Here is a 72089-nt window from a genome sequence, read left to right on the forward strand (position 1 = left end):
AGAGAGAGAGAAGGCGTGGGTGAAAGGGTGAGTCCTTATCTCCTTATAAAGGCAGTGAATATCAAGCGCCTCCCCACTCGCCTTAAAACTCGCTTATCCCCCAAGGGTCGTGTAGACGGCACAGTTGGATTATCCACGCCCGTATTGATGAGAATCCCACGATAACGGGACACGGTCTCCTCTTTGACAAGACGTGCCAATAAAACCACATCTCGAAACATGGAGCGGGAGGCTAAAAAATGGTTCGAAATAATTGCCGGGCAGGGACATGATGTCACGCTAGAAAAGTTGTCAGTAGATTGGACTCGTGAAATATTATACTCTCTGCGGTTGTGTGTGGTACTTGTTTTGCAGAGCCGGACACGCTTTCTATGTTCGAAGGCTATTTTGGAGTATTCGGAGGAGGAACCCTCCTTGCAATGCCGAAGACAATCCGCACGCCGGACACATCATCATTGAAGCCTGGTTTAGGGGCTACTGAGGGAGTCCTGGATTAAGGGGTCCTCGGGTGTCCAGGCTATGTAACATGCGCTGGACTGATGGGCTATGAAGATACAAGACAAAAGACTTCTTCCCGTGTCCGGATGGGATTCTCCTTTGCGTGGATGGCAAGCTTGGCGTTCGGATATGTAGATTCCTTTCTCTGTAACCGACTTTGTACAACCCTAGTCCCCTCCGGTGTCTATATAAACCAGAGGGCTTAGTCTATAGAGGCAATCACAATCATACATGCTAGACATCTACGGTTTAGCCATTACGATCTCGCGGTAGATCAACTCTTGTAATCCTCATATTCACCAAGATCAATCAAGAAGGAAGTAGGGTATTACCTCCATCGAGAGGGCCCGAACCTGGGTAAACATCGTGCCCCCCGTCTCCTGTTACCATCGACCCTAGACGTACAGTTCGGAACCCCCTACCCGAGATCCGCCGATTTTGACACCGACACCGGCGCCTCCCCCGGCAGAGGACCTATCTCCATGGAGCGCCTTGCTCCGTGCGGCGCGGGGGAGGGCCTAGCTCTGGGCCTCTCCCACGCAGCCCCCAGTGCACCACTCCCGTCGGGGGTGGAGCCACCGCCTGGGGACTCCAACTGCTACCGCGGCCTGGTTCACCTGCAGCCCATGGTTAGCGTAAACTTGCAACCGAGATATTGGCTATACCCCGCCGTCATCATCGCTGAAGGGGTCGGTGAAGCCTGCGGGCGACTCATGGAAGGCCCGCACCTCAGGCGTTCCGCCTACCCATCCTGGCTCGGGGAACAAGCTGGGGCCTTCCCCTGGCGTGTACTCCAGGTTCACCATGCGAGGCACGTAGGTGTCCGCGGTCGCCTCGCTGGAGCCATCACCTGGGTGCCCTGCGCCTTGAGTCACTAGTTGTGGTGCCTGGCCTTGGTGGCCGTTGGGTGGCATTCCAGCGCGCCCTCGCGGTGGACCGCCAGCACTTGTCCCTCCTGGTGATGGCGCTGTCGGGGTAGGACGGGCTGCGTCGAGGTCTATGTTGGCGTTGTCGGATCCCCCTAGCGCCCCAGGGGCTCGCAGGCTCGCCGGGGCCTCGTGCGCGCTTCTTCCACAACCTGAGGCATGGGCAAGGAGCAGAAAGGCGGCGTACCTCTGCAGGCAGCGTCCAGCAGTTTGGCGACGCGCTCTAGCAGCGCATCACGGCCGCTCTCCGCCAGCCTACATCACAGCAGTTCCCGCGCCACGATGAGTGTCGTTGTCGCAGCGTAGCCTGAAGATCGCGTGGTGGCACGCGTGCACCACGGCGCAAGGGCGGAGGGCGCCGGTCCGTGCTACCGCGCGGGGGGGTGTTGGGCGGTGTGCGGGCCGCCTGGAGTTCGGATTTGAGGTCTTCTTGAGCGGGCAGCGCCGCCCGGGTGGTCCAGGCATCCTAGTGGTCGGCACGTGTCCTCGGATCATCAGACATCAGGACTGCGGGGTGATGGTTGGTCGATCAATGGAAGAGAAGGCTTCGGCGCACCCCTACCTGGTGCGCCAAATGTCGGATTCTGGGTTCCGCAGACCCTTGAGAGGTTCGAACTCTGGGGTGCGCACGAAGAACTCTCTCTCTCCTCGGCCTGCCTACCCAACGATTCCACGTCCTAGCTCGAGGAACCCAAAGAATGAGAGACACAAAGGTTTATACTGGTTCGGGCCACCTTGCGATGTATTACCCTACTCCAGTGTGGTGGTGGATTGCCTCAAGGGGATGAGGATGAACTAGTACAGTGGATGAATAGCCTCAGAAGGTGAGGTGTTCTTGAGCTCAATGAGCTGGTGGGTGTGAGGATGATCTGAATGATTTGTCCCCCTCTATGGTGGTGGGTAAGTCCTATTTATAGGGGCCTTGGTCCTCTTCCCAAATGTAGGCAGGAAGGGATCCCACAACGGCCAATTTTGAAGGGAGACAACTAGTACAAGCTATCCTGACAAATGTAGACTTCGCCTGCCAAAGGCTCTGGTGGTGACGCTGTTGTGGGCTCCCTGATGACCTCGGACCTGCCGTCCTGGCAGTCTTGGTCTTGTTTCACCGATAAGGAAACCTTTGCTTGATTCCTCGGGACTCCTCGCCTGCGCTTGCCTCCTTGGCACCAAAGAGGAAACGGGTACACTGCGCCCGCTGGCGCCCGCTTGGCCTTGGTCGTCATGGCTCACGTCATGTGAACCTCGCGAGGTGCTCCTTGCATAGATATCTCCGCTCCTCAGGAGCCAGCCTGGCGAAGCCGCCCCCAGGGAGGTCTTGGTGTCGTCTGCCTCACGAGGCTTGGTCCCTCGCAAGGGTCTTGAGTAGTTGCTGCTGAAGCTGGGCCGTACTGGGCCATTGGTGGAGCCACATCATGGGCCGCAGGCAGGAAAGTCTGGGCACCCCCGTTCCTAGGACACCGACAATAACAACAATTCTTTCTCATAAAATTTCTCATGTTAAAGTAGCAACCAATTCACATGTTAAGGTTCAAACAATGAACTCTCTTGAAACTCAACAACCTATGTTCTTAGTTACCAAGCAATTGCAATTCAACTTATTCAATGGAGTTTAAGTAAGAGCTCCACATACTCAACCATCTTATAGTCTTCTATGATTGCTAACACTCACCGCATACACATGAGCAAAAGGTTTCAACTGTACACATAGAAAGATAGGGGATTATAATTTTGCCTCCCAACGTATTCACCTCAAGGGTGATGTCAACAATAATAACTCATGCTACCCATATCCAACTGGATATATGTGCCTAGATCTTTCCTCACCACATGATGCTTGCCAAAAGAGAAAAATAAAAAGGAATAGAGAGAATAACTTTGACTCTATGCATAAAAGTAAATAGTGAAAATTAAAAGATAGGCCCTTCGCAGAGGGAAGCAGAGGTTGCCATGTGCTTATTTGTTTGTATGCTTGACCCCTTAGTGCAAAATAACTTCACGTTGTATTGCCCCTTATGATAGCAACCTTTATTATGCAGTCTTTCACTTTTATTCTCTGCAATCACAAGTTCGTACATCGCTCAACTTTCTCTTACACTAAGTGATCTAACACTTTTAGAAGCAATTTTTATTGCCTTATTGCACTGATGACAACTTACTTGAAGGATCTTGCTCAATCCTTAGGTAGGTATGGTGGACTCTTGAAAATAAGATTTGGGTTTAAGGGTATTTGGATGCACAAGTAGTATCTCTAATTGGTGCGGAATTTTTGGCTAGCAAAGATGGGGGAAAGCACCACATGTTGAAGGATCTATGACAATATAACTTCTATGTGAATATGAGCAAACATAAATCATTACGTTGTCTTCCTTGTCCAATATCAACAATTTCGGCATATAATATTTTGATGGGGGCTCACAATCACAAAAGATTTCCATGATAGTGTATTTGCATGTGAAAGTTCTCTTCCTTATACTAATTATTTGTGAATTGCTTGTATGACCAATATTGTGATTGTCAAGCCTCAAAATATTACACTTTCTAAACCCAATGTGAAGCTACTACTAGGCATGATATGCTTTCAACTTCATGACATTCAATTTATTCAACAATTTACTCATAGGATATAAGTGACTCACAAGAGTTAATTCCATAGAAAAGAGCTTCGTTGAAGGGATGTGAATGCCGCTTACCTAGCCTCCCTGACAACTATTTGAGGACTCTATTTTATTTAAAACTTTTGGATCTAAGTATTTTATTAAAACAGCAAGCAAAACAAAACAAAATGACATTTTAAGAATAGCACACATTATGTGAAGAAGCAAAAACTTAGGCTCAACCGATACTAACCAATATAAATTTGGGACGCCTTGGGCATCCCCTAGCTTGAGCTTTTGTGTCTCCTTAATTCCTCTCATATCACGGTTTCCCTAAATCTCAAAAACTTCATCCATACAAAACTCAACAACAACTCGTGAGATAAGTTAGTATAAACCAATGAAAAAACCTTATCATTCTCTACTGTAGCAAATCGCTAAAATTATTATTCAACATTGCATACTAAATGCCTCTGCATATTTAATACTCCTATCCTCAAATAGAATCATTAAACAAGCAAACATATGCAAACAATGCAACCATAACAGCAATCTTCCAAAACAGTACAGTCTATAAAGAATGCAAGAGTATCAATACTTCCCTAACTCAAAAAATTATGAAAATTTAGAACACTGTAGAAAATTTATCAGAGATTATTTTGCAAAAAAATTAAACATTTTATCACATTCTGACTTTTCTAGGGAATTTTTGCAACAGCGGTAAACTTTCTGTTTTCAAATAGCAACATGTATACTTGCAAAATAAGGATGGTGAAGGCTATCCTTGACATTTTATTGAAATGAAAGATGCAAAACATTATTCTAAATAACATAAAGCAAATCCTAACAAAATAAAATGATGCTCCAAGTAAAACTCATATCATGTGATGAATAAAAATATAGCTCCAAGTGAGGTTACCGATAATGTTGAAGACAAAAGAGGGGATGCCTTCTGGGGCATCCCCAAGCTTAGTTGCTTGGATCTTCCTTGGATATTACCTTCGGGTGCCTCGGGAATCCCCAAGCTTAGGGTATTGTCACACCTTATTCTCCTCATATTGACATCTCACCCAAAACTTCAAAACTTCAATCACACAAAACTTAACGAAACTTCGTGAGATAGGTTAGTATGATAAAGAACAAACCATTTCACTTTGGTACTGTCAAAGACAAGATTCATAATTGTTTCCAAACAATTCCTACTGTAGCATATCATTTCCAAAATTTATATTGAGCAATATAAGCCATAGAAACTAGAAAACAAGCAAACTATGCATTGAAAATAGAATCTGTCAAAAACAGAACAGTCTGTAGTAATCTGTACTCAAACCATACTTCTGCTACTCCAAAAATTATGAAACAATTAGTAACATGTGAGAAATTTGTATATTGAAATTCTGCAGAAATAATCAACTCAAAATAACTCTTCTGTTAAAAATAAGAATTATTTTCGTGAGCGCAAAAGTTTATGTTTTTCAGCAAGATCAAATCAACTATCACCCAACATGATCCCAAGGGCTTTGCTTGGCACTTTATTGAAACAAGTGCAATAAAACATGATTAATACAGTAGCCTAATCATGTGAACACACAAAAACAGTAGGTAAAAGTTTTGGGTTGTGTCCCAACAAGCACTTTTCTTTAATGCCTTTTACGCTAGGCATGATGATTTTAATGATGCTCACATAAAAGTAAAGAATTGAAACACAATGGGAGCATCATGAAACATATGGCAAGCACATTTAAGCCTAACCCACTTCCTATGCATAGGGATTTTGTGAGCAAACAATCTATGGGAGCAAGAATCAACTAGCATAGGAAGGCAAAACAAACATAACTTCAATATTTTGAACCCGTAGAGAGGAAACTCAATATTATTGCAATACCTACAAGCAAATGTTCCTCTCTCATAATATATTTCAGTAGCATCATGAAGAAATTCAACAATATAACTATCGCATAAAGCATTCTTTTCATGATGCATAAGCATAAAAAATTTGTTACTCTCCACATAAGCAAATTTATTCTCATCAATAGTAGTGGGAGCAAACTCAACAAAATAACTATCATGTGATTGAAAATTAAAATCATGATGAAAAGTTTCATGGTTATCATTATTCTTTATAGCATACATGTCATCACCATAATCATCATAGATAGGAACTTTGTTATCATAGTCATTTGAAGTCTCATCTAAACTGGTGAATTCATCATTAAATAAGGTCATGACCTCACCGAATACACTTTCATCATTATAATCATCATAAATAGGAGGCATGCAATCATTATAACAAATTTTAACATCAAATCTCGGGGGACTAAAAATATCATCTTCATTAATCATAGCTCTACAATCTTATGGCTTTGCATATCATTAGCATCATGGATATTCAAAGAATTCATACTAACAACATTGCAATTATGCTCATCATTTATACCAAACATTCTATTGAATTCTTCTTCTATCAATTGAGCACAATTTTCCTTTCGATCATTTTCAAGAAAGATGTTATAAAGATGATCAATAATATGATGCAACCTCAATTCCATTTTTATGTAGTTTCCTTTTGTAAACCAAACTAGTGATAAAACAAGAAACTAAAAGATTCGATTGCAAGATCTAAAGATATACCTTCAAGCACTCACCTCCCTGGCAACAACGCCAGAAAAGGGCTTGATGTCTACTACGCAACTTTATTCTTGTAGACACGTGTTGGGCCTCCAAGCGCAGAGTTTTGTAGGACAGTGGCAATTTTACCTCAAGTGGATGACCTAAGGTTTATCAATCCGTGGGAGGTGTAGGATGAAGATTGTCTCTCTCAAACAACCATGCAACCAAATAATAAAAAGTCTCTTGTGTCCCCAACACACCAAATACAATGATAATTTGTATAGGTGCACTAGTTCGGCGAAGAGATGGTGATAAAAGTGTAATATTGATGGTAGAAATATATTTTTATAATCTGAATAAATAAAAACAGCAACGTAGCAAATAGTAAACGGGCACAAAAACAGTATTGCAATGCTTGAAAATGAGGCCTAGGGTTCGTACTTTCGCTAGTGCAATCTCTCAACAGTGCTAATATAATTGGATCATATAACCACCCCTCAAAGTGCGATGAAGAATCACTCCAAAGTTCCTATCTAGCGGAGAACATAAGAAGAAATCATTTGTAGGGTACGAAACCACCTCGAAGCTATTCTTTCCGATCGATCTATCCAAGAGTTCGTACTAAAATAACACCAAATAATTTCAGATCCATAATACTCAATCCAACATAAAGAACATCAAAGAATGCCCCAAGATTTCTACCGGAGAAACAAAGACAAGAATGTGCATAAACCCCTATGCGTAGATTACCCCAATGTCACCTCGGGAATCCGTGAGTTGAGTGCCAAAACATATATCAAGTGAATAATAATAATAGCCCATTGTCACCACGAGTATTCATTTGCAAGACATATATCAAGTGCTCTCAAATCCATAAAAGTATTCAATCCAATAAAACAAAATCTCAAAGGGAAAACTCAATTCATCACAAGATATAGAGGGGAAAACACCATATGATCCGACTATATTAACAAAGCCCGCAATACATCAAGATCGTGACATCTCAAGAACACGAGAGAGAGAGAGAGATAGAGAGATTAAACACAAAGCTACTGGTAAAAACCCTCAGCCCCAAGGGTGGACTACTCCCTCCTCATTGTGGTGGCCGCCGGGATGATGAAGATGGCCACCGGAGATGATTCCCCCCTCCGGTAGGGTGCCAAAATGGGGTCAAGATTGGTTTTTGGTGGCTATAGAGCCCTGCGGCGGTGGAACTTCTGATCTAGGTTAACCCTGAAGGATTTTGGAATATTTGTGAATTTATAGAGCAAAGAGGGGGTGCGGGAGGCCACCGAGGTGGGCACAACCCACCTGGGCGCGCCTAGGCCCCCAGGCGCACCCTGGTGGGTTGTGCCCCCCTCGGGGCACCCCCCCCCCCCAGGTGCTACTCTGGCCCATCTTGAGTGTTATGGTCCATAAAAAATCTCCAAAATGTTTCGCGGTGTTTGGACTCCGTTTGATATTGATATCCTGCGATGTAAAAAAACAAGCAAAAAAAAGCAACTGGCACTGGGCACTGGGTCGGTTAGTCCAAAAAATGATATAAAGTTGTTATAAAATGATTGTAAAACATCCAAGAATGATAAAATAATAGCATGAATACTTCATAAATTATAGATACGTTGGAGATGTATCAATACCCATAGTTCACATCGCCATGTGACTAACACCCAAAGGGTTTACTAGAGTCAATAATCTAGTTCACATCGCTATGTGATTAACACCCAAAGAGTACTAAGGTGTGATCATGTTTTGCTTGTGGGAGAAGTTTAGTCAACGGGTCTACCACATTCAGAGCCGTATGTATTTTGCAAATTTTCTATGTCTACAATGCTCTGCATGGAGCTACTCTAGCTAATTGCTCTCACTTTCAATATGTATCCAGATTGAGACTGAGAGTCATCTGGATCAGTGGCAAAGCTTGCATCGACGTAACCCTTTACAACAAACTCTTTGTCACCTCCATAACCAAGAAACATTTCCTTAGTCCTTTTCAGGTACCTAAGGATAATTTTGACCGTTATCCAGTGATCTACTCTTGGATCACTATTATACCCCCTTGCCAAACTCACGGCAAGGTACACAATTGGTCTGGTATATAACACGGCATACTTTAGAACCTATGGCTGAGGCATAGGGTATGACTTTCATTCTCTCTCTATCTTCTGCCATGGTTGGGTTTTGAGTCTTACTCTACTTCATACCTTACAACTCAAGCAAGAATTCTTTCTTTGACTGATCCATTTTGAACTCCTTCAAAATCTTATCAAGGTATGTACTCATCGAAAGTCTTATCAAGCGTCTTGATCTATCTCTATAGATCTTGATGCCCAATATGTAAGCAGCTTCATCGAGGTCTTTATTTGAAAAACTCCTTTCAAACACTCCTTTATGCTTTCTAGAAAATTCTACATCATTTCCGATCAACAATATGTCATTGACATATACTTATCAGAAAGGATGTAGTGCTCCCACTCAGTTTCTTGTAAATACATGCTTCACCGCAAGTCTGTATAAAACTATATGCTTTGATCAACTCATCAAAGTGTATATTCCAACTCCGAGATGCTTACACCACTCCATAGATGGATCGCTGGAGCTTGCACACTTTGTTAGCACCTTTAGGATTGACAAAACCTTCTGGTTGCATCATATACAACTCTTCTTTAATAAATCCGTTAAGGAATGCAGTTTTGATATCCATTTGCCAGATTTTATAAAACGCGGCAACTGCTAACATGATTCGGAAAGACTTAAGCATCGATATGAGTGAGAAAATCTCATCGTAGTCAACACCTTGAACTTGTCGAAAACCTTTTGCGATAATTCAAGCTTTGTAGATAGTAACACTACCATCAGCATCCATCTTCATATTGAAGATCCATTTATTCTTAATGGCTTGCCGATCATCGGGCAAGTCCACCAAAGTCCACACTTTGTTCTTATATATGGATCCTATCTCAGATTTCATGGCCTCAAGCCATTTATCGAAATCTGGGCTCATCATCGCTTCTTCATAGTTCGTAGGTTCGTCATGGTCTAGTAACATGACTTCCAGAATAGGATTACCATGCCACTCTGGTGCGAAACATGCTCTGGTTGACCTACGAGGTTTGGTAGTAACTTCATCTGAAGTTTCATGATCATTATCATTAGCTTCCTCTCTAGTTGGTGTAGGCATCACGGGAACCATTTTTTGTGATGAGATACTTTCCAATTCGAGAGAAGGTAAAATTACCTCTTCAAGTTCTACTTTCCTCCCACTCACTTCTTTCGAGAGAAACTCCTTCTCTAGAAAGGATCCATTCTTGGCAACAAAGATCCTGCCTTCGGATCTCTGATAGAAGGTTTACCCAACAGTTTTGTTTGGGTATCCTATGAAGAAGCACTTCTCCAATTTGGGTTGGAGCTTATCAGGCTGAAGCTTTTTCACATAAGCATCGCAACCCCAAACTTTAAGAAACGGCAGCTTAGGTTTCTTGCCAAATCATAGTTCATACGGTGTCGTCTCAACGGATTTAGATGGTGCCCTATTTAGCGTGAATGCAGTTGTCTCTAATGCATAACCCCAAAATGATAGTGGTAAATTGGTAAGAGACATCATAGATCGCACCATATCTAATAAAGTATGGTTGTGACATTCAGACACACCATTACGCTGTGGTGTTCCAGGCAGCATGAGTTGTGAAACTATTCCACACTGTTTTAAATGAAGGCCAAACTCGTAACTCAAATATTCGCCTCCGTGATCAAATCGTAGAAACTTTATTTTCTTGTTACGATGATTCTCTACTTCACTCTGAAATTCTTTGAACTTTTCAAATGTTTCAGACTTGTGTTTCATCAAGTAGATATACCCATATCTGCTCAAATCATCTGTGAAAGTCAGAAAATAATGATACCCGCCACGAGCCTCAACACTCATCGGACCGCATACATCGGTATGTATTATTTCCAATAAGTCAGTGGCTTGCTTCATTGTTCAGGAGAACGGAGTTTTAGTCATCTTGCCCATGAGGCATGGTTCGCAAGGATCAAATGATTCATAATCAAGTGATTCCAAAAGTCCATCCGCATGGAGTTTCTTCATGCGCTTTACACCAATATGACCTAAACGGCAGTGTCACAAATATGTTGCACTATCATTATCAACTTTACATCTTTTGGTGTCAATATTATGAATATGTGTATCATTACGATCGAGATTAAATAAACCATTCACATTGGGTGTATGACCATAGAAGGTTTTATTCATGTAAACAGAACAACAATTATTCTCTGACTTAAATGAATAACATTATTGCAATAAACATGATCAAATCATATTTATGCTCAACGCAAACACCAAATAACATTTATTTAGGTTCAACACTAATCCCGAAGGTAGAGGGAGTGTGCGATGGTGATCTTATCAACCTTGGAATCACTTCCAACGCACATCGTCGCCTTGCCCTTAACTAGTCTCTGTTCATTTTGCAACTCCTGTTTTGAGTTACTAATCCTAGCAACTAAACCGGTTACAAATACCTAGGGGTTACTATGAACACTAGTAAAGTACACATCAATAACATGTATATCAAATATACCTTTGTTCACTTTGCCATCCTTCTTATCTGCCAAATATTTGGGGTAGTTCCGCTTCCAGTGACCATTCCCTTTCCAGTAGAAGCACTCAGTTTCAGACTTAGGTCTAGCTTTGGGCTTCTTCACGGGAGTGGCAACTTGCTTGTCATTCTTCTTGAAGTTCCCTTTCTTTTCCTTTGCCTTTTTTCATGAAACTAGTGGTCTTGTTAACTATCAACACTTGATGCTATTTCTTGATTTATACCTTCACTGATTTCAGCATCACGGAGAGCTTGGGAATCATTTTTGTCATCCCTTTGCATATTATAGTTCATCACAAAGTTCTAGTAACTTGGTGACAGTGACTAGAGAACTATGTCAATCACTATCTTATCTGGAAGATTAACTCCCACTTGATTCAAGCGATTGTAGTACCCAGACATTCTGAGCACATGCTCACTAGCTGAGCTATTCTCCTCCATCTTGTAGGCAAATTACTTGTCAGAGGTCTCATACCTCTTAACACGGGCATGTGTCTAAAATATCATTTTCAGCTCTTGGAACATCTCATATGCTCCATGGTGTTCAAAACATTTTTGAAGTCCCGGTTCTAAGCTGTAAATCATGGTGCACTAAACTATCAAGTAGTCATCATATCGAGCTTGTCAAACATTCATAACATCTGCATCTCCTCCTGCAATAGGTCTATTACCTAGCGGTGCATCAAGGACATAATTTTTCTGTGCAGCAATGAGGATAATCCTCAGATCATGGACCCAGTCTACATCATTGCTACTATCATCTTTCAACTTAGTTTTCTCTAGAAACATATCAAAAACATAGGGGAGCTACAACGTGAGCTATTGATCTACAACATACTTTGCAAATACTATCAGGACTAAGTTCATGATAAATTAAAGTTCAATTAATCATATTACTTAAGAACTCCCATTTAGATAGACATCCCTCGAGTCATGTAAATGATCACATGATCCAAATCAACTAAACCATGTCCGATCATCACGTGAGATGGAGTAGTCTTCAATGGTGAACATCTCTATGTTGATCATATCTACTATATGATTCATGTTCGACCTTTCGATCTCCAGTGTTCCGAGGCCATGTCTGTACATGCTAGGCTCATTAAGTTTAACCCGAGTATTCGGCATGTGCAAAACTGTCTTGCACCCGTTGTGTGTGAATGTAGAGCTTATCACACCTGATCATCATGTGGTGTCTCAGCACGACGAACTGTCACAATGTTGCATACTCAGGGAGAACACTTATACCTTGAAATTTTAGTAAGGGATCATCTTATAATGCTACCATCGTACTAAGAAAAATAAGATGCATAAAAGATAAACATCACATGCAATCAAAATATGTGACATGATATGGCCATCATCATCATGTGCCTTTGATCTCCATCTCCAAAGCACCATCATGATTTCCATCGTCACCGGCTTGACACCTTGATCCCCATCGTAGTGTCGTTGTCGTCTCGCCAACTATTGCTTCAATAACTATCACAACGCATAGTGATAAAGTAAAGCAATTACATGGCGTTTGCATTTCATACAATAAAGCGACAACCATAAGGCTCCTGCCAGTTGCCAATAACTTATACAAAACATGATCATCTCATACAATAACGTATATCACATCATGTCTTGACCATATCACATCACAACATGCCCTGCAAAAACAAGTTAGACGACCTCTACTTTGTTGTTGCAAGTTTTATGTGGCTGCTACGGGCTTATAGTAAGAACCATTCTTACCTACGCGTCAAAACAACGACGGTGATTTATCAAGCTTGATGTTTTAACCTTCAACAAGGACCGGCCGCAGTCAAATTCGATTCAACTAAAGTTGGAGAAACAGACACCCGCCAGCCACCTTTATGCAAAACTAGTTGCATGTTTGTCGGTGGAACCGGTCTCATGAACGTGGTCATGTAAGGTTGGTCTGGGCCGGTTCATCCAACAATACCGCCGAATAAAAATAAGACGTTGATGGTAAGCAGTATGACTATCACCGCCCACAACTCTTTGTGTTCTACTCGTGCATATCATCTACGCATAGACCTGGCTCGGATGCCACTGTTGGGAAACATAACATGTAATTTAAAAAAAATTCTACGCTCATGCAAGATCTATCTAGGAGATGCATAGCAACGAGAGGGGGAGAGAGTGTCCACGTACCCTCATAGACCAAAAGCGGAAGCGTTTGACAACGCGGTTGATGTAGTTGAACTTCTTCTCGATCCAACTAATCAAGCACCGAACGTATGGCACCTCCGAGTTCTGCACATGTTCAGCTCGATGACGTACCTCGAACTCTTGATCCTGCAAAGTGTCAAGGGAGAGTTCTGTCAGCACGACGGCATGGTGACGGTGATGGTGAAGTGGTCCGCGCAGGGCTTCGCCTAAGCACTACGTGAATATGACCAGAGGCGTAAACTATGGAGGGGGCGCCGCACACGGCTAGGAATCAATGTTGTGTCTTCTAGCGGTGCCCCCCCCCACATATATATAGGTGGGAGAGGGAGAGGGGCAGCAAGGGGCGCCCCAAGTAGGAGGGATCCTACTTGGGCGCCTCCTCCAAGTCGGCCTCCCCCCGTTCCATATGCATTGGAGGGGGGAAGGAAAGGGGGAGGCCGAATCCTCCCCTTTCCTTCTCCCTTCCCTCCTTTCCTTTCCCCCTTATTTAGGCCTATAGGGGGCGCTAAGGGCTGATATGTCCCTCTCTTGGCCCATTTGGCCCATATAGTTTGTCGGGGGTTGCCCGTAACCCCTTCCGGTGACCCGATATTTACCCGATACCCCCGGAACAATTCCGGTGTCCGAATACTATTGTACTATATACGAATCTTTACCTCTCGACCATTTCCAGACTCCTTGTCATGTTTGTGATCTCATCCGGGACTCCGAACAACATTCTGTCACCAAATCACATAACTCATATAATACAAAATTGTCATCGAACGTTAAGCGTGCGAACCCTACGGGTTCGAGAACTATGTAGACATGACCGAGACACCTCTCCGATCAATAACCAACAGCTGAACCTGGATGCTCATATTGGTTCCTACATATTCTACGAAGATCTTTGTTGGTCAAACCGTAATGACAACATACGTTATTCCCTTTGTCATTGATATGTTACTTGCCCAAGACTAGTTCAATCTCATTACTCGCAAGTCTCTTTACTCGTTCTGTAATACATCATCCCGCAAATAACTCATTAGTCACATTGCTTGCAAGGCTTATTATGATGTGTATTATCGAGAGGGCCTAGAGATACCTCTCTGATACTCGGAGTGACAAATCCTAATCTCGATCTATTTCAAACAAACAAACACCTTTGGAGATACTTGTAGAGCATCTTTATAACCACCCAGTTATGTTGTGACGTTTGATAGCATACAAGGTATTCCTCCGATATCCGGGAGTTGCATAATCTCATAGTCAAAGGAATATGTATATTTCATGAAGAAAGCAATAGCAATAAAACTTAACGATCATTATGCTAAGCTAACGGATGGGTCTTGTCCATCACATCATTCTCCTAATGATGTGATCCCGTTCATCAAATGACAATACATGTCTATGGTTAGGAAACCTAACCATCTTTGATTAACGAGCTAGTCTAGTAGAGGCTTACTAGGGACACTGTGTTTTGTCTATGTATCCACACATGTATCATGTTTCCGGTTAATACAATTCTAGCATGAATAATAAACATTTAGCATGATATAAGGAAATATAAATAACAACTTTATTATTGCCTCTAGGGCATATTTCCTTTAGACACATCTCCAACGTATCTATAATTTTTGATTTTTCCATGCTAATATAGTATCAATCTTGGATGTTTTACATGCAATTTTATATCATTTTTTGGGACAAACCTATTAACCTAGTGCCTAGTGCCAATTGTTGTTTTTTTCTTGTTTTTTATTTTTCAGAAAATCAATATCAAAGAGAGTCCAAACGGAGAAAAATCTTTGGATTATTTTTTTATGAATCAGAAGGGACCCATGAAGGTTTGGGAGAGGACCAGAAGAGCCACGAGGGAACGACAAGCTCGCTAGGCGCACCCTAGGGGGAGCCCCTTAGGCTTGTGGGCCCCTCGTTGCACCTCTTGACCTAATTCCGCCTCTATAAATTCCAAATATTCCCAACATCTAGAGAGCCACTCGAAACTCTTTTCTGCCGCCGCAAGCTTTTGTTCTTCAGCGATCCCATCTGGAGGCCTTTTCTGGTACTCTACCGGAGGGGGAATCGATCATCGAGTGCTTCTACATCATCCTTGCTTCCCTACCGACGACTGATGTCTACTACACAACCTTCTTCTTGTAGACATTGTTGGGCCTCCAAGTGCAGAGGTTTGTAGGACAGTAGCAAATTTCCCTCAAGTGGATGACCTAAAGTTTATCAATCCGTGGGAGGCGTAGGATGAAGATGGTCTCTCTCAAGCAACCCTGCAACCAAATAACAAAGAGTCTCTTGTGTCCCCAACACACCCAATACAATGGTAAATTGTATAGGTGCACTAGTTCGGCGAAGAGATGGTGATACAAGTGCAATATGGATGGTAGATATAGGTTTTTGTAATCTGACATTTAAAAACAGCAATGTAGCAAGCAATAAAAGTGAGCACAAACAGTATTGCAATGCGTTGGAACAAGGCCTAAGGTTCATACTTTCACTAGTGCAAGTTCTCTCAACAATAATAACATAATTTGATCATATAACTATCCCTCAACATGCAACAAAGAGTCACTCCAAAGTCACTAATAGCGGAGAACAAACAAAGAGATTATTGTAGGGTACGAAACCACCTCAAAGTTATCCTTTCTGATCGATCTATTCAAGAGTCCGTAGTAAAATAACATGAAGCTATTCTTTCTGTTCGATCTATCAGAGAGTTCGTACTAGAATAACACCTTAAGACACAAATCAACCAAAACCCTAATGTCACCTATATACTCCAATATCACCTCAAGTATCTATGGGTATGATTATACGATATGCATCACACAATCTCATATTCATCTATTCAACCAACACAAAGTACTTCAAAGAGTGCCCCAAAGTTTCTACCGGAGAGTCAAGACGAAAACGTGTGCCAACCCCTATGCATAAGTTCACAAGGTCACGGAACTCGCAAGTTGATCACCAAAACATACATCAAGTGGATAACATGAATATCCCATTGTCACCACAGATAAGCACATGAAAGACAAACATCAAGTGTTCTCAAATCCTTAAAGACTCAATCTGATAAGATAACTTCGGAGGGAAAACTCAATCTTACAAGAGAATAGAGGGGGAGAAACATCATAAGATCCAACTATAATAGCAAAGGTCGCGATACATCAAGATCATGCCGAATCAAGAACACGAGAGAGAGAGAGAGAGAGAGAGAGAGAGAGAGAGAGAGAGATCAAACACATAGCTACTAGTACATACCCTCAGCCCTGAGGGTGAACTACTCCCTCATCGTCATGGAGATCGTCGGGATGATGAAGATGGCCACCGGTGAGGGATCTCCCCTCCGGCAGGGTGCCGGAACAGGGTCCCGATTGGTTTTTGGTGGCTACATAGGCTTGCGGCGGCGGACCTCCCGATCTAGGTTATGTTCTGGAAGTTTGGGTATATATAAGAGGTGTTGGCGTCAGGAACAAATCAGGACGGTCTCCGAGGCGGCCACGAGGTAGGGGGCGCGCCCCCACCCTCGTGGGTGCATCGGGACTCTTCTGGTCCATCTCCGATGCTCCGTGGGCTTCTTCTGGTCCAAAAATAATCTCCATCAATTTTCAGGTCAATTGGACTCCGTTTGGTTTTCCTTTTCTACGATACTCAAAAACAAGGAGAAAAATAGAAACTGGCACTAGGCTCTAGGTTAATAGGCTAGTCCCAAAAATCATATAAAATAGCATATAAATGCATATAAAACATCCTAGATGGATAATATAATATCATGGAACAATCAAAAATTATAGATACGTTGGAGACGTATCAAGAATCCCCAAGCTTAATTCCTGCTCGTCCTCGAGTAGGTAAATGATAAAAACAGATTTTTTGATGGTGGAATGCTACCTAACATATTTATCAATGTAATCTTCTTTATTGTGGCAAGAATATCCAGATCCATAACATTCAAAACAAAAGTTTAATATTGACATGAAAACAATAATACTTCAAGCATACTAACAAAGCAATCATGTCTTCGCAAAATAACATGGCCTAAGCAAGCTATCCCTACAAAATCATATAGTCTGGCTATGCTCTATCTTCATCACACAAAATATTTAAATCATGCACAACCCTGATGACAAGCCAAGCAATTGTTTCATACTTTTGATGTTCTCAAACCTTTTCAACTTTCACGCAATACATGAGCGTGAGCCATGGACATAGCACTATAGGTGGAATAGAATGGTGGTTGTGGAGAAGACAAAAAGGAGAAGATAGTCTCACATCAACTAGGCGTATCAACGGGCTATGGAGATGCCCATCAATAGATATCAATGTGAGTGATTAGGGATTGCCATGCAACGGATGCACTAGAGCTATAAGTGTATGAAAGCTCAACAAAAGAAACTGAGTGGGTGTGCATCCAACTCGCTTGCTCACGAAGACCTAGGGCAATTTGAGGAAGCCCGGTAAAAGGATAGTAACATTGTCCCTTCTCTCTTTTTCTCTCATCATTTTTTTTCTCTTTTTTTTTGTTTGGGCCTTTCTCTTTTTTTATGGCCTCTTTTCTTTAGTCCGGAGTCTCATCCCGACTTGTGGGGGAATCATAGTCTCCATCATCCTTTCCTCACTTGGGACAATGCTCTAATAATTATGATCATCACACTTTTATTTACTTACAACTCAAGAATTACAACTCAATACTTAGAACAAAATATGACTCTATATGAATGCCTCCGGTGGTGTACCGGGATATGCAATGAATTAAGAGTGTCATGTATGAAATAATTATGAAGGTGGCTTTGCCCCAAATACTATGTCAACTACATGATCATGCAAAGCAATATGGCAATGATGAAGCGTGTCATAATAAATGGAATGATGGTAAGTTGCATGGCAATATATCTCGGAATGGCTATGGAAATGCCATAATAGGTAGGTATGGTGGCTGTTTTGAGGAAGGTATATGGTGGGTGTATGATACTGGCGAAAGTTGTGCGGCACAAGAGAGGCTAGAAATGGTGGAAGGGTGAGAGTGCGCATAATCCATGGACTCAACATTAGTCATAAAGAATTCACATACTTATTGCAAAAATCTATTAGTTATCGAAATGAAGTACTACGCGCATGCTCCTGGGGGGATAGATTGGTAGGAAAAGACCATCGCTCGTCCCCGACCGCCACTCATAAGGAAGACAATCAATAAATAAATCATGCTCCGACTTCATCACATAATCTCACCATATACGCATGCTACGGGAATCACAAACTTTAACACAAGTATCTCTCAAATTCACAACTACTCAACTAGCATGACTCTAATATCACCATCTTCATATCTCAAAACAATCATAAGGAATCCAACTTCTCATAGTATTCAATGCACTTCATATGATAGTTTTTATTATACCCATCTTGAATGCCCATCATATTAGGACTAATTTTATAACCAAAGCAAATTACCATGTTGTTTAGGACTCTCAAAATAATATAAGTAAAGAATGAAAGTTCATCTATTTCTTCAAAATAAAACCACCGTCGTGCTCTAAAAGGATATAAGTGAAGCACTAGAGCAAATGACAAACTACTCTGAAAGATATAAGTGAAGATCAATGAGTAGCCGAATAATAATGTAACTATGTGAAGACTCTCTAAAATTTAAGAATTTCAGATCTTGGTATTTTATTCAAACGTAAAGCAAAACTAAATAAAATAAAATGAAGCTCCAAGCAAAACACATATCATCTGGTGAATAAAAATATAGCCTCAAGTAAAGTTACCGATAGATGAAGACGAAAGAGGGGATGCCTTCCGGGGCATCCCCAAGCTTAGGCTTTTGGTTGTCCTTCAATTTTACCTTGTGGTGCCTTGGGCATCCCCAAGCTTAGGCTCTTGCCACTCCTTATTCCATATTCCATCGAATCTTTACCCAAAACTTGAAAACTTCACAACACAAAACTCAACAGAAAACTCGTAAGCTCCGTTAGTATAAGAAAATAAATCACCACTAAGGTACTGTTGTGAACTCATTATAAATTCATATTGGTGTAATATCTACTGTATTCCAACTTATCTATGGTTCATACCCTCCGATACTACTCATAGATTCATCAAAATAAGCAAACAGCACATAGAAAACAGAATCTGTCAAAAACAGAACAGTCTGTAGCAATCTGTATCATTCGAATACTTATGTAACTCCAACAATTCTGAAATAAATTTGTGGACCTGAGGAATTTGTCTATTAATCATCTTCAAAAAGAATCAACCTAAAATCACTCTCCAGTAAAAAATGGCAGCTAATCTCGTGAGTGCCAAAGTTTTTGTTTTTTTACAACAAGATCATAAAGACTTCACCCAAGTCTTCCCAAGGGTTCTACTTGGCACAAACACTAATTAAAACATAAAACCACATCTAAACAGAGTCTAGATGAATTATTTATTACTAAACAGTATAAAAAAGCAAAGCACAAAAGTAAAATTGGGTTGCCTCCCAACAAGCGCTAACATTTAACGCCCCCAGCTAGGCATGATGATTTCAATGATGCTCACATAAAAGATAAGAATTGAGACATAAAGAGAGCATCATGAAGCATATTACCACCACATTTAAGTCTAACCCACTTCCTATGCATAGGGATTTTGTGAGCAAACAACTTACGGGAACAATAATCAACTAGCATAGGAAGGTAAAACAAGCAAATCTTCAAGATTTTCAACACATAGAGAGGAAACTTGATATTATTGCAATTCCTACAAGCATATATTCCTCCCTCATAATAATTTTTAGTAGAATCATGAATGAATTCAACCATATAACCAGCACATAAAGCATTCTTTTCATGATCTACTTGCATAGAAATTTTACTACTCTCCACATAAGAAAATTTATTCTCATCAATAGTAGTGGGAGCAAACTCAAAAAAATAACTATCATGTGAAGCATAATCCAATTAAAAATTAAAATCATGATGACAAGTTTCATGGTTATCTTTATCATACGTGTCATCACAATAATCATCATAAATAGGAGGCATGCTTTCATCGTAATAAATTTGTTCATCAAAACTTGGGGGACTAAACATATCATCTTCATCAAACATAGCATCCCCAAGATTGTGGCTTTGCATATCATTAGCATCATTGGTATTCAAAGAATTCATACTAACAACATTGCAATCATGCTCATCATTCACATATTTTATACCAAGCATTCTATGTAATTCTACTTCTAGTACTTGAGCACAATTTTCCTTTCCATCATTTTCACGAAAGACATTAAAAAGATGAAGCATATGAGGCAACCTTAATTCCATTTTTTTGTAGTTTTCTTATATAGACTAAACTAGTGATAAAACAAGAAACTAAAAGATTTGATTGCAAGATCTAAAGATATACCTTCAAGCACTCACCTCCCCGGCAACGGCGCCAGAAATTGCTTGATGTCTACTACACAACCTTCTTCTTGTAGACGTTGTTGGGCCTCCAAGTGCAGAGGTTTGTAGGACAGTAGCAAATTTCCCTCAAGTGGATGACCTAAGGTTTATCAATCTGTGGGAGGCGTAGGATGAAGATGGTCTCTCTCAAGCAACCCTGCAACCAAATAACAAAGAGTCTCTTGTGTCCCCAACACACCCAATACAATGGTAAATTCTATAGGTGCACTAGTTCGGCGAAGAGATGGTGATACAAGTGCAATATGGATGGTAGATATAGGTTTTTGTAATCTGAAAAATATAAAAACAGCAAGGTAGCAAGCGTAAAAGTGAGCACAAACGGTATTGCAATGCGTTGGAACAAGGCCTAAGGTTCATACTTCACTAGTGAAAGTTCTCTCAACAATAATAACATAATTTGATCATATAACTATCCCTCAACATGCAACAAAGAGTCACTCCAAAGTCACTAATAGCGGAGAACAAACGAAGAGATTATTGTAGGGTACGAAACCACCTCAAAGTTATCCTTTCTGATCGATCTATTCAATGGTCCGTAGTAAAATAACATGAAGCTATTCTTTCCATTCGATCTATCATAGAGTTCATACTAGAATAATACCTTAAGACACAAATCAACCAAAACCCTAATGTCACCTAGATACTCCAATGTCACCTCAAGTATCCGTGGGTATGATTATACGATATGCATCACACAATCTCATATTCATCTATTCAACCAACACAAAGTACTTCAAAGATTGCCCCAAAGTTTCTACCGGAGAGTCAAGACGAAAACGTGTGCCAACCCCTATGCATAAGTTCACAAGGTCACGGAACTCGCAAGTTGATCACCAAAACATACATCAAGTGCATCATGTGAATATCCCATTGTCACCACAGATAAGCACATGAAAGACATACATCAAGTGTTCAAATCCTTAAATACTCAATCCGATAAGATAACTTCAAAGGGAAAACTCAATCCATGACAAGAGAGTAGAGGGGGAGAAACATCATAAGATCCAACTATAATAGCAAAGGTCGTGATACATCAAGATCGTGCCGAATCAAGAACACGAGAGAGAGAGATCAAACACATAGCTACTGGTACATACCCTCAACCCCGAGGGTGAACTACTCCCTCCTCGTCATGGAGATCACCGGGATGATGAAGATGGCCACCGGTGAGGGATCCCCCCTCCAGCAGGGTGCCGGAACAAGGTCCTGATTGGTTTTTGGTGGTTACATAGGCTTGCGGCGGCGGAACTCCTGATCTAGGTTATGTTCTGGTAGTTTGGGCATATATAAGAGGTGTTGGCGTCGGGAACAAGTCAAGGGGGTCTCTGAGGCAGCCACGAGGTAGGGGGGGCGCCCCCCACCCTCGTGGATGCATCGGGACTCTTCTGGTCCATCTCCGATGCTCTGTGGGCTTCATCTGGTCCAAAAATAATCTCCGTCAATTTTCAGGTCAATTGGACTCCGTTTGGTTTTCCTTTTCTGCGATACTCAAAAACAAGGAAAAAACAAAAACTGGCATTGGGCTCTAGGTTAATAGGTTAGTCCCAAAAATCATATAAAATAGCATATAAATGCATATAAAATATCCTAGATGGATAATATAATAGCATGGAACAATCAAAAATTATAGATACGTTGGAGATGTATCAATGACGCATGAGCACTTTACCACAGGCCTACGAGTCTATAGTGAAAGATCGTGGATGTCGCCTAGAGGGGGGTGAATAGGTGTTTTAAAATTATTACGGTAGAGGCTTGTACAAATGCGGAATAAACCTAGCGGTTAATTTGTCAAGCACAAAACCTACAACAACTAGGCTCACCTATGTGCACCAACAACTTATGCTAACTAAGATAAGCAACTATGTGATAGCAAGATGTATGACAAAGAACAATATGGCTATCACAAAGTAAAGTGCATAAGTAAAAGTCTCAGGTAAGAGATAACTGAGGCACGCGGAGACGATGATGTATCCCGAAGTTCACATCCTTGCGGATGCTAATCTCCGTTTGGAGTGGTGTGGAGGCACAATGCTCCCCAAGAAGCCACTAGGGCCACCGTAATCTCCTCACGCCCTCGCACAATGCAAGATGTCGTGATTCCACTAAGGGACCCTTGAGGGCGGTCACCGAACCCGTACAAATGGCAACCCTTGTGGGCGGTCACCGAACCCGTACACTTTGGCAACCCTTGGGGGCGGTAACCGGTACCCGTCAAATTGCTCGGGGCGATCTCCACAACCTAATTGGAGACCCCGACGCTTGCCCGAAGCTTTACACCACAATGATTGAGATCCGAACAACACCAACCGTCTAGGGCGCCAAGGCACCCAAGAGGAACAAGCTCTAAAGTGTAACAAGCTCAAGGGTACCAAGCACCCAAGAGTAATAAGCTTCTCAACTTGTAACTTCCATGTATCACGTGGAGAACTCAAACCGATGCACCAAAAGCAATGGCAAGGGCACACGGAGTGCCCAAGTCCTTCTCTCTCAAATCCCACCGAAGCAACTAATGCTAGGGAGGAAGATGAGAGGAATAACAAGAAGGAGAACACCAAGAACTCCAAGATCTAGATCCAAGGGGTTCCCCTCACATAGAGGAGAAAGTGATTGGTGGAAATGTGGATCTAGATCTCCTCTCTCTTTTCCCTCAAAAACTAGCAAGAATCCGTGGAGGGATTGAGAGTTAGCAAGCTCAAAGAAGGTCAACAATGGGGGAAGAACACGAGCTCAAAGGATAAGGTTCAATGGGGAAGAAGACCCCCTTTTATAGGAGGGGAAAAATCTAACTGTTATGTGCTCAGCCCGCACACGAGCAGTACTACCGCTCCACGAACGGTACTACCGCTCGAGCGGAAGAAGCAGGGAAATGGAGCAACAAAACATGAACCTTGGGGTGGTAGTACCGCTTATAAGCGGTACTACCGCTCACCCCAGCGGTACTACCGCTGGAGGAGCAGAACACGGGACCAAAAGAGGCAGGGCAGAGCAGAGTACGGCGGCAGTAATGCAGTAGCGGTACTACCGCCCGACCGGAGCGGTACTACCGCTTATAGGCGATACTATCGTGCCTTACTGCCATGCAACTACTGCTCAACCCGACACGAAAAGTGCAAGACCCAAAAACGAGGCGGTAGTAGAGCGATACTGGAGCGGTACTACCGTGACGCTACAAGCGGTACTACCGCTGCCACCGCGGTACTACCGCGGGGAGAAAAATAGAACTGCCATAACTTCTTCATATGAGCTCCGAATTGAGCAAACTCAAGCTTGTTGGATAGAGGAAGACGAGTAGAATCAAAACAGCAACATAGTAAGAAGAGACAGGGAGGTATGCCTAAGATATAGAGGAGTGAACACTCCATCAAAGAAGAACCGGCATAACCTCCAACATCAAAAACATCATAGAAGATGCAAGTGAACTCCGTTTTCGATGAACTCGAGCTTGTTATGAAAATGACCATAAGCTCCAAATCTCACAAGGAGAAGAACCAAACAAGAACCAATAAAGATGATGCAAGGATGCAATGGTCTGAGCTCTCTACGAACTATACGATCAAGCTACTCATCGAGAGCCCCCCTTGATAGTACGGCAATCGATCCTATAACCTGGTCTCCCACAACTACCATGAGACCGGTAAAATAGAAAACCTATCAAGGGCAAACCTTTTCCTTGCACATGGTCCACTTGAGCTATATGATGGAGATCTTGACTCCCTCAAGTTGGACCACCTTTCTTGATTGTGTTGGCTCGATGTAGACTAGTTGATTGCTCCCCCATACTCCACTATGGGTGAGCCACTCTTCCGCACATCTTCACAAGTCCATTGTCACCACAATGGATGGCAAGCTTTAAGCATTTGATCTCTTCGTGATGCTTCACTTGAACCTGCACACCACAACCTAACCCCACAAAGAACTCTCACGAAGATCATGGGTTAGTACACAAAGTGTAATTGACAATGCTTACCATACCATGGGATCGCTTGATCCCTCTCGGTACATCTTCTACGCTTTGTGTGTTGATCAACTTGGTTCACTCTTTGACTTAGTCTTGATCAACCTCTCACATGACCAATCTTTAGGTAATTCCTTGAATGGCACCTTGGTCATCACAAATTCTCCTTGAAACCAACAAATGGACTCCAAGAAAAGCCTATGGACAAATCCTTCAAATAAAACTCAAGGCAACCATTAGTCCATAGAGATTTTCATCAATTACCAAAACCAAACATGGGGGCACCGCATGTTCTTTCATATAGCTAGTAGCTAGATGGCTTCTTCTCTCTCTTTGATCTTCAATACCATGTTCTCCTCGATCTTTTTGGAATTCTATCCTATGTAATATTCTTTTGTGGTATGTTTGTTGGGATCCGATGAATTGTCGGTTTATGATCTGAATATTTATGAATATTAATGGAGTATTTTCTGAACTTTATTATGCATGATTGTTATAGCTTTGTATTTCTCTCTGATCTATCCGTTTAGTTTGGTCAACTAGATTGATTTATCTTCAGTGGGAGAGGTGCTTTGTAATGGGAGAAAAAAATATGCCAAAGAAGCCCAAATAAAAAAGGAGGCCAAAGAATCCAGAATAAAAGAAAAAAGAAAAAAATAAAAGAAAAAAATGAGAGAAAAAGAGAGAAGGGACAATGTTACTATCCTTTTTCCACACTTGTGCTTCAAGTAGGACCATGTTCTTCATAATAGAGAGTCTCCTATTTTATCACTTTCATATACTAGTGGGAATTTTTTATTATAGAACTTGGCTTGTATATTCCAATGATGGGCTTCCTCAAAATGCCCTAGGTCTTCGTGAGCAAGCAAGTTGGATGCACACCCACTTAGTTTTCAGTTTGAGCTTTGATACACTTATAGCTCTCAGTGCATCTGTTGCATGGCAATCCCTACCCCTCGCACTGACATCAATTGATGGGCATCTCCATAGCCCGTTGATTAGTCGCATCGATGTGAGACTTTCTTCCTTTTCAACTTCTCATTGATTTCTATCACCGTATTCTATTCCACCCACGGTGCTATATCCATGGCTTACGCTCATGTATTGCATGGGGTTTGAAAAAGCTAAAGCGCGTTAAAAAGTATGAACCAATTGCTCGGCTAGTCATTAGGGTTGTACATGATAAATACTTTGTGTTAAGAAGATGGAGCATGGCAAGACTATATGGTTTTGTAGGGATAACATTCTTTAGCATTTTTATTTTAAAAGACATGATTGTTTGTTAGTATGCCTAAGTATTGATGTCTTTATATCAAATTATAGACTATTGCTTTGAATCATTCAGATCTTAATATTCATACCATAAAAGAAAGATTACATGATGAATTGATCTAACTCCACATCTTGCCCCTTGAGATTGTGGGCTCCTCGTGGCACATCTTGACCTAATTCCACCTCTATAAATTCATAAAATATTCCCAATATACCATAGAGGCACCCGAAACACTTTTTCCGCCGCTGCAAGCTTCTATTCTTCCGTGATCCCATCTGGAGGCCTTTTACGGTACTCTGACGGAGGGGGAATCGATCACGGAGGGCTTCTACATCATCCTTGTTGCCCTTCTGATGATGCGTGAGTAGTTTACCACAGACCTACGGGTCCATAGTTAGCAGCTAGATGGCTTCTTCTCTCTCTTTGATCTTCGATACCATGTGCTCCTCGATCTTCTTGGAGTTCTATCCGATGTAATCTTCTTTTGTGGTGTGTTTGTTGGGACCCGATGAATTGTGGTTTATGATCTGAATATTTATGAATATTAATTGAGTTTTCTCTAAACTCTTTTATGCATGATTGTTATAGCTTTGTAATTCTCTTGGGTTTACCCGTTTGGTTTGGCCAACTAGATTGATTTATATTGCAATGCGAGAGGTGCTTTGTAATGGGTTTGATCTTGCGGTGCTCCATCCTAGTGACAGAAAAGGAAAGGACGCGCATTTGTATTGTTACCATTAAGGATAAAAAGATGGGTTTGTTCATATTGCTTGGATTTACTTTGTCTACATCATGTCATCTTGCTTAAGGCGTTACTCTATTTTTATTAACTTAATACCCTGGATGCATGCTGGATAGCAGTCGATGGGTGGAGTAATAGTAGTAGATACAGGCAGAAGTCGGTCTACTTGTCTCGAAGGTGATGCCTATATATATGATCATTGCCTTGAATATCGTCATAACTATGCATTTTTTTATCAATTACCCAACAGTAATTTGTTTACACACGGTATGCTATGTGTTCGAGAGAGAAACCTCTAGTGAAAACTATGGCCCCGGGTCTACTTTTATCATATATAAAATCCAAAAAAACCTTGCTGCACTTTTTCTATTTTATTTTATTTTGCAATTTACTTTATCTATCTACCACTACGAGATTTAATCCTTGCAAATAACCGCCAAGAGGATTGACAACCCTCTTGTTTGTGTTGGGTGCAAGTATTTGCTTTTGTGTGTGCAGGTGCTGCTAACGAGTTTCTATGTGGTTCTCCTACTGGATTGATAATCTTGGTTCTTAACTGAGGGAAACACTTATCTCTACTATACTGCTTCATCCTCTCCTCTTCAACGCAGCTCATGAGTAGCAAAAACCAGCAACATACTTTTAAGGGCGTAATTAAATTTCCTCTACGGATATGATTATCAAAGTATTATCAGCATATTGGACAATATGGTAATCTTGGTCATGGCAAGGGATTGGGAGCTGCAACACACACCTCTAATGCATGTCATTAACCAACGACTGAAGTTGATTAGCTACAAGTACAAACAACAAAGCAGATAAAGGATATTCCTGCCTAACACCCCTCTTACAACAAACTACTTCCCAGGAACACCATTCAAAAGAACAGATGATGTTCTAGTGGATAAAAGCTGCTCCACCCAGCAAATCCATTTAGAATCACAACCTTCATGTTTGTGGATCTCCAAGATGGTTGAATGCTCAATAGAATGAAAAGCCTTTTCAAAGTCCAATTTCAGAATTAAAATGGGCATTTAGGATTGATGGCACCAATGGAGGTATTCAAGTGTCCAACCAATGCAATCTTGTATTGTCCCGCTCGTAATAAAACCATATTGATTTCTGTGAATGCATCTCATATTATCTTTTTGATACCTGTTAGCAGCAATCTTTGACAAAAACTTCAAGCCCATGCCAGTAAGAGAAATTGGCCTATAACCCCCTATTGTTTCGGGTGAAAGCTTGTTGGGAATTAGGGTAATATAAGATCCATTAATATTATCTAACCTGACGTTCCACTCATAGAAGGACTAAGCAAGAGCATAGAATTCTTTGCAAATGATGGGCCAACATTTCTTAAAGAGAAGGCCATTGAAGCCATCGGGTCCTAGGGCCTTGTCAATAGGCATATTCTTGACAATTAAATCCATTTCATCATTTTCAAAAGGCTTTATTAATTCATCCAGTCCATCCACATGGTTGAGGAGAGAATTTAAATCACATATTAATCCCTTTAGCCACCCCCATCCTCCCCTTAAAAGTAGACCAAATAACATCTCCACCTGGTTGTGATCAGGAATCACAGTCCCATCGGTAAGCTGCAAAGACTGGCAATAGAATTCCTGCTGAACCTCTCAGTTGCTATACCATGAAAGAATTTTGTATTCTCCTCCCCCACCTTGATATACCTAATGGTACATCTCTTTTTTCGAGAAAACACAAAGACTTTGCATTTCTTTTCATTGAAGGGGGGGTTACATGCCTCCTAGGAGGGGGGTTTACAGTTTATGTTACAATGATCTTGGTGGACATCCCAGGTGCTTGGGGTCACCAATCGGAGGTTTTGAAGCCCCAGCCTCAACCCATAGGGCGGCCTCTGCTTTGATTCTCTTTGTTAGCTGGTGGACGGATGGTTGATCCCCATCGAAGACACAAGCATTTCATTGTTTCCAAATCATCCATCCCATCAATAGCATCGCATTTGCCAGTCCCTTGCGAAGCGGTTTGGGGGTCGTCGCCTTGACAGCAAGCCACCATCCGGAGATGGAGGCATCCCAGTTAGGTAGTCTGCACGTCATCCTTAACCAGACAAGGGTATTGTGCCATACCTGCCTCGAGAAGGGGCATGAAACTAGTAGGTGGTGCATCGTCTCCGACTTTCCTGGTCGCAAAGGACACAGCAGGGGTGGTGCTGCAGGCCACGACGTTGCAGTCTCTCAACAGTCCAACACCTATCCAGGTTGGCGAGCCAATTGAAAAACTTTACTTTTGGTGGCGCCCAGGTCTTCCAGATCAATGTCGAGACGCTACAGCTGGTACATCTGTTTTTTATGCAACAAATGCCTCTTCAAAGGCCTCAATTCCTCCAAATTATTTAGAATAACAATGACCTTGTTGCCATTTCTTCAAATCCTGCCTAAGAGATTTCAGCTTATGAGATATGAGTCTTTCTGGATGACCTCTCCCAAGACTACTTGACACAACAAAAAAAACTTCAATTTCCACCCAATAATTCTCAAACCTGAATAAATTAGATTTATGGATGGAGGTTGTAATCCTAACTACATAGGCAACATGATCACAAAACAACATTTCGATACCAAAGGTAATCAAAACTTGAACTATTTTATTGAGAACCTGGATGATTCCCCCATTCCGGTTCAGGATCAAAATAGTATGGTTACAGACCAAAAAAGAAAAAGAACAAAAGAAAAGTCGCATCCTCTATGCACTTCAAAAGTGCAGCAGAATACACAACACAACAGGCTTCGTACGTTGCTTCATTCTTCTCAGCTACAACGGAAGCAGGGGTTATTCACCATGGACCAGTATAAGGTCCTTATTACTGCCACGCATCATCATCTAACACCTCTTGATCACGTCTCCTCTTCATGGAACAGGGCAAGCCGAAATGCCCCAGATCTCCTTCGCATATTGGTCGATGGTGCGGTCGCTGCTGAACTTGCCGCTTCCAGCCGTGTTCAAGATGGACATCTTGATCCATTTCTTCTTGTCCCTGTCATGGAAACATGAGTTAAGGATTCAGCATTACGATATTCAGCAAATCCCTGTCATGGGAACTGCAATGGTATTTAGTTCTAGAATTCAAAGTATCAGCCCAATAGAAGGAATATTGTGTTTGTATCCTTACTTGTAGGCTTCATCAACCCGGGCCTGTGCGTCAATGTAGCTTGGGAAGTCATAGCCAACAAGGAAGTAGTCACCACGCCCAAATCCAGTGTTCCCTTCAAGGGAATCCAAGAGAGGAGTGTAGTCGTAGGTGCCGAAAGCACCACTCCTGATAAACTGTTTGGCTTCTTCAAAGCGTGGGTCTGGCTTGAACTGTTCATATTGAGACAAAGAATAAGTTAATAGCCCATCTGATAGTGACTTGGTGAGAATGTATACTGAAATCGGTAGACTATGAGCACCACAAATAGATTAGCTATTTGCAAGTCCGGCTAGCCTAATATAGTAATATTGCATTTAACTAACGCGCAATCCACAGGAAGATATATTACCAAGCCATCTTCCCTTTCCTTCCTCAGACCAGCAATCTGATCTGCTTTGGCACCGAAAAGGAAGAAGTTGTCTTGCCCTACTTCTTCTCTGATTTCAACATTGGCTCCATCCAGAGTTCCAATGATAACACAGCCATTCAGAGAGAACTTCATGTTACTTGTTCCACTTGCTTCCATGCCTGCAGTACTAATGTGCTGTGACAGTTCACTGCCAGGAATGAGCACTTCAGCCACTGATACGTTGTAGTTTGGAATGAACACCACCTGGAGAAACAAGAACCTCATATTAAATCATATAACACAATTTAATTTTAATTTATTTCAGTAATGTTCATCCCACCAAAATTATATGTATATTTCGATTGGATGGCAATTGCCAAAGAAGATGTGGATGCTGTACAATTGATACCTTCAGATATTGGTTGACATCAGCATCATTGTTCACCACAGCACCAACATCATTTACCAATTTCACTATTCTTTTAGCATTGGTGTATGTTGCAAATGCTTTCCCTCCTACCATGACAGTGCGTGGTGTAACCTTCTTCCTCTCTTCTGCGCTCATTTCCTAAAATGATACATAAGCCTATTTCAGGACCGTAATACTGAATATTTTCCATCTAATTGAGACATAGTAAAGCTGTAAGAATAGGGTAACTCCAAGAAATAAGCCAAACCTTTAACTTCTTGTATCTGTACACAGCTCCCAAAATGTTCAACAGCTGTCTCTTGTATTCGTGGATGCGTTTAATTTGTATATCGAAAAGGCTATTTGGATCAATTGTAACACCAGTCACATCCAACACATGCTTGGCTAAGCGCTTTTTGCTGGCCAGCTTGGCTGCTGCCCACTCAGCATGTAGTTTTTCATCATCTGCGAACTGTTAAAATTTTCAGTTATACTGTGATAGTGTGGTGGGCAATAACAAAAGCAGATGCAAGATTAGAAGCATGCACACATACTTTCCGAAGCCCGGTGAGAAGATCAAGGTTGCTTGTCCACTGATCTGTTTTTAACCATTTCGTGACTATTTCACTCAGCTCAGGGTTGCAAAAACGGAGCCATCTACGTGGTGTAATTCCATTAGTTTTGTTCTGGAATTTGTTAGGCCAAATAGAGACATAATCTGCAAACAGCTCTTGTTTCAAGATGTTGCTGTGCAACTCGGCCACTCCATTCACCTGTCAGAAGAATTTAGTACACTTCATTATGGTCTACCTCACATGATACAGGAAGGCAAATCGATGCTGGAATAGCACAAAAAGTACAGAACAGAGAGCTCCAGAACTAATTGAAGCGCCCATAAATTACATTTTAATAAAAAATCTTAGCAAGTTAGCATAAAGAAGCAAGTACAATAATGGGATTACAAGAAACATTTTCTCAGAGAATGAGTATGATACAGCAAATTGCAAAATACATAAATAAAGTAATCATGGTCCAGTAGGAGGATATTCACTATGCCTTTATTATCTTAAAAAGGAAAACAATGTAAAATGGTCCAGTAGGAGTCTAGAGACAAAACTACCGTGTAATGGGCTGTAGAACATGAAAAATGAAATAACAGGATGCAGAGCATGGCAATGAAATAAGAATACCGTATGCCCAGCCACAACACACAAATTCGCCATCCGCACTACTGGCTTCTGGGGATTGTTATCTAAAACCCTCATCGATTCGATCTTTCCCTCCATATCCTTCCGGGTGGAGATTACCATTTCTCTAAACTGCAAGCAAATGGCACAACTTTGTCATTTTGTGCCATAACTGTTGTGTACCGAAAGAGTAAATGCGGCTTGACACTTACCCGCTTGTCAATTTCCTCAATGATTTCCATGTGACGTGGAAGCAATTTCCTCATTACAGCCTGTGACCATTTCTCGAGAGCTTCAGGAAGAACTGTGTGATTGGTGTAAGCAACCGTCCTGGACCATGAGACAGATTTGTAAATAAGTATGTAAAGGTAATAATGCAAATTTAATATTGGTGAAAATCTCACTTATTTGTGACAGCCCAGGCTTCGTCCCAACCAAGTCCCTCCACGTCCATAAGCAACCTCATTAGCTCAGGGATGGCAAGAGTTGGGTGAGTGTCATTCATTTGAACAGCAACTTTGGAAGGGAACTCACTCCACTTCCCTGAAACTCTGTCAGCTTTTCTTTCTTTAAATCTGAAAATAATATCCTGGAAAAAAATCATAGTCAGTTATGCTTGTCAATATTTATCGTGGAGGACCAAACGAAAAGATATTGAGAAAAGACGAAATAAAACCACGTTGTAACTGCGTAAAAATAGGAAGGATAATATAAATGTAACGGGACTCAAAGTCTGGTCATGATAATGATAATAGTGATACAAGTTTTCTAAATGAACCTTGATCATGCATTTTTCTCGTGCAAGATGGTGGAAATTTGATGCAGCGTGCAACAATACAAGAAGACAATGCAAGTATCTCTAACATCATTTCTCAACCAAACAGAAAAGCACAAGCTGGCCATAGGTGCACCTTCCTTTTACAGTAACCATCATTCCAAATGAAACTAACTGCATAATTACCTGAAGTGATGCGCTGCAAAGGAAATACTGCTGCTTTAATCTCAGAAGCTTCCCTTCTTCTGTAGCATCACCAGGATAGAGAACAGCACATATCTACAGGATATACAATATAATTTAAATCAAGTTAGCTAATTCATGAAAGATGAAACTGGAGCGAAAAGATACGACAGTTATTTCTGGTTTAGATATAGGCATTGATAGCAGATGACAGATAGGAAACACACATAATCTTCAACTTATTAACTAGGATGGATTAACACCTCACTTATAGTCACATCTAAAAAGCATGTTAAAACCACAATAGATAACCTTTTAGCATTATTTGTGATCAAGTTGTTTGATGAGATGGTTAGTGCGTGAAATCCATAGGAAAACATGGCTATCACACAGGGCAGGTTATATTGGACGTGCTTGCTTTAAACAAAAAATAAAATTACTGGTTTAGTATATGATGCCATCGATCAGGAGCAGTATTCACAAAGTTAAAGGCGCTCTTGATTTATCATATACGAGCAATTGAGTGACTCAGTTTAGGACTTGCATATCACCTGCTGTGCCCTCGAGTGAAGTTGAGCAGCTGACTCATACTGGCCATCATTGAACTGAAATAAGTTGAAATCCTCAGCAGTAGCTGTTGCATCCCAAAGGCGAAGACTGATTGCATTTTTTGTCTTGTACCCAGGAATTGGCACATCATAGGCTAAAGCGTTCAGAACTTCTCCACCGGCCCATTTCCGCCTATCACATGATAAAGCAAACAAACATATCAATTAGAGGGACACAAAAAGGCCTTGGCATAAAAACCAATAAAATTAATAAATAGCGAGTCTGTGATAATGGATCCAGTCTAATGTACAAGAGCTCTGATTAAAGCATCACCAAATCTAGTTTTTTTTATCCAGTCTGATGTACAACAATTCTGCTTAAAGCATCGCCAAATGTAGTTTCATGCAATCATGCATGAACATTCATTCATACACGCTCAAATTTTTTGGAGCAAAAAAAAAACACATATTCAAAACATTTGATCAAACAAGCATGGAGTACAGAAGATCCTAGATCTGTAAATTAAAACACGGAAAAGAAATGCAGTTAAAGAAGCATCATACTATCGTTTTGAATTTAGAAGGTGTCATAAAAAACTCCATCTCAAGCTATTAATCAATATTTTATCACAATAGCACTTGTCCAGGTGTCCATCTATGGCTTACTTTCCATCTGGCGAAATCTCGACATGGCCGAAAAATCTGATTGGGTATACAACATCATGCCTGACAATCTCCCATGGGCTAAACTTCTGAAAAATATTAAACAGCAAAGCTATTATCGAGATATAGATAAAAAAGGCTTGTGAAGAATGTTATTAGCATATAGAACTGGTACATCAAGCCAGTCTTCAGCGATTTCTTCTTGGCCCTCCTTGGCAATGCGCTGCTTGAACAGGCCATAACGGTAACGAAGGCCATAGCCCCAAGAAGGCAAGTTCAGCGTTGCCATTGAATCCAAAAAGCAAGATGCAAGCCTGCCCAAGCCACCATTTCCCAGAGCCGCATCTCTCTCCTGAATTCAAGACAAATTCACACCATCAATTACTGGTGAAAAGAGGGTCCAGATGTTTCAATCAAAAGCTTTATTTTCTATCCCGGTGCCATGAACCCATAATTCAGCTTTTGGTAACAGATCTAGATTCATATTAAGTGATGGTGCTTAACAGAGGAGAAAAATGTCAATCTTGCAGACCCTAGATCTGCTCGTGTTGCTATTGTAAACAACTGATTTTCAATTGTTCTTACCAGTGATCTACGACCCCGGGGTAGTAGGGTATAAAAGAGCTTCTACAATGATCATCAAAAAGGCTGAGTTCCAATAAAAGCAGATACCGGAACAGATACATGAAACCAGATAGACTTACGGTTTCAGATCTAAAATAGTGCAGTGGTTCTCTTGTATAGTGCACCTCCTACGCCTTGCACAATTCTTTTTGAGACATGCAGTGATCTACGCCTTGTGTAGTGCACTTTTTTTTTTGTTTGGTTAAATAATGGATCAAGAAATCTAAGCCACCCAACCAGATACCTGAACCGCTTCTACAAAAAGCCACACAAAACGTAGTACTCCCTCCGTAAAACGTTTTCGTCTTATATTACGGGACGGAGGGAGTACTAGTACTTCAATTAGAAAATGTCACGGTCAAACAAAGCACTGATTAAATAATGTCACTCCCAAGAGTACGAAAATAGACAGCCTTAACGAAGCACACTCCAATTTAGGACGAGAGGCGCTTCGATCGAGCTCGAGCTCGCTCACCTGTCCAGCGATGGCCTCGAGCTCGTAGCCGAACTTCTTCAGGGCGTCGGCGTAGGCGCCGGTGATGGCGAGGTTGCCGACGGCGTTGGTGAGCGCGCGGCCCTGCAGGTACTCCATGGACAGGTAGTAGGTCTGCTTGGGATCCGTCTTGTGGAAATGCAGGTACGTGTCGTTCCATCTCTGCAGAAACAAAAGCACAGATCAACATTCAGCACCGCGGCAGCGACGGCGGACGCGAGCGGGCGGCGCGAGAAAGCGAGAAAGCAAAGCAGCACCTGGAGGAGGTGGTCGCGGACGCTCTCGGCGGTGGCGTAGAAGGCCTGCTCGGGGCCGAAGGCGAGCGGCGAGAAGTGGGGGCTGTACTGCGCGTGGTAGGAGATGTTGCCGGCGATGGCGGAGGGATCCTCCGACGCCGGGCTGGCCGCCGGCTTCACCTTGTCCGCCGCACTCATCGCGGGGTGGGGAATTGCGTCGAGCACGAGCACTCGGTGTGTGTGGGGGAGGTGGCGATAAGGCCTCGGGACGGGCACCGAATGGGAACCTGTAAACTCTGGAGGCCGGGGGCTCCTTTTGTAATGGACGGGAGGGGTCACGGAGAGGGGAGAGTGACGGGATCCGAGAAATTGGGCGAGACGAACAATTCTTGGGAGGCTCTAGAGATATTTTTTATTTTCATTTCAGTGGTAGAAGACCAAAAGGCAGGAGAAAATGAAGGGCGCGTCGGTTGTTTTCGGTGCTCCCCTTCGATAGTTCTTTCTTTGGCTCCTTGTTTTCTGAGGTTATTTTTGCTCGCCATTTTCCATGAAAGGGTCAATAGATTTGTGTGTGTGAGAAGATACGGAGCAGAACGTCGAATTATACGCGAATGTGAAGTTTCTTTCTCGTGGTTCATGCTCGAGATACATGCTCAACTACCAAATGAAAACATTTCTACTCCCTCAGTGCCACTATATCGGTTGTCATAATATTTTACTCCCTCCGTCCTAAAATAAGTGTCTCAAACTTAGGCAACTTTATACTAAAGTTAGTACAAAATCGAGACACTTATTTTGGTACAGAAGAAGTATATTATACTACTCCCTCCGTTCCTAAATATTTGTCTTTTTAAGATTTTAAATGGACCACCACATAGACATATTTTAGAGTGTAGATTCACTCATTTTGCTTTGTATGTAGTTATTTGTTGAAATCTCTAGAAAGACAAATATTTAAGAACGAAGCAAGTAGAATGGAGGGAGTATTTCTTTTAGAAAAAAGAACAAAATGATAACTGAGATACAAACCCAACTACCCTCATGGAGCATGATGGACATCCAACATCAATGGCCGGTCTAGCTACCCACACAAAGTACAGACGCCTTGCTAAGAAGAAAATATTCATCGACGCTATGCACAATGTCGACATCATCATTACCGAAAAAAGATTTTCCCCCGTTTTGTATGCAAAGCAACCAACCGGACCATACATGGTTAGGTGCTGCGACGGAAGCAGCACAGTCACGCACAAAAGAAACGACAGAGAACGAGCAAAAAAAAACAAATGCCGACAACGGCGGATCAACAAAAACGAAGAAGCCTCGCGATCGTTGCGCCCACCGGGATCTTCCACTAGGATCTAAGACTCCAAAGCGCCGACACCTATCAACACCTCCAAAAAGGATCGCGATGATGACGACGCTGCTGCCAGAGGTTTCCCCCGGTACACGACGAGGCGGAAGGAAGGGTAGCCCCCGACGCCCTCCCGGAAGGTCAGGTGGCACCCACGGGCGCCACCACGCCGATGGCGGCCTCGCCGACAGGGGTTTCCCCCGATCCCAACCCGCACCTCAGGAGCTCCGGATCCAGCCACCAAACCAACCACCACTGACATCATCATTCACCACCTTTGATCTAGCGATTCCGGCTACCTCTAAATTTTCGCTAAGGGAGCGATCATCGCGACAATTGTAACTAAATTGTACTTCCTCCGTTCGAAAAAGTGTATCCATCAAATGAATATATCTAGCAATAGTGTTAGATATATCCACTTGTTCCAAGCTTGTCCCTCAAATGGATGTATTGCTAGATACATTCATTTGAGGGACAAACTTTTTCAGACGGAGGGATTATGATTGAAGAGCCAAATTATCAATTGTAGGCTCAGTAGCATATCTTCTTTTGATCAGACGGTACATTTCTTCTCAATGTTGCAAAGAGGTTCACATGTTTTTCCGAAGGGATGAAGAACGCATGCATTCATGTTCGGCAAGGACTCTAGACTTGCCGTGCTATGTAGGCATTTTGGACCATTTGATCCTAAGGATTCTTTTCTGCATTAGTTTGTTTTTTTTATCATAAGAAAGAATCTTGTATGGTTTTTCCTGCATTACACTTAATCAGAAAGATTATATCCGGTCGTATATTCGGAAAGAACCATTTTGTTTGAAAATTTATACCAAGCCGCATCTTAGGAATACTAATAATTTTGTTTTTTATGTTGTGCAATCATACAAACTTGGCTGCAGACTAGAATTCTTGCGTGCATGAAATTGCAACTCTACTACTTCTACATTGTTTTCATTGTTTTATCATGCAAACCAAAGAGATCAAAGGAACAAGTCCACAGGGCGTACACGATGGAGCTGTTACACCGGAGGGAGGGAGGGAGGAAGCAGGGCCTGGAGAGCACACGTGTCACGTGGGTTGGTGTCTGTCAGGCCACGCTTTTTCCTGCGACCCTGCTGGTAAATCGGGTAGTACTAATAAAGATGGATCGGGCCACCATTTCATTTCCAGATTGGGCAGGAGTGCATCTTGTCAGCTTTCCTATTTAAGTATGATATCCTGTGCTATCGCCTATCGGCCACCGTGACGCACTCGGAAGATTGTCTCCTGTAGCATGTAGCCTTGTTACTACTACCAGATCCGAACATCTGTTTCCCGAGTTCGTGTGCCGGGCTCCGTTCATTGAACTCCAGTACGCTGCTCGGCATGGTCGTCCGTTATCCATCATCGTACGAATTTCGCGACCTGCCCAGTTCATGAGGATGTGACCGATACATTTCAGAGTAAATGTTCTTCTGCATGCATATACTCCCCTGGAGTATTTGGCATGGAACCGAAGAGAAATTATCAGGACCCCTGGAGATCCCGGTAACCTTTTGAACGTGACGTGACCCCGGCGGGGCCGAGACACTGTGCGGTCCACGGAACGCACGGGGACGAGGAGCTCTCGTGGTCGTCTCGTGTCTCGTACTACACGCGCGGGGAAGAAGATGGGGACGCCGCGGCGGTGTCACGTCTGGTTCCGGCGCGAGGCTCGTGCTGGTCGTTCACTGAGCTGTCACGGACATGGGACCAATCTGGTGACGCGTGCGCCACAGAGTAGCTTCGGATCGTGTGCTTTTGGTTCCTTCGCTCATCACCAAAATGGACGGTGCTGCGTGGTACCGGATAGAGGATTTTCAGAGCCCGGCTTTGGCTGCGTCTCGTCGCTCGCCAAACATAATGAAGCTCGAGCCACTTGCTGGAACTCTCATTCCGAGCCTGAATCTACGGTTTGTTGAGGTCTCACAACTAATGTTGTGCTTTACGTTTGAGGCACGCTATCGGGTTGCGAAACCAATTATTATCTTAGACATGGACAAGCTCGCGTCATGACGGGATCAACTTCAAACTACCATTCCACCTTTGTATCACAAAAATATGATGTAGCAGTACACACCGACACGGTCTTTAAGATGTAATTTTGACCGCTAATTTCTATTGAGTATATGTGTTCAAACCAAACAAGCTAAATGTTGTAGAAATGCTTTTCAAGATAAATTTATACATATGATTTTCAATTATAGAGGTACAACCTCACAAAAAATCAGCTCCTAATTCGACTTACATTAATAGAAACAAAAAAGACAAAATCAGACGTAAATAGTGTCAAGGTACTATTCATTCAAAGCTGCAACCATTCACATTCAAATTTGTTCCTTTCGAATCTCTAAATGTACATCAAGTTTTGAGCTAATTTTTTCCGGAGTTGTAGACATACCTCACATGAATATTGTCAAATAATTTAATATTTTTTAAAAATGTCTAAATATAATATTTTTTTGATTGATCTCATGATCTCACCTAAATGTGAGATCTCATACAAGTCCCCGATATTTTTGCCTTCTTCTTGACAAACTCATTCCTTCGGTTTACAACCGCCAATCGATGAGCTTCATTGGCAATGAGTGTTCACACAACAGTACCTATATATTCACAATACCGTGAAGTGTCGTTGTTGACTAGTGCTCCTTGGTGCACGAGTGGCATCACAGCTACAAAGCTGCCCAACCAACGACAAAAACAAAAACAATAGAATTGTAGAAGCCACATTTATATCACAATGGCTACTATGCCATCAATTATAATTTGAGCGGAAACGTAACTATATTCAAATTTATTTGCTTCTTTGAAACTTTTTGTGCTATAAGTTCCGTCCAAATTTGTGTAGCTCTCCATGCCGCTAACATTTTGGGATAGAAGTTGACAGGGATGTCATTTGTGGAAATTCACCACCAAATAATCCTTTGGTGAATAGGCAATCGATGGTCGATACAAGATTCACTTTCAATTATCTTAGACAAAATCGACAATCTTAAAGCAGGTTTTAGCTACATCGTTACATACAAATAACTTAGCAGGTAGTTCTAGTGAATTAACTTTGCGAAAAGGGAATTGCAATAAGTAAGGAACCACAAACACAAAGACGATTGGGTGTAGTTCTCCCAAGTTCAAATTGTTAGTGTAATCCTATGTTTTCTGGAGGATGTTCGAACACCAAGACCTAAGTCGCAACTGTCTCCGACCACAAAGGCCCTCCTTTTACTCTTTTAGCTTGGATACAAAGTTCATGTTCAACACTCTGGTGAAGTAGGCAACTGTCGGTGTCAAAACCGGCAGATCTCGGGTAGGGGGGGGGGGGCAAGCTGTGCGTCTAAGGATCAATGGTAACAATGGATGAAGGGACACAATGTTTACCCAGGTTTGGGCCCTCTTAAAGGAGGTAAAACCCTACGTCTTGCTTGATTATATTCGATGAGTATAGGGGTTACAAGAGTTGATCTACCTCGAGATCATAATGGCTAAACCCTAGCTTGTCTAGCCTATGAATATTATGATATCCTCTATGGACTAAACCCTCCGGTTTATATACACACCGGAGGGGCCTAGGGTTTGTACAAAGTCGGTTCATAAGGGAAGGAAACAATACATCCGGACTCTAATCTTGCCGTCCACGCACATAGGAATCCTACCCGAACACGGAGGATGGCCTTCTGCTTCATCACGACCCATTCAGCCCGGCCCTCATCCTTGGGCCGGACACCTGAGGACCCCCGAAACCAGGACTCCCTCAGTAGCCCCCGAACTTGCCTTCAATGACGATGTAGTATGCGGATTCATGTCTTCGGCTTTGCAAGGCGGGTTCTTCACCATACTCCAGATCGATGATAGTCCGGTATCGGCTTCTGCGTCCAATTTTTATGATTCCTCCATGTCATCTCGATTTCCACGCGTTGAGCGAATGCAAACGGTCCATAATTTTTTTACTATTTAACCCTTTACCAGGCGCGGGTGGCGTCTATATAACGAGGTTAGATACCCAAACGCCACCTCACATCGCCCAAAGAGCACCGGAGCAAACCACGAAAAACTTCAAACCATGGCAAGCGCCCATGGCTCCTCCTCGTGCCCCCATGGCCCTCAAGAGGGGGATTGACGAAGTTGTTCGGTATCCCACCTTCAGCTTAATCGACTTCAGACGCAAGGATATCTCCCCCTGTGGATCTAGTCTCCATGCGGGTGGGATTAGCTTCTACGGGCGATAATGTGTTAGCAGAGAACTTCCCCAACCCCAGCCAAGAGGAGAGGTTGTGCTTCATTTCGTTCCTTCTAAGGGGAATAGGATTCCCAATCCACCCCTTCCTCAGGGGTCTATTGGAATTCTATGGGATCCAGCTGCAATCTCACGCCAGGTTCTATTCTCCACATCTTTGGTTTTGTCGCTCTCTGCAAATTGTTTTTAGGCTGCGAGGCTCATTTCGAACTATGGAGAAAGTTCTTTTGCCTCATCCCCCGCCATCAAGGTGGAGGGTCTATATTCGAAGTGGGTGGCACTGAAGTATGGTGCATAGCTGGATCAGGCTACCTTTTTGGGACTCCAAAAAGGGGGTCCGGAGAATGGTCTTTGGAATGGTTTTACATTGAGGATGTTCCCCTTTCGGACCCAGTTCGGCACGGACTTCCCGAATTTTCCAGCGCTCCTCCGAAGAAGCTACTCAACTAGCGCCCCAGGTCCCCCAAGCAAGAGGACAGTGCAGAGGTAATAAGACTGCTTAGTAAGGTCGGACTACTTGCCCATTTTGGACTCTCCATCGTTGAAGTCATGGCCATCGCGATAAAACGATGCATCCAGACTCTCCAATCCAGAGTAGCTCCTTTATGGTGCTATAACAGGGAGGACAACGCGTCTCGTTATAGGCGACAGGGTCCGGATAACCAAGCCGCTCTGGCTGCCATGCTGGCCGACCTTTGTAAGGGGGAGGAAGAAGAATTCGCCCGCTTGAATTGTCGGGGAGGCTTTTCCATGTACAACCCCATTGAATGGGTAAGTTGATCATTTATCAACATTTATTTTTCCTTATTGTTGGGATGCACTAATCAAACTACTCTGGTTGCCTTGAATTGTCGGGAAGACTTTTCCATGTACAACCCCATTGAATGGGTAAGTTGATCATTTATCAGCATTTATTTTTCCTTATTGTTGGGATGCACTAATCAACTACTCTGGTTGCCTTAAAGCAGACATGGAGGAAGGTAGTCAAAAACGTCTACGCCCCCCCCCCCTCAGCCAGAGGACCATGCTCGCAATGAAGGCCCCGGATTCCACAAGGATCTGGATATATTTGTAGAAATTGATGATGGAGTCTATTACCAAGTGAGCCTTGACGGCTCGGAGGTAGCCATTGTGGCCGACTACCCCGACCTCTACCCTTTCGTAAAGGTAAGTGTTCGGAAATCATTCTAAAAGAGAGATACCTCCGCTCGCATCTCACCCACCGCACTGAACCCTGCTTTATAGGATCGGCGCTCAGCGAGCCGTACCCAATCACGGGCGGCCAAAAGGAAGACAACGCCTTCACGGGGCCAGCGTGCGAAACGAAAGGAAACCGGGAGCGCCACTGAGCCCCCTTTGTCACCAAAGAGGTATATTCCTCACTTCATGCCTACGCATAAGGCCGAATTGTCATGTTTCTCCTCCCTTCTGTTATTCCAGGAGGAGCACACGACGAACCGTGTCCAAAATCCCGGCAAGCCGAGCATCAGCCTATCTGGCGCCGGACTCATCAACTAGGACGAGAGCCAATGCGGAAGCAACGCCGACAAATCCGCCTCAAGAGGATTCGGATGACGTATCTGTCATGAATTCTGAAGTACAGAGCGCGATGAATCATCACGTCTGAAGGAGACCCTACGCGCTTTGGCTTTTACTTAGCAGGAATTTATCGCTCTTAGTACTGCAGATGCTTATATCCGGGCCGCCCGGGATGGACTCACTGGCGTTGCTCGCCTGTTTTCAAAATATATACATGTAATAGTTTGTGTAATTTTAATAAATATGTGTGATGTCTACTACACAACCTTCTTCTTGTAGACGTTGTTGGGCCTCCAAGTGCAGAGGTTTGTAGGACAGTAGCAAATTTCCCTCAAGTGAATGACCTAAGGTTTATCAATCTGTGGGAGGCGTAGGATGGTCTCTCTCAAACAACCTTGCAACCAAATAACAAAGAGTCTCTTGTGTCCCCAACACACCCAATACAATGGTAAATTGTATAGGTGCACTAGTTCGGCGAAAAGATGGTGATACAAGTGCAATATGGATGGTAGATAAAGGTATTTGTAATATGAAATTATAAAAACAGCAAGGTAGCAAGCGATAAAAGTGAACGTAAACGGTATTGCAATTGTAGGAACAAGGCCTAAGGTTCATACTTTCACTAGTGCAATTTCTTTCAACAATAATAAAATAATTGGATCAGATAACAATCCCTTAACATGCAACAAAGAGTCACTCCAAAGTCACTAATAGCGGAGAACAAACAAAGAGATTATTGTAGGGTACGGAACCACCTCAAAGTTATCCTTTCGGATCGATCTATTCAAGAGTCTATAGTAAAATAACACGAAGCTATTCTTTCCGTTCGATCTATCATAGAGTTCGTACTAGAATAACACCTTAATACACAAATCAACCAAAATCCTAATGTCACATAGATAATCAAATGTCACCTCAAGTATCCGTGGGTATGATTATACGATATGCATCACACAATCTCAGATTCATCTATTCAACCAACACAGAGTACTTCAAAGAGTTCCCCAAAGTTTCTACCGGAGAGTCAAGACGAAAAGGTTTGCCAACCCCTATGCATAGATTCATTGAACCCGCAAGTTGATCACCAAAACATACATCAAGTGGATCACGTGAATATCCCATTGTCACCATAGATAAGCACGACAAGACATACATCAAGTGTTCTCAAATCCTTAAATACTCAATCCGACAAGATAACTGATACATCTCCAATGTATCTACTTTTCCAAACACTTTTGCCCTTGTTTTGGACTCTAACTTGCATGTTTTGAATGGAACTAACCTAGACTGACGCTGTTTTCAGCAGAACTACCATGATGTTGTTTTATGTGTAGAAAAGAAAAGTTCTCGGAATGTCCTGGAAATCCACGGAGGCACTTTTTGGAATTAATAATAATTTTTGGCGAAAAAATTAATGCCAGGGGCCCACAGCCTATCCACGAGACAGGGGGCGCCCCCCCTAGGGCGCGGCCCCCTATCTCGTGGGCCCCCTGGACCTCCACCGACCTCAACTCCAACTCTATATCTTCCATCCCGCGGAGAAAAAAATTAGAGAGAAAGTTTCATCGCGTTTTACGACAAGGAGCTGCCGCCAAGCCCTAATCTCTCTCGGGAGGGCTGATTTGGAGAGCGTTTGGGGTTCCAGAGAGGGGGATTCGTTGCCGTCATCATCATCAACCATCCTCCAGCACCAATTTCATGATGCTCACGGCCGTGCGTGAGTAATTCCATCGTAGGCTTGCTGGACGGTGATGGGTTGGATGAGATTTACCATGTAATCAAGTTAGTTTCGTTAGGTTTTGATCCCTAGTATCCACTATGTTCTGAGATGTATGTTGCTATGACTTTGCTATGCTTAATGCTTGTCACTAGGGCCCGAGTGCCATGATTTCAGATCTGAACCTATTATGTTTTCATGAATATATGTGTGTTCTTGATCCTATGTTGCAAGTCTATAGTCACCTATTATGTGTTATGATCCGACAACCCCGAAGTGACAATAATCGGGATACTTCTCGGTGATGACCGTAGTTTGAGGAGTTCATGTATTCACTATGTGTTAATGCTTTGGTCCGGTTCTCTATTAAAAGGAGGCCTTAATATCCCTTAGTTTCCGTAAGGACCCCGCTGCCACGGGAGGGTAGGACAAAAGATGTCATGCAAGTTCTTTTCCATAAGCACGTATGACTATTTACGGAATACATGCCTACATTACATTGATGAACTGGAGCTAGTTCTATATCGCCCTATGTTATAACTATTGCATGAGGAATCGCATCCGATATAATTATCCATCACTGATCCATTGCCTACTAGCTTTTCATATATTGTTTTTCGCTTATTTACTTTTCCGTTGCTACTATTACAACTACTACAAAAACCCAAAAACATTTATCTTTACTGTTGCTACTATTACCATTATTATCATACTACTTTGCTACTAAATACCTTGCTGCAGATACTAAGTTATCCAGGTGTGGTTGAATTGACAACTCAACTGCTAATACTCAAGAATATTCTTTGACTCCCCTTGTGTCGAATCAATAAATTTGGGTTGTACTTCACCCTCGAAAGCTGTTGCGATCCCCTACACTTGTGGGTTATCAAGACTAATTTCTGGCGCCGTTGCCGGGGAGCATAGCTCTATTCTCTGAGTCACTTGGGATTTATATCTGTTGATCACTATGAAGAACTTGAAAGACGCTAAGACCAAGATTTTACTCTCAACTACGAGGGGAGGTAAGGAACTGCCATCTAGCTCTGCACTAGATTCTCCTTCCGTTATTAGTAGGCTTGCGACACCTAAACCTGCTACTGCTATGAATTTTGATATGTTGCATGTTATTGATGATGCCACTTCTGCTATGCATGATGAAACTACTTCTGTGCGTGATACTACTTTGCCATTAGGTGAATTTCTAGATGAACAACTTGCTAGAGTTAGGGGGAATGAAAATATTGAAGAACCTATTATTGATGATAGTGATGATGAACGTCCCCCCAATGATTATATATTACCTGTTGTTCCTAAGGGTTATGTTATGAATGAAGCAGCTGCTATGGAAATTCTTGCTTGCAATGATAGAAATGATCTTAAGAAATTATTAGCTAAATGGAAGCACCAGTCCCTTAATGCTAGAATGAAACCCGAACCTGCTTTTTCTACTTCACCTATCTGTGTTACTGATAAGGATTATGAATTCTCTGTTGATCCTGATATTATTACTTTAGTTGGATCTGATCCTTTTTATGGCCTTGAATCTGAAACTGTTGTGGCACATCTTACCAAGTTGAATGATATAGCTACCCTATTTACTCATGATGAGAAGTCTATTTCCGTTCTCATTAAAGGGTGATGCTAAGACTTGGTATAATTCTCTTGCTCCTGGTTGTGTGCGTAGTCCCCAGGATATGATTTATTACTTCTCTGCTAAATATTTCCCTGCTCATAAGAAACAAGCTGCCTTGCGGGAAATATATAATTTTGTGCAAATCAAAGAAGAGAGTCTCCCACAAGCTTGGGGGAGGCTTCTCCGGTTACTTAATGCTTTGCCTGATCATCCTCTTAAGAAAAATGAAATACTTGATATCTTTTATAATGGACTCACCGATGCTTCCAAGGACTACTTGGATAGTTGTGCTGGTTGTGTTTTCAGGGAAAGAACAGTCGACGAAGCTGAAATATTATTGAATAATATGTTGACTAATGAAAATAATTGGACTCTTCCTGAGCCAGTTCCTGAAGTAATTCCTGAACCAATTGAGCCAACTCCTGAGCCTATTCCTAAACCCACTCCGAAGAAGGGAGGTGTTTTATTTCTCAGTCCTGAAGATATGCAAGAGGCAAAGAAATCAATGAAAGAAAAAGGTATTAAAGCTGAAGATGTTAAGAATTTACCACCTATTGAAGAAATACATGGTCTTAATTTACCGCCTGAAGAACCACATTGTCTTGATAACCCGACACAGGTAGTAAAGGTAAATTCTCTCTATAGATATGATAAAGTTGAAATACCCTCTACTAAATTTCATAGCCCATGCTTAGATGAATTTGATGATTTTATGGCTAGACAAGAAAGTTTTAATGCTTATGTTGGTAGAGAGTTAAAGAATAATGCTTTCGAGATAGGATGCGTAGGTGATAATCTGGCTAGAGTTAAAGATGAACTTCACCGTGTTAGCAAATATGCTTCTATGGTTGCTACTCAAGCTGAGCAAGTACTCAAAGCTCAAAATGATTTGCTTGATGAAATGAATAATAAAAATGACTTTGCCGTTAGAGTGGCTACTAGAACTGGTAGAATGACCCAGGAACCTTTGTATCCTGAAGGCCACCTAAGAGAACCGAGCAAGATTCTTAGAGAAATAATTTAGAGGCACCTAGTTCTTCTAAGAAGAAGAAAAAAAAAACTATAGAACGTTACATGCTTCTAGTGAACCTACTGTAGACACACCTGAGAATCCCAATGATATTTCTATTTCTGATGCTGAAACACAATCAGGTGATGAACATGAACCTAGTGATAATGTTAATGATAATGTTCATGTTGATGCTCAACCTAGCAAAAACAATGATGTAGAGATTGAACCTGCTATTGATCTTGATAACCCACAATCAAAGAATCAACGTTATGATAAGAGAGATTTTGTTGCTAGGAAGCACGGGAAAGAAAGAGAACCATGGGTTCAGAAACCCATGCCCTTTCCTCCTAAACCATCCAAGTCAAAGGATGATGAGGATTTTGAGCGCTTTGCTGAAATGATTAGACCTATTTTCTTACGTATGCGCTTAACTGATATGCTTAAAGTAAATCCTTATGCTAAGTATATGAAGGATATCATCACAAATAAAAGAAAGATACCGGAAGCTGAAATTTCCACCATGCTTGCTAATTACACTTTTAAGGGTGGAATACCAAAGAAACTTGGAGATCCGGGTGTGCCAACTATACCATGCTCCATTAAAAGAAATTATGTCAGAACTGCTTTATGTGATCTTGGAGCCGGTGTTAGTGTTATGCCTCTCTCTTTATATTGTAGACTTGAATTGAATAAGTTGACACCTACTGAAATATCTTTGCAAATGGCTAATAAATCAACTGCTATACCTGTCGGTATTTGTGAGGATGTGCCTGTTGTGGTTGCAAATGTCACTATCTTAACGGACTTTGTTATTCTTGATATTCCCGAGGACGATAGTATGCCTATTATCCTTGGTAGACCTTTCCTTAATACTGCAGGGGCTGTTATTGATTGCAACAAAGGCAATGCCACTTTTCATGTTAATGGCAATGAGCATACGGTACACTTTCCGAGGAAACAATCTCAAGTTCATAGCATCAATTCTATTGAAAAAGTTCCAACTATCCTTTTTGGAGGTTTTGAATTTCCTCTTCCTACTGTCAAGAAAAAATATGATATTCTTATTGTTGGGGATTTTCATATCCCCGTTGAGGTAACTTAGTGTTATTCGAAATTTCTCCGGTTCCGTGTTATTCGGAATGAGTTTGTTAACAAGACTTGATCAACCTTGTTAGTGGGTTCATTTTGATGATCACGAGATGGATGAAACTAGAAGGCACAACCTTCTGTACCCTCTTTTTACTTTCTGGGTTTTAGAATAAATAAAGCAAAAATAGTTTTATCCATCTGTTTTCTGAATTATCCGTGCATTAAAAAAATAGTTCGAAAATAAAAGTGCTCCAAATGCCCTGCAAATTTAGTATGATTTTTTTCTGGAATATTTGAGGATTTTAGGCACTGAAAACACTGCAGGAGGGGCAAGCACCAGGCCACGAGAGAGGAGGGCGTGCCCCCCTGTAGGGCGCGCCCCCCTGTCTCGTGGGCCCCTGGTGGCTCCCCTCCACTTATGCCATCTCCCACACACTTCATCTTCTACCCAGAAAAATCCCCATCCAGCTCAAGCACGAGTTCTAGCTCGTTTTGCTGCGATTTTTGATCTCTTAGCTCAAAGCTCCATTCAAAAAACTGCTTTGGGAGATTGTTGCTTGGTATGTGACTCCTCCATTGGTCCAATTAGTTTTTGTTCTAGTGCTTTATTCATTGCAAATTACTGCTGCTTAGGTGACCATGTTCTTGAGCTTGCATGTTAAATTTTTGAGGTCCCAAGCAATTCCAATGCATGATATGGGCTCTAGGCACTTGTAGGAGTAGTTGCTATCATTCTTGTTTAGTTTTATGCACTTTTATTTTGAAGTTACTAAAATTTCAAAAAAAATCAGAAAAGAAATATGCTTAGAAGAATGTACCAAGGAGGTTCCTCGGCAAAGAAAGAGCCAAGGATTGCTATACGTGAACAAGATATTAAATTGCCAAGGTACGCAAATGTACAGGCTTGTGAGTGGCCATCCGATGATTTTATGGTCGAAGCAGGCTTCAAGGAAGAATTTGACGCGTATGTGCGTAATGCTGAGCTGGAGGACTTCTTACAAGATAAGTGTCCTCAATATTATCAATTGACCGATTCCTTTGTGCGGAGGTTCGAATATATTTCTGCGCGTAATTCTCCTAGTGTCATGTTTGATATTTATGATACATCTTATACCATGGATTTAGAGGATTTCACAACTGCTTACAAACTCTCGCAGTGGGGTAATATCAATGATCCTCCCAAATCTGAATTTAGAGATTTTCTTGCTAATATCACTGTGGGAGAATCTAGGGACGTAGCACAAGCTACCATAGGGAGCATTCATTTTCCCACTATACATTACTTTGCTCTCTTTATTGGTAGATGCATTAATGGTAAGGACGAGGTATGTCACATGTGTGCCCCTGATCTTTGTGTCCTCAAGAGTGCTGTGTCAGGTTATAAAGGTTATAACTTGGGGGCAATAGTTGCACGTAGGTTGCAGAATAATAGTAGAAGGGGAGATTTCTTTGGAGTAATTTATGCAATCCACGATAGGGGGATATGATTGTACCTTCTGTTTATTTAGATAAAGAAGCTATGTTTGATCATCATTTTCTTGAGAGGAATGAACAATTCCTCCATTGTCGACTAATCTATGACAGACGCAACGTCGTCCCTGTTACTCTTCCTGCTCCCTACCTTTTTGATTATCAGGCAAAAGGAAGATATGTTGTCACCAGGGAAGAAGCAACTGAATATGAGAGGGGAATGGAGGCAGCTCGCCAACACGCTGCTGCTCAGGAGGCGGTAGCCTCTGCATCTCAGTACTACCCCAATTTCACTTATGGATATCAGCCAGGCGGTTCCTGGTACTAGACCAACTTAGGCCAAAAGCCTAAGCTTGGGGGAGTACGTATTTCTCACCGACTTTACATTCATGTTCACACACCAGTCGTCGGTGCTCATACTCTTTCATTGTATTATCCATGCTAGTTTAAATTTCTTTTTCTAGTTTTCTTCTTGTGTGTTTGATAAACCTTGAGAAAAACCAAAAAAATAGTTAGTTTAATTTCCTTGCCTGTAGTAGGAGTTTAAATGAAAACCCAAAAAGATTTCCCGTTCTTCTTTTACTTGTTGGGAGCTTTCCCCTGTAAATAGTTTTATTTTCTTTTCTTTCCATTGGGGGTCGAGAAGATCATATTGAAAATGCTTAGTGGCTCTTATATGCATGATTGTTTATTTAATTTAGAGCCCATATTACTTGTCTTCTCTCTTGAGTTGAATGCTTGCAGATTTCAGCTTAGTCCAATGCACGTGCACTCTTATTATTATACACATCGTTCGGTCGTGCAAGTGAAAGGCAATAATGATGATATATGATGGACTTACCGGGATGAGAAAAGCTGGTATGAACTCGACGTCTCTTGTTTTTGTAAATATGATGAGTTCATCGTTCCTGAGTCAGCTATTATGAAGTAAACATATTTGCAATGCCATTAGAGATTATAGTTACTTGTGCCATGCTTGATTAGCTATGAGTTATAATGGTTTACCTTGCATGCCAACATGCTATTAGAATGATTATGATGTGGTATGATGGGATGGTATCCTCCTTTGAATGAATTGAGTGACTCGACTTGGCACATGTTCATGCATGTAGTTGAATCAAATCAACATAGCCTTCACGATATTTATGTTCATGGTGGATTATATCCTACTCATGCTTGTACTCGGTGTGAATTAATTTTAATGCATGCTTACGACTGTTGTCGCTCTCTCAGTTGGTCGCTTCCTAGTCTTTTGCCAGCCTTCACCTGTACTAAGCGGGAGTACTGCTTGTGCATCCAAACTCCTTAAACCCCAAAGTTGTTCCATATGAGTCCACTATACCTACCTATATGCGGTATCTACCTGCCGTTCCAAGTAAATTTGTATGTGCCAAACTCCAAACCTTCAAATGAAATTCTGTTTTGTATGCTCGAGCAGCTCATGTTACAACTAGGGCTGCCTATATCTTCCATGCTAGGTGGGTTATTCTCAAGAGGAGTGGACTCCGCTCCTCATTCATGAGAAAGGGCCGGTAACCGGGATGCCCAGTCCCATGATCCAAAAAGATCAAAGCGAATCAAAATAATTAAACAAAACTCCCCAGGGCTGTTGTATGTTGGAGGCACTCGTTGTTTTGAGCAAGCCATGGATTGATGCTTGTTGGTGGTTGGGGGAGTATAAACCTTTACCATTCTATTTGGGAACTGCCTATAATGCATTTAGTGTGGAAGATACAACCATCTCATAGATGTTGCGTTGACAGCAAAAGTATGCCGCCCAAACTGTTATTCAATCTCTATTTTAAAATCGAGCTCTGGCACCTCTACAAATCCCTGCTTCCCTCTGCGAAGGCCTATCTATTTACTTTTATGTTGAGTCATCATCCTTCTTATTAAAAGCACCCGCTGGAGAGCACACTGTCATTTGCATTCATTATTACTGATTTATATTGGGTATGACTTGACTGGATCTCTTTTACCATAAATTACAATGTTTAGTCAGTCCTTGATCTTTAAAGGTGCTCTGCATTTATGTTTTGCGGTCTCAGAAAGGGCTAGCGAGATACCATTTTGTTATATCATGTTATGATTATTTTGAGAAAGTGTTGTCATCCGAGTTTTATTATTATAGCTCGCTAGCTGATTATGCTATTGATGTGAGTAATTGTGAGACCTATGTGTTATTGTGAGTATGGTTAGTTCGTAATATTTGCTGAAACTTGAATGCTGGATTTTCATGTTACAAAACAAGAGCAAACAGAGTTTGTAAAAGTTTTTCTTTATCACTTTCAGTTTATCAACTGAATTGCTTGAGGACAAGCAAAGGTTTAAGCTTGAGGGAGTTGATACGTCTCCAACGTATCTACTTTTCCAAACACTTTTGCCCTTGTTTTGGACTCTAACTTGCATGGTTTGAATGAAACTAACCCGGACTGACGCTGTTTTCAGCAGAACTACCATGATGTTGTTTTATGTGTAGAAAAGAAAAGTTCTCGGAATGTCCTGGAAATCCACGGAGGCACTTTTTGGAATTAATAAGAATTTTTGGCGAAAGAATTAATGCCAGGGGGCCCATAGCCTGTCCACAAGACAGGGGGGCGCCCCCCTAGGGCGCGACCCCCTATCTCGTGGGCCCCCTGGACCTCCACCGACCTCAACTCCAACTCTATATCTTCCATCCCGTGGAGAAAAAAAATCAAAGAGAAAGTTTCATCGCGTTTTATGACACGGAGCTGCCGCGAAGCCCTAATCTCTCTCGGGAGGGCTGATCTGGAGTCCGTTCGGGGCTCCGGAGAGGGGGGTTCGTCGCCGTCATCATCATCAACCATCCTCCATCACCAATTTCATGATGCTCACCGCCGTGCGTGAGTAATTCCATCGTAGGCTTGCTGGACGGTGATGGGTTGGATGAGATTTACCATGTAATCAAGTTAGTTTTGTTAGGGTTTGATCCCTAGTATCCACTATGTTCTGAGATTGATGTTGCTATGACTTTGCTATGCTTAATGCTTGTCACTAGGGCCCGAGTGCCATGATTTCAGATCTGAACCTATTATGTTTTCATGAATATATGTGTGTTCTTGATCCTATGTTGCAAGTCTATAGTCACCTATTATGTGTTATCATCCGACAACCCCGAAGTGATAATAATCAGGATACTTCTCGGTGATGACCGTAGTTTGAGGAGTTCATGTATTCACTATGTGATAATGCTTTCGTCCGGTTCTCTATTAAAAGGAGGCCTTAATATCCCTTAGTTTCCGTAAGGACCCCGCTGCCACGGGAGGGTAGGACAAAAGATGTCATGCATATTCTTTTCCATAAGCACGTATGACTATTTACGGAATACATGTCCACATTACATTGATGAATTGGAGCTAGTTCTATATCGCCCTATGTTATAACTATTGCATGAGGAATCGCATCCGGCATAATTATCCATCACTGATCCATTGCCTACGAGCTTTTCATATATTGTTTTTCGCTTATTTACTTTTCCGTTGCTACTGTTACAACTACTACAAAAACCCAAAAACATTTATCTTTACTGTTGCTACTGTTACCATTATTATCATACTACTTTGCTACTAAATACCTTGATGCAGATACTAAGTTATCCAGGTGTGGTTGAATTGACAACTCAACTGCTAATACTCAAGAATATTCTTTGGCTCCCCTTGTGTCGAATCAATAAATTTGGGTTGTATGTCACCCTCGAAAGCTGTTGTGATCCCTTACACTTGTGGGTTATCAGTAACTTCAAAGGGAAAACTCAATCCATTACAAGAGAGTAGAGGGGGAGAAACATCATAAGATCCAACTATAATAGCGAAGCTCGCGATACATCAAGATTGTATAACCTCAAGAACATGAGAGAGAGAGAGATCAAACACATAGCTACTGGTACATACCCTCAGCCCCGAGGGTGAACTACTCCCTCCTCATCATGAAGAGTGCCGGGATGATGAAGATGGGCACCGATGAGGGATCCCCCCCCTCCGGCAGGGTGCCGGAACAGGGTCCCGATTGGTTTTTGGTGGCTACAGAGGCTTGCGGCGGCGAAACACCCTATCTATTGTGCTCCTGGATGTTTTTAGGGTATATGGACATATATAGGCGAAAGAAGTCGGTCAGGGGAGCCACGAGGGGCCCACAAGGGTAGGGGTGCGCCCAGAGGGGGGGCGCCTCCCTGCCTCGTGGCCACCTCGAAGCTTACCTGACTCCAACTCCAAGTCTCCTGGATTGCTTCCGATCCAAAAATAACTCTCCTGAAGGTTTCATTCCGTTTGGATTCCGTTTGATATTCCTTTTCTGCGAAACACTGAAATAGGCAAAAACAACAACTTGGAGTGGGCCTCCGGTTAATAGGTTAGTCCCAAAAATAATACAAAAGTGTATAGTAAAGCCCATTAAACATCCAAAACAGATAATATAATACCATGAATACTTCATAAATTATAGATACGTTGGAGACGTATCAACATCCCCAAGCTTAGTTCCTACTCGTCCTCGAGTAGGTAAATGATAAAAGAAAGAATTTATGAAGTGTGAATGCTAGCAGGTGCACAAGTTTGATCAATGATAATTTCAATCACCTTTTCTAGCATCATAATATATCATAACAGTAGCTCATCGCATAAAACTTTTCATGATAAAGTAACAAGCTATTCACATGTTAAAGCATAGACCATAAACCTTCTTGAAAACTAACAAACTATGTTCTCAGTCATCAAACAATTGCAATTCATCTTATTTTAAGGAAGGGTCTATGTCAGAGCTTTGATTTAGCAAACTCCACATACTCAACTATCATTTAGTCTTTCGCAATTGCTAACACTCACGTGATATTTATGGGTCCAAAGTTTTAATCGAACACAGAGAAAGATAGGGGCTTATAGTTTCGCCTCCCAACCTTTTACCTCAAGGGTAATGTCAACAATAATAATTTATGAACTCCTACATCCAAGTGGATATATATATATATATATATATATATATATATCCGGATCACCCCAACACAAAGTGCTTGCCAAAGGAAAAAACGTAAAATGGAAAGGTGGTGATCACCATGACTCTTGCATAAGGGTAGAAGATAATAGTAAAAGATAAGCCCTTCGCAGAGGGCAGCAGAGGTTGTCATGTGCTTTTATGGTTGGATGCACAAAATCTTAATGCAAAAGAACGTCACTTTATATTGCCGCTTGTGATAAAGACCTTTATTATGCAGTCTGTCGCTTTTATTTATTCCCTATCACAAGTTCATATAAAGCTTATTTTCTTTGCACTAATAAATCATACATATTTAGAGAGCAATTTTTATTGCATGCACCGATGACAACTTACTTGAAGGATCTTACTCAATCCATAGGTAGGTATTGTGGACTCTCCTGGAAAAACTGGTTTAAAGGATGTTTGGAAGCACAAGTAGTATTTCTACTTGGTGCGAAGAATTTGGCTAGCATGAGAGGGAAAGGAAAGCTCAACAGGTTGGATGATCCAAGACAATATAACTTTTCAGATATAGGAAAACATAACATATTAAGTTGTCTTCCTTGTCCAACATCAACCTTTTAGCATGTCATATTTTAATGAGTTCTCACAATTACAAAAGATGTCCATGATAGTATATTTATATGTGAAATCTCTCTTCCTTCAATATTCTTTCATGAATTGTTCAAGTGACCAATACAATGTTCGCTAACATTCAATAAATTTACCACCTCTACTTCTTATATGTGAAGTCATTACTCCCCATGGGGTAAGCATATGAAAAATATAAAATTTCAGATTTATGATATTCAAACCATTCAACCATTTACTCATAGGATATAAGTGAAGCACACGAGTAAATGACAAACTACTTCCAAAAAGATATAAGTGAAGATCAATGAGTAGTTAAATAATTATGTAGCTATGTGAGGACTCTCTATCATTTAAGTATTCCCGATCTTGGTATTTTATTCAAACAGCAAGCAAAACAAAACAAAATGACATTTCAAGGATAGCACTCATCATGTGAAGAAGCAAAAACTTAGGCTCAATCGATACTAACCGATAATTGTTGAAGAAGAAAGGTGGGATGCCTACCGGGGCATCCCCAAGCTTGGATGCTTGAGACTTCTTGAAATATTATCTTGGGGTGCCTCGGTGTGACGCCCCCGATTCAATCGTACACTAATCATGCACGCAAATGTGTACGATCAAGATCAGGGACTCACGGGAAGATATCACAACACAACTCTAAAGCATAAATAAGTCATACAAGCATCATAATAAAAGACAGGGGCCTCGAGGGCTCGAATACAAGTGCTCGATCATAGACGAGTTAGCGGAAGCAACAATATCTGAGTACAGACATAAGTAAACAAGTTGCCATAAGATGGCTAGCACAAACTGGGATACAGATCGAAAGAGGCGCAGGCCTCCTGCCTGGGATCCTCCTAAACTACTCATGGTCGTCGTTAGCGGCCTGCACGTAGTAGTAGGCACCTCCAGTGTAGTAGGAGTCGTCGTCGACAGTGGCGTCTGGCTCCAGGGCTCTAGCATCTGGTTGCGACAACCAGGTAGAAGGGAAAGGGGGAAAAGAGGGGAAAAGCAACCGTGAGTACTCATCCAAAGTACTCGCAAGCAAGGAGCTACACTACATATGCATGGGTATATGTGTAAGGAGGCAATATCAGTGGACTGAACTACAGAATGCCAGAATAAGAGGGGGATAGCTAATCCGATCGAAGACTATGCTTCTGGCAACCTCCGTCTTGCAGCATGTAGAGGAGAGTAGAGTGAAGTCCTCCAAGTAGCATCGCATAGCATAATCCTACCCAGTGATCCTCCCCTCATCGCCCTGTGGAAAAGCGATCACCGGGTTGTCTGTGGAACTTGTCTGGGTGTGTTTTATTAAGTATCCAGTTCTAGTTGTCATAAGGTCAAGGTACAACTCCGGGTCGTCCTTTTACCGAGGGACACGGCTATTCGAATAGATAAACTTCCCTATAGGGGTGCACCACATAACCCAACACGCTCGATCCCATTTGGCCGGACACACTTTCCTGGGTCATGCCCGACCTCGGAAGATCAACACGTCGTAGCCCCACCTAGGCACAACAGAGAGGTCAGCACGCCAGTCTAAATCTTATGCGCGCAGGGGTCTGGTCCCATCTCCCATTGCACACCTGCATGTTGCGAGGGTGGCCGGTGAGCAGACCTAGCAACCTCCATTACAAAGGAAGTTGCGTTAACGCAGTCCAACCCGGCGCGCGCCGCTCAGTCGCTGACATCATGAAGGCTTCGGCTGATACCACGACGTCGAGTGCCCATATCTTTCCCGCGTAGTTGGTTAGTGCGTATAGGCCAGTGGCCAGACTCAGATCAAATACCAAGATCTCGTTAAGCGTGTTATTATGAAGTAACCGCGGACGCCGACCAAGGCCAGGCCCACCTCTCGCCTAGGTGGTCTCAACCTGTCCTGTCGTTTTGCCACAAAGTAACAGTTGGGGGCCGTCGGGAACCCAGGCCCACCTCTACCGGGATGGAGCCACCTGTCCTTCCAGCCCCCACATCGGAATCACTTGCGGGTACTCAATGAGCTGACCCAACTTTAGTCACCATCAAGTATAGTATGTATATATGTATAGTATAAACCCATGATCACCTCCCAAGTGACCACGACCCGATAGTATAGCAAGGCAGACTGACAAGAATGTAGGGCCAATGATGATAAACTAGCATCCTATACTAAGCATTTAGGATTACGGGTAAGGTATCAACAACTGTAGCAACAATGACAGGCTATGCAGCAGAATAGGAGTAACCGAACAGTTACATGCTACACTACTCTAATGCAAGCAGTATAGAGAAGAATAGGCGATATCTGGTGATCAAGGGGGGGCTTGCCTGGTTGCTCTGGCAAGAAGGAGGGGTCGTCGACTCCGTAGTCGAACTGGGCAACAGCAGCGTCGGTCTCATAGTCTACCGGAGAGAAGAGGTGGAAGAAACAGTAAATACAATGCAAACATAAGCATGACGATGCATGACATGACAATGACCGGTGTTAGGTGTGCCCTAACGCGGTAGTAGGTGATACCGGCGAATGGGGGAAACATCCGGGAAAGTATCCCCGGTGTTTCGTGTTTTCAGACAGAGGAACCGAAGGGGGAAAGTTGCGAGTTCAATAGGTTAGGGATGTGTGGCGGATGAACGGACTGCGTATTCGGATTCGTCTCGTCGTTCTGAACAACTTTCATATAGAAAACATTTTCATCCGAGTTACAGTTATTTTTCTATTAATTTTCAAAGTTTAAAGGATTTCCTGATTTATTATTAAATCGAAAAAGAACTGTAAAACTGCGTGTACCCAGTGGCTGTCTAGCCATAGAGGCTGACATGTGGGCCTGTTGACTGCTGAGTCAGCAGTCAACGTTTGACTGGTCAGACTATGAACAGTGTCGCTGGCCCCACCTGTAAGTGACTAGGTGTATATTTTAAACTAAAACCTTTTTTCTTAATTTAATCCTAATGGCCTTGGGCCCACTGTCATTGACTACTGTGGGGTTAGCACTAAAAGGGGATTAGCCCCTTAATCCACAAGGGGCCGGCCTCCATTACAGAAGGCCAAGCGGCCTCGCCAGGCACGCACGCACGCCTGCATGCGCACCGGCGCTCGGCGGCCAGGAGCAGCAGGCCGGGACCTTGGGGAGGCGCGGAGGCGGGGCTCCCGTGGCGAGCAGCGCGTGGGGAAGCACCAGCGACCGCGGTGGTTGTAGCAGGTGTCGGAGGCAGGCGAAATCGGTAGCAGTGGGCAAGAGCGGGGGCGGGCGGGACCAACCGGAGGAGGGGCGCCGGCGAGCAGGATGCAGCGGGGCGACAGAGAGCATGCGAAACCAGGGCGCGAGCGGCCCGCGGCGAGCGCGCCGGCCGGCGGGGAGTGGCGCTAGGCGGCAGGCTCGGTAATGGCGCTCCGATGGCCAAATTGTGTGCAGTTTGTTGCGTTCGAAGGTTGAGTCTCGTGCACATCCAACAGAGCATACGACGAAGGCGGAGGCGATCTAAATCGACAGCAGCAATGACTAGGGAGGTTGCCGGAGTTTGGGCAAGCTCGTGTGTGGTGCTATGAAGCACGACAAGAGGGACTGCAGGCACGGGAGCTTCGCGACGATGCGCTGAGTACATCAGTGTGTTCAGAGGCGAGCCGTTGTGGCTGTGGTCACGCCTATGCCAAGCCCGGCGGCGAGGAGCTCTCGGTCACGACGGGGCAACAAAAATGAGAGGGGAAGAGAGGGGGTTGACGCGGAGCTCACCTAGGGAGCACAAGGAGGCTCGGTGAGTAGCTTAGGAGCAGCAGGGGGTAGCCGGATTTCGCGATGAACACCGACGACCGAAGGAAGTAGATGAAGTCGATCCCGGCGATGTCGTCCCCTCCAGCTCAAACGGTGGTGCGTAGAGGATGTAGTCGAACATTGCGAAGCTCCTGGACTTGTTGCAGCGACGAGGGGAGTCCGGTGGCCGCGGGATCGACGAGGTGGCGGCGACCACGCGCTCGGACGATGAAGAAAAAGAAAGGGGCGAGCGAGAGGGATGAATGGTTGGCCTAGGGTTTGTCCGATGCGTCGGGGAGGGCTTTATACACCTCAGGGTGCCGGTGGATGATCGACACGGCGACAGACGAGGCCATGGCGGGCGTAGATGCACGCCATGCACAGGCACCGCCTCCTCTCTGTATAGAGGAGGAGGAAAAGGTCGTGGTGGGCTTGGGCCTGCACTATAGCATTGGGCTACGCGTGCACAGTGTAGCTTTTCGTTGTTTTTATTTCCTTTTCATTTATTTCCTTTACAGTTTTATTTTGGTTACACTTTAATTTTAGTTTAGTAAAATATGACTATAGCCCCTCAATAATGTTTCAGAACAATCCACTACTATAAAAAGTTTTACCCCCATATAAAATAGTTTAGTATTTTATAAAATACCAAAGGCATTTAAATAGTTGTTTTGCTACTGTTTAAATCATTTTAGTGCATTCAATCTTTTTACATAAATGTGGTCCTCCACCATTATGATCTATGATTTATTGGCTACATTTCGAACACTTTAGTTTTAAATATTTGAAAACTTTTATTGTCTGACTTGACTTTGAATTTGAATTCGGGACGAGATTTGAATCATCGTGAAACTAACAACACTAATCGTGGTGACGTGGCATCATTAGTAGATGGTTACTATAGCTTAACTATCCGGGCGTCACAATTCTCCTCCACTACAAGAAATCTCGTCCCGAGATTTAAGAGGTGTATTAAGGGGGGATGGAATTTTGGTTACGAAATTCTAACGAGTCTTCTTGGTCTTGGTTACTCTTCTCCAAGAGGTCGATCCATTACGGTGATATCTTCATTTCTCTGCTTCGGTCATCATGATGAAGTAGGCATCCTTTCTTCGGGATCTCCATCATCCTACGAACGCGACCAAGGGGAAAAACTCTGGAAGAATGCATCTCCAAAAAGTTGGGCATCTGATGGTGAACTCAATGGGAAATACACAAGGTACCCCACGAGTTGTATTTCAGTGAATTTGTTGAGTGTAATATACGATTGTACCAAAGTTTCAAACAGGTAGGCAATCATTTGATGACTAGACAAAAGCTAGAATGGGGGTTTGAACAACGAGAATAACATGGTGTCTGATTCTAGGATGATTAATGGTATAGCATTTAGCTCGTGAATCACATACGAAGCCAGGTGCAAAGGATACATTAGAATCCGGGTTGTAAAGAAGAGTCAGGTTTCGATCCAGTGGACCTGTGGGTTATGGGCCCACCATGTGGGTTGAAAGTAGGAAGGGTGCTGACATCTTGCACGATCATGTAAGCAAGGCCAGTCAGAGAATAGCCTGTCAGTTATGTCGGCAACATCATCAGTACCAAGGGCGAGGGACGAAGAGAACCATTTCCTGCTTGTTGAATGAGGCGGACCAATAGGCAAATTTCTCGTCCATCGGTGGTTACCGGAATGCCACCAACAAAAGCAACAGGGTCTTACTGACACGGTTGTACACCAAGGTGTTTTCATAAGCAGAAGAATATTACTGCTTAGATCATATAGATCACCAGAAGGTTAAACAAAACAATGGAAAGGAAAATGTGTTTAAACACATATTTCAGGGGTTTATCCTTCCCAAGGACAAGTAGAGCATGATATCCATGACAGGATATAACGTAGAAAACCCTTTAGGAAAGGGGGAAGAAATTTCATGACATTACCCATACAACAATGTTTGGATAATTGATAAAGAGAATTTTGCATTGTGCTTCAAATGTTGTTATTGAAAATCGGAGTACCACAGACATGCTTCGAGATAGCATTGGCAGTGTCTTCAAGCAAAGGTCGGACTTTGGATACACAAAGGATCCATCAGGAACAACTTATAAAATAAGTCTTACAATTTCCTCCAGGAAGAATGGTTATCCTTGCAAAAGAAATTATAATGATAGGTCCTCCAGCCAGGGGGGTGCTAGGCATGACATCATATTACCGGGTCATCAAAGGACCAACATCATAACTCCTAGAAAGTTGTCCCAACCATCATATCTGACCGAGATTCAGATCGGACTGGCGTCATGATACCTCAGACTCAGGATGTCCGAGAAGAAAAGGTGCAACACAAATCGACGAAATGACATTGCAAGATTCTTGGGAAATGAACTATGGGAGCGGGTTCCTGAAGCAATAGTTCATCATTAAACCAAGGAGGGGATGAGAAGGTGGCTGATGGGCTTAGCGACAATTCATCGAGAATTCCAAACGGATGGATTCCCACAATAATGTGAACAAGAAGATGACACTTGTTAATTCAAATGATATAATGTTGTATGCTCGAGGAAACACATGCACCATCAATCATTAGTTGAAAGGTGTGCCCGAAATGCCTTAGGCAGCAAGATCAATGTTAGAGTGTCGATTCAATAACCAACGGTCTAAGAACGAACTATCGATCATTAACTCCAAAGCAATAGGGTTGCTAGAAGTACAGAACCCAAACAACATCGTTAACATATTGGTATCCTGGTTAAAAATAACACAGGGACCAAGGAATAATGGTGATGGTAAGAAGTATCATCATATCGAGAATTTCTAAGTGGTGGAGCAATCCCCACAACATTCTCGACAGAAAAGACAGTAATACTTCAAGGTAGAACACAACACTAGCTGGAAAGCAAGTTGTATTCATAATGTGGACAAGTTCGCGATGAAAGGAAGTCAAGGGTGTCGTCGATGGTAATAAAAATCATCGAGGGCAAGGAGGGCATTTCTCATCATGAACACAGTTGACATATCGGAAGAAGTCAAAGTGTTGAAGGTGATCCGACACATTTGTCGGGAGGTTTCAAGAGGATGCAATCAAACAACAACGACAACAAGCAAGGGAACGATGAAGTCGCAAGTTATAGGATCAATATATAAGATGCAAGCTCGGAACCAAGGTTGCCTTTCAAGACAAGCAACATGATGTTGAAAGCTTGAGGTAAGTCGTGCTCACACACTGAAGAATGCATGCACCAGAGAAGGACAAGGTAGCACAGTTAAAGATAGCAAGACCAGGATGTAGCTGATAGTCTAGGAATGACCAGATTGAGTACAGAATTTCCTAGTAAAAATTACTAGGGGTATTTGATTTGTAGTGCGGAATAATTTCACTAGTCAGTGTCCTCGGTTGACAACAACCCAGAACCTCGGAAAATTGGAATCGGTGAGAAATAATAGTTGATGAAGTACCCATAAGAAGTTATGCAGTTCCATGATATTCTCAAGATACCAGAGTGTAATACTCGATGGTAGATCAAAGTAAAGGTTGGACAGATGTATTGATCTGCAGAAGACAAGAAGTTTAACTTGTCTGAGAAATGGAATCAAGGAGAAAATGTGGTCAGGACCACGATTGCAAAGGATCAATACATAGATACCAGATGATATCATATCAAGGAAATAGTTATTATTACAAGAAGCTTCTATGATAGGATCTACATCGTGTCCATGGGCATGAACACAAAGTTCAAGGTCGACTCCCACTTCTCCAATGCATAACCTTTCATTCACTCCTCATTTTTCGAAGAAGTTGTAATGTTTAAATTTTATCTAGCAAAACACCAGAATAGTATGACTCATGAAAACCTTCGAGTTCACATGCCTTAAGGAAGGCATGGGTTCAATCCATCGGGCATCTTAGTAACATATATCACAAGTTTCAAAAGTAAATACACAAGCTCAAAAGCAGAGCATGGTTGGCCAAGTAGAGGATACAATTTACCAAAGGCAATATATACCCGTGGAAAGGCTCATAAGGTTATTGAATATGAAGGACGATGTCGGATGAAGTCCAACAATGGATCGGGCAATCCACAACGGAGCTGATGTGAGTATCGGTACTCAATCAGAGGAAGAAAGAATGCACGGGCATCAGATTATAGAACATCTGAATAATTCGATGCTTAGATAACAAAGGAATTATGATTTCCAAAACAAGGGATCAGAAGCAGACGCTCTGATCAAGGATGGATAAGTTGGATAGACCAGAGGCACAATTGACGACAAATAGTTTGGTCCAGAACCAACTCATGTTCAGAATGGCATATGAGCCAGAAAGATAATTTAGAAGGGTCGATTGATGATTGTGCGCATTCGCACACATGTTGAATCGATAGGATCAAAATGACAGTGTCAAAAGATACTAGTGAATATTGCTAGTGATATGGGAGCATCCATAATGTAAGCATACAAATATTGGCAGAGCAATAGTTTGAAGAGGATGCTCAGAAGGTCGGATAGTATTTCAGAGTATCTTATGAAGCATACGAACAACTGGGGATGAACGGATACTCAATAAGTGCGAGGAATTTTCAATAGGGGTATTCATGTGGTAAAGAACTGCAATGCAGTAAGCTTAAAGGATTTTCGGAACAACAGAGAGCAATTTAAGGCATCTTGTAATAACAAGAGCAACTGAGGATGAAGGTATGAATGACAATTGTAGGTAGTTATCCATAAGGGTATATCGGTGGTAGGGGATTGTAAAGTCGATGGGCACAAGGGTCTCGGAAAAACCTCGAAGAGTATCTTTTGGTGCAGCAAGCGATCATTTGGAGGGAGGGGCTCTCCGGGAGAAAGTATTTTCGAGAACCTAAAGTTAGATTTTAGAAAAATCATTTAACCCGAATAGAAGAGAGATCAGAGACCCGGAGTAAAGATCGAGGAATAAAAGATCCTAATACCGCCCAAACAACGACGTGGGCCCGTAAGGCACACAGCCATGTCCGTAAAAGTTTTGTAGTGACTGGACTCGACTTCGGCCAAGGAGTGTGGAAGGGGGATTCCTACAGGCAGTCGACTCTGATACCAACTTGTGACGCCCCCGATTCAATCATACACTAATCATGCACGCAAACGTGTACGATCAAGATCAGGGACTCACGGGAAGATATCACAACGCAACTCTAAAACATAAATAAGTCATACAAGCATCATAATACAAGCCAGGGGCCTCGAGGGCTCGAATACAAGTGCTCGATCATAGACGAGTCAGCGGAAGCAACAATATCTGAGTATAGACATAAGTAAACAAGTTGCCATAAGATGGCTAGCACAAACTGGGATACAGATCGAAAGAGGCGCAGGCCTCCTGCCTAGGATCCTCCTAAACTACTCCTGGTCGTCGTCAGCGGCCTACACGTAGTAGTAGGCACCTCCAGTGTAGTAGGAGTCATCATCGACGGTGTCGTCTGGCTCCAGGGTTCCAACATCTGGTTGCGACAACCAGGTAGAAGGGAAAGGGGGAAAAGAGGGGAAAAGCAACCGTGAGTACTCATCCAAAGTACTCGCAAGCAAGGAGCTACATTACATATGCATGGGTATATGTGTAAGGAGGCAATATCAGTGGACTGAACTGCAGAATGCCAGAATAAGAGGGGGATAGCTAATCCTATCGAAGACTACGCTTCTGGCAACCTCCGTCTTGCAGCATGTAGAGGAGAGTAGAGTGAAGTCCTCCAAGTAGCATCGCATAGCATAATCCTACCCGGCGACCCTCCCCTCGTCGCCCTATGGAAAAGCGATCACCGGGTTGTCTGTGGAACTTGTCTGGGTGTGTTTTATTAAGTATCCAGTTCTAGTTGTCATAAGGTCAAGGTACAACTCCGGGTCGTCCTTTTACCGAGGGACACGGCTATTCGAATAGATAAACTTCCCTGCAGGGGTGCACCACATAACCCAACACGCTCGATCCCATTTGGCCGGACACACTTTCCTGGGTCATGCCCGGCCTCGGAAGATCAACACGTCGCAGCCCCACCTAGGCACAACAGAGAGGTCAGCACGCCGGTCTAAATCCTATGCGCGCGGGGGTCTGGGCCCATCGCCCATTGCACACCTGCACATTGCGAGGGCGACCGATGAGCAGACCTAGCAACCTCCATTACAAAGGAAGTTGCGTTAACGCAGTCCAACCCGGCGCGCGCCGCTCAGTCGCTGACGTCACGAAGGCTTCGGCTGATACCACGACGTCGAGTGCCCATATCTTTCCCGCGTAGTTGGTTAGTGCGTATAGGCCAGTGGCCAGACTCAGATCAAATACCAAGATCTCGTTAAGCGTGTTATTATGAAGTAACCACGGACGCCGACCAGGGCCAGGCCCACCTCTCGCCTAGGTGGTCTCAACCTGCCCTGTCGCTCTGCCACAAAGTAACAGTCGAGGGCCGTCGGGAACCCAGGCCCACCTCTACCAGGATGGAGCCACCTGTCCTTCCAGCCCTCACATCGGAATCACTTGCGGGTACTCAACGAGCTGACCCGACTTTAGTCACCATCTGTATAAACCCGTGATCACCTCCCAGGTGACCACGGCCCGATAGTATAGCAAGGTAGACTGACAAGAATGTAGGGCCAATGATGATAAACTAGCATCCTATACTAAGCATTTATGATTACGGGTAAGGTATCAACGACTGTAGCAACAATGACAGGCTATGCAACAGAATAGGAGTAACCGAACAGTAACATGCTACACTACTCTAATGCAAGCAGTATAGAGAAGAATAGGCGATATCTGGTGATCAAGGGGGGGCTTGCCTGGTTGCTCTGGCAAGAAGGAGGGGTCGTCAACTCCGTAGTCGAACTGGGCAGCAGCAGCGTCGGTCTCGTAGTCTACCGGAGAGAAGAGGGGGAAGAAACAGTAAATACAATGCAAACATAAGCATGGCGATGCATGACATGACAATGAGCGGTGTTAGGTGTGCCCTAACGCGGTAGTAGGTGATACCGGCGAACGGGGGAAACATCCGGGAAAGTATCCCCGGTGTTTCATGTTTTCGGATAGAGGAACTGAAGGGGGAAAGTTGCGAGTTTGATAGGTTAGGTATGTGTGGCGGACGAACGGGCTGCGTATTCGAATTCGTCTCGTTGTTCTAAGCCACTTTCATATAGAAAACATTTTCATCCGAGTTACGGTTATTTTTCTATTAATTTTCAAAGTTTAAAGGATTTCCTGATTTATTATTAAATCGAAAAAGAACTGTAAAACTGCGTGTACCCAGTGGCTGTCTAGCCACAGAGGCTGACATGTGGGCCTGTTGACTGCTGAGCCATCAGTCAATGTTTGACTGGAAAGACTATGAACACTGTCGCTGGCCCCACCTGTAAGTGACTAGGTGTATATTTTAAACTAAAACCTTTTTTCTTAATTTAATCCTAATGTCCTTGGGCCCACTGTTATTGACTATTGTGGGGTCAGCACTAAAAGGGGATTAGCCCCTTAATCCACAAGGGGCCGGCCTCCATTACAGAAGGCCAAGCGGCCTCGCCAGGCACGCACGCACGCCTGCGTGCGCACCGGCGCTCGGCGGCCAGGAGCAGCAGGCCGGGACCTTGGGGAGGCGCGGAGGCGGGGCTCCCGTGGCGAGTAGCGTGTGGGGAAGCACCGGCGACCGCGACGGTTGAAGCAGGCGTCGGAGGCAGGCGAAATCGGCAGCAGCGGGCAAGAGCGGGGGAGGGCGGGACCGACCGGAGGAGGGGCGCCAGTGAGCAGGAAGCAGCGGGGCGACAGAGAGCATGTGAAACCAGGGCGCGAGCGGCCCGCGGCGAGCGCACCGGCCAGCGGGGAGTGGCACTAGGCGGCGGGCTCGATAATGGCGCTCTGATGGCCAAATTGTGTGCAGTTTGTTGCGTTCGAAGGTTGAGTCTCACGCACATCCAACAGAGCATACAACAAAGGCGGAGGCGATCTAAATCGATGGCAGCAATGACTAGGGAGGCTGCCGGAGTTCGGGCAAGCTCATGTGCAGCGCTACGAAGCACGACAAGAGGGACTGCAGGCATGGGAGCTTCGCGACGATGCGCTGAGTACGTCAGTGTGTTCAGAGGCGAGCCGTTGTGGCTGTGGTCACGGCTATGCCAAGCCCGGCGGCGAGGATCTCTCGGTCACGACGGGGCAACGAAAATGAGAGGGGAAGAGAGGGGGTTGACGCGGATCTCACCTAGGGAGCACAAGGAGGCTCGGTGAGTAGCTTAGGAGCAACAGGGGGTAGCCGGATTTGGCGATGAACACCGATGACCGAAGGAAGTAGATGAAGTCGATCCCGACGATGTCGTCCCCTCCGGCTCGAACGGTGGTGCGTAGAGGACGTAGTTGAACACTGCGAAGCTCCTGGACTTGTTGCAGCCATGAGGGGAGTCCAGTGGCCGCGGGATCGACGAGGTGGCGGCGACCACGCGCTCGGACGATGAAGAAAAAGAAAGGGGCGAGCGAGAGGGATGAATGGTTGGCCTAGGGTTTGTCCGATGCGTCGGGGAGGGCTTTACACACTTCGGGGTGCCGGTGGATGATCGACATGGCGACAGACGAGGCCATGGCGGGCGTGGATGCACGCCACACACAGGCACCGCCTCCTCTCTGTACAGAGGAGGAGGAAAAGGCCATGGTGGGCTTGGGCCTGCACTATAGCATTGGGCTACAAGTGCACAGTGTAGCTTTTCGTTCTTTTTAATTTCCTTTTCATTTATTTCCTTTGCTGTTTTATTTTGGTTACACTTTAATTTTAGTTTAGTAAAATATGACTATAGCCCCTCAATAATGTTTCAGAACAATCCACTACTATAAAAAGTTTTACCCCATATAAAATAGTTTAGTATTTTATAAAATACCAAAGGCATTTAAATAGTTGTTTTGCTACTGTTTAAATCATTTTAGTGCATTCAATCTTTTTACAAAAATGTGGTTCCTCCACCATTATGATCTATGATTTATTGGCTACATTTCGAACACTTTAGTTTTAAATATTTGAAAACTTTTATTGTCTGACTTGACTTTGAATTTGAATTCGGAACAAGATTTGAATCATCGTGAAACTAACAATAGTAATCCTGGTGACGTGGCATCATTAGTAGATGGTTACTGTTGCTTAACTATCCGGGCGTCACACTTGGGCATCCCCAAGCTTAGGACCTTGCCACTCCTTATTCCATAGTCCATCGAATCTTTACCCAAAACTTGAAAACTTCACAACACAAAACTCAACACAAAACTCGTAAGCTCTTTAGTATAAGAAAATAAATCACCACTTAGGTACTGTTATGAACTCATTCTAAATTCATATTTGTGTAATATCTACTGTAGTCCAACTTCTCTATGGTTTATACCCTGAGATACTACTCATAGATTCATCAAAATAAGCAAACAACACATAGAAAACAGAATCTGTCAAAAACAGAACAGTCTGTAGTAATCTGTATCATTCGAATACTTCTGTAACTCCAAAAATTCTGAAATAAATTGGTGTACATGATTAATTTGTCTATTAATCATATGCAAAAATAATAAACCTAAAATCATTCTCCAGTAAAAAAATACAGCTAATCTCATGAGTGCATAAGTTTCTGTTTTTTACAACAAGATCATATAGACTTCACCCAAGTCTTTCCAAAGGTTCTACTTGGCACAAACACTAATTAAAACTAAAACCACATCTAACCACAGGCTAGATGAATTATTTATTACTAAAAAGGAGCAAAATCAAAGGACAAAAATAAAATTGGGTTGCCTCCCAACAAGCGCTATCGTTTAACGCCCCTAGCTAGGCATGCTGATTTCAATGATGCTCACATAAAAGATAAGAATTGAAACATAAAGAGAGCATCATGAAGCATATGACTAGCACATTTAAGTCTAACCCACTTCCTATGCATAGGGATTTTTTAAGCAAACAACTTATGGGAACAATAATCAACTAGCATAGGAAGGCAAAACAAGCATAACTTCAAAACTTTAAGCACATAGAGAGGAAACTTGATATTATTGCAATATGTAGAAGCATATGTTCCCCCCTCATAGTAATTTTCAGTAGCATCATGAATGAATTCAACAATATAACCAGCATCTAAAGCATTCTTTTCATGATCTACAAGCATGGAAATTTTATTACTCTCCACATAAGCAAATTTCTTTTCATTCAGAATAGTGGGAGTATCAAAAGAGACTCGAATACTATAAATTGTTTCCATATTAAAAGAGTAATGTTCAGAAAAAGGGTTATCATAATCATGACAAGTTTTATAAATATAATCATCACTACTTTTTATAGCATAAGTTTCATCACAATAATCATCATAAGTAGCAACTTTGTTGTCATCATAATCAATTGAAACCTCTTCCAAAATAGTGGATTCATCACTAAATAAAGTCATGACCTCTCCAAATCCACTTTCATAAATATTATAAGATTCAGCACCCTCCAAAATAGTGGGATCATTACTTTCTAAAGTTGACACTCTTACAAACCCACTTTCATCAATATAATCATCATAAATAGGAGGCATGCTTTCATCATAATAAATATTCTCATCAAAACTTGTGGGACAAAAAATATCATAATCAACAAACATAGCATCCCCAACCTTGTGGCTTTGCATATCATTAGCATCATGGGTATTCAAAGAATTCATACTAGTAACATTGCAATCATGCTCTTCATTCAAAGATTTAGTGCCAAACATTTTATAGACTTCTTCTTCTAGCACTTGAGCACAATTTTCCTTACCATCATTCTTACGAAAGATATTAAAAAGGATGAAGCGTATGAGACAAACTCAATTCCATTTTTTTGTAGTTTTCTATTATAGATTAAACTAGTGATAAAACAAGAAACAAAAAGATTCGGTTGCAAGATATAAAGATATACCTTCAAGCACTCACCTCCCCGACAACGGCGCCAGAAAAGAGCTTGATGTCTACTACACAACCTTCTTCTTGTAGACGTTGTTGGGCCTCCAAGTGCAGAGGTTTGTAGGACAGTAGCAAATTTCCCTCAAGTGGATGGCCTAAGGTTTATCAATCCGTGGGAGGCGTAGCATGAAGATGGTCTCTCTCAAACAACCTTGCAACCAAATAACAAAGAGTCTCTTGTGTCCCCAACACACCCAATACAATGGTAATTGTATAGGTGCACTAGTTCTGCGAAGAGATGGTGATACAAGTGCAATATGGATGGTAGATATAGGTTTTGTAATCTGAAATTATAAAAGCAGCAAGGTAACTAATGGTAAAAGTGAGCACAAACGGTATTGCAATGCTAGGAAACAAGGACTAGGGTTCATACTTTCACTAGTGCAAGTTCTCTCAACAATAATAACGTAATTGGATCATATAACAATCCCTCAACATGCAACAAAGAGTCACTCCAAAGTCACTAATAGTGGAGAACAAACGAAGAGATTATTGTAGGGTACGAAACCACCTCAAAGTTATCCTTTCGGATCGATCTATTCAAGAGTCCGTAGTAAAATAATACGAAGCTATTCTTTCCGTTTGATCTATCATAGAGTTCGTACTAGAATAACACCTTAAGACACAAATCAACCAAAACCCTAATGTCACCTCAAGTATCTGTGGGTATGATTATACGATATGCATCACACAATCTCAAATTCATCTATTCAACGAACATAATGTACTTCAAAGAGTGCCCCAAAGTTTCTACCGGAGAGTCAAGACAAAAACGTGTGCCAACCCCTATGCATAAGTTCATTGAACCCGCAAGTTGATCACCAAAACATACATCAAGTAGATCACGTGAATATCCCATTGTCACGACAGCTAAGCATGGCAAGACATACATCAAGTGTTCTCAAATCCTTAAAGACTCAATCCGACATGATAACTTCAAAGGGAAAACTCAATCCATTACAAGAGAGTAGAGGGGGAGAAACATCATAAGATCCAACTATAATAGCAAAGCTCGCGATACATCAAGATCGTATCACCTCAAGAACACGATAGAGAGAGATCAAACACATAGCTACTGGTACATACCCTCAGCCCCAAGGGTGAACTACTCCCTCCTCATCATGGAGAGCACCGGGATGATGAAGATGGACACCGGTGAGGGACCCCCCTCCGGCAGGGTGCCGGAATAGGGTCTCGATTGGTTTTTGGTGGCTACAGAGGCTTGCGGCGGCAGAACTCCCGATATATTGTGCTCCTGGATGTTTTTAGGGTATATGGACATATATAGGCAAAAGAAGTCGGTCAAGGGATCCACGAGGGGCCCACAAGGGTGGGAGGCATGCCCAGGGGCGCCTCCCTGCCCCGTGGCCACCTCGAAGCTTCCCTGACTTCAACTCCAAGTCTCCTGGGTTGCTTCCGTTCCAAAAATAACTCTCCCGAAGGTTTCATTCCGTTTGGATTCCGTTTGATATTCCTTTTCTGCAAAACACTGAAATAGGCAAAAACAACAACTTGGACCGGGCCTCCGGTTAATAGGTTAGTCCCAAAAATAATATAAAAGTGTATAATAAAGCCCATTAAACATCCAAAATAGATAATCTAATATCATGAATACTTCATAAATTATAGATACGTTGGAGACGTATCAATGTGCCAGTAGCCCCCGGGACTTAAAGCAGTAGAGACTAACCGATTTGAGGATCGTTATAACCACAGTTTCTCAAAGAGAAGAACAACACATTGTCCTGGGAGCTCAAAACAAACTAGATACAGCTAAATGCTGCTATCGCAGAGCTTGATGAAATGAAGAGCGCTCCAATGACCAGGGGCGAAAAGAAAAACTGGAGGAGGAAGTAATAAGCAAGCCGAAGAGATAAGGAGCTTAAAGGCTCAACTCTCGGATGCGCAGAAGGAGAACCAAAAGTTGAAGGGAGACATATTCAGTATGACTCTTGAACCATCCGGAGGACATATATAATCCTATAATACAGAATGTTATAATGCTGTTCTTGTAGGTATGTTAACTGGTTGTCACGAAGAAGAAGTGTCCGGGTCCCAAGGCGACGTTCTAAAAGAGTTGTCGAAATTGCACGAGCGGGCCAGGAAAGCCATGAAGAGTATGGTGAAAGCCCTATGGCAATCCGATGCCCCTCCCGAAAGTATGGAGGGGTTGGCGGACCTGTTCAAGGGTGCTCGGCATTGTTTCGAGTTATGGAAGACGTCCGCATGCCGGGAAGGTGTGTGGGAGGCATGGGCAATGGTGAAGACGCGCTACACCAGACTCGATCCGAATCATATGGCCTGAGTT

At 42.8% G+C, this 72089-nt stretch overlaps 1 protein-coding gene across 1 annotated transcript; it reads right to left on the minus strand.

Moving 5' to 3' along the window:
* Window positions 1-29431: 29431 nt before the first annotated feature.
* Window positions 29432-35769, minus strand: LOC123071433 (alpha-glucan phosphorylase, H isozyme-like). The gene is made up of 15 exons (XM_044494977.1): window positions 35486-35769; window positions 35211-35390; window positions 34287-34463; window positions 34115-34200; window positions 33452-33641; window positions 32904-32996; window positions 32347-32531; window positions 32155-32272; window positions 31946-32074; window positions 31310-31528; window positions 31024-31227; window positions 30756-30914; window positions 30347-30610; window positions 29977-30167; window positions 29432-29841 (listed from the first exon to the last, which is right to left on the minus strand). The coding sequence occupies exons 1-15, from the start codon at window positions 35660-35662 to the stop codon at window positions 29715-29717; spliced, it is 2499 nt and encodes an 832-aa protein (XP_044350912.1). The 5' UTR covers window positions 35663-35769; the 3' UTR covers window positions 29432-29714.
* Window positions 35770-72089: the final 36320 nt, after the last annotated feature.

This window comes from Triticum aestivum, chromosome 3B (assembly GCF_018294505.1).
Source record: "Triticum aestivum cultivar Chinese Spring chromosome 3B, IWGSC CS RefSeq v2.1, whole genome shotgun sequence".
Lineage (NCBI taxonomy): Eukaryota > Viridiplantae > Streptophyta > Magnoliopsida > Poales > Poaceae > Triticum > Triticum aestivum.

What these genes read in the sequence shown, in the direction of transcription:
- LOC123071433 (XM_044494977.1), bottom strand. Translation starts at nt 35,662, where the DNA reads ATGAGTGCGGCGGACAAGGTGAAGCCGGCGGCCAGCCCGGCGTCGGAG. An exon ending in TCGAGGCCATCGCTGGACAG is followed by an intron (nt 34,464 to 35,210) that starts GTGAGCGAGCTC and finishes TCTTGAATTCAG; the next exon opens with GAGAGAGATGCGGCTCTGGG. An exon ending in TTCACTCGAGGGCACAGCAG is followed by an intron (nt 32,997 to 33,451) that starts GTGATATGCAAG and finishes TATATCCTGTAG; the next exon opens with ATATGTGCTGTTCTCTATCC.